We start from the raw sequence: 72,089 nt of genomic DNA, 5'->3' as shown, positions 1-72,089 counted from the left end.
TATATAACAAGTCAGTTTTACCCCAGGGCGAACGGTGTAAAAACACATATCCACTAAAAACACAAAATGTGTTTTTTTTTTCAATTTTACCACACATTGAATTTTTTCCTGCTTTTGCAGTGTACTTTATGCAAAAATTCAGCCTGTCATTGCAAAGTACAATTAGTGGCGCAAAAAATAAGGGCTTATGTGGGCTTCTAGGTGAAAAAATGCAACTGCTATGGCCTTTTATGCACAAGGAGGAAAAAACAAAATCGCAAAAATCAAAATTGCCCCGGTCCTTAAAGGGTTAAGAGGCTCAGTCACTGGTGTGGCCAGGCTGCACTAACAAGTGCTGTATCCTTTGTGTGGCCTATTAACTTTATTATAGTTGGACGCACATTACATGGAAAGATGTGTGTCCAACTATCAACGACATCAATGATTGCACAAAAGAAGTGATCAGGCAGCAATCGAGAGATTTCTTGTTCGGCGGCTGATCACTTTTTTTTTTTTTTTTTTTTTTTACTCATGTTGATTATCCATGTAAGTCAATATACCTAGTAAAGTAAGTATTTTGATAAAATAGATAACTAACAAATATCCCCTTTTGCCTCTTTTATATAAAACAATATGTGGGAGTCAGGAATAGAGATCAGCAATCTTACAGTAAGTTTGGGTTTGTATGAACCCTAACTCTCGGCATTTCACTCTCAGTAGCTGGAGAAGATGGATGCAGCTTATGGCTGCATCCATCTTCTCCAACCACTGGAAGTCAAATAAAGAGATATACGTAGTTCATGCAAACCCAAACTTACTGTAAGTTTGCTCATCTGTAGTCAAGAGTAATAACTGTCAACTTAATGAGTTCTCGTCTGACAGCTATCGAAAGTGCATGGGTAGCTTTATTTGAATTGTCTTAGTCTACATAAAGTTTTTATGAATGGGAAAGCTCTTCTTGTGCCTAAGGTTCCTTTTACATGGACTGATTATCAGCAGACAGGAACCCTCATGACTCATAATTGGCCAGTATTAAAAAGCCATCACCCAGCTAACATTGTTGGCCGATCACATGTTTTATGCGAACATTACAATGAGTGTTAGTCACCTGCATATCGTCACCTGTATACGGGAATGTGCAAATTATCTTAAAGTTAATATGCTGCACAAATTATTCAACGGTCGTTCATGTGGCCCAACAGCACAATTGCTTGAGCCTTGTAATGGCTCTGCATATGAGCTCCAATCCCATAGATTACCACCCATTTGAGGCACTGCATCAGCCAATATAAGAGGATGTGAAGGCTGCTTTTACACATAGGATTTTGGTCCTCATTTTGAAGCTTTGGTCTGAGTTTGGTCTGTATTTTTACAAAAAAAAGGAGTAGGTCCAAAGCAAAAAAAAGTACCAATCTTTCCATTATAGTTTTTCCCTCTATTAGTTCCATTACTGGTTTGGGATGAAAATACAAAAAATGAGGTAAGGATAGACACCTCTGTATAACACTGTATACAAACAGGCAAGCACCACCTATAATATGTCCAGAGTGCCAGTCCCTTCCAGATCCAAACCAACCAAGTATGTACCAAAAGAAATTGATCTGGAAAAATTGGGTCTGCACATCCAAAATGTAATCAATATCCTTTATTTATATCAAAAACACACAGAAGAAAAACTATTTAAAACCACTTAAAAACATGGAAAATCCTATCACTGGCCACAATATGGCACAGTAAAACACTGATCCACCCCACATGATAATGCAGAAACAGCAGCAATATGAAGATTATATATAAAAGTGATATAAAGTGCTTGAATAGAAATGTAAACTATCTAACCCTATCACTAGATGCCACTAAGTGCAAGTGCATGTGCCAATATAAGAAAAACAATAACCTGAAAGAGAAAATTAATGAATTATAGAAAATTAATAAATTACAATGCAGAAACAAAAGTAATATAATAAAATATCATGATTGCCGTCTCACAGATGGATCAGGTAGATTAACCCCACGCTTTCCGTCACGTGGACTTCATCAGGGGTAAGTATCCTGTGTCATAGTGCTAGTATATATAGTACATATAAAGACTTGAATTCAATTACCATGATTACAATGGTGGGGTAGCATATAAAACATGGATGCACTTATTTCGGCTCATATATTAGATTCCCCAGTCCCGCTAGCCACATCATATGCAATACCTGAAAGGCAGCTGCACCCTATACGCTGCTGATGCCGCCAATGCTGCCGGCGTCCGGATGTGTCAAACTCCGGGCCGGAAGTATGTCATCAGAGTACCGTGTGATCACATGTCATGTGATCGGAGAAAGCCACATGACGTAAATGTATCACATGGCGATAGATACACCTGCGTACTCCAGACTAAACAGCCATAGATTGCCATAACACGCATGCACCATGGATAGTCCTTTAATGAACGAGTTCAACATATCATATCACAGTGCGCATGCGTTGCTCAGCCCTAGCATCACAGGGCTGGCGATAAAGTACATGCGCATGCGCCAGAAGTCCAACACCTATAGCGTTCATAATAGGCTGCACATTTACAAATAAAGAACAATAATTCAAGTAACAAACCAATCATGCTGTGCCACAATGCGCAAGCATAAAAATCATAAGGCCAGTAATGGAAATATTGAACCGTATGCGCATGTACCCAAAAATTATCATATAGAGTAATCATGCTAAGTTTCTGTGCATACGTAAAAGTCTCATCAACCAGATGTCATGGAGTTCAGGGGTACCTTGGACTCCATGACATACTTAGGTATATTATGTGTCACCATCGGGCCACTGGTCCCCACAATATGTAATATGCTTATGCTTACGGTATAAATCATTTCAGTGTGTGCGTAGGGCAGTAAATCATACCCCGCACAACACTGCGACGACATGATAGCCCCTAGTCCCCACAATATGTAATATGCTCGCGCTTAAGATGTAAATCATTTCAGCGTGTGCGTAAGGCAGTAAACCATACCCCGCACAACACCGCAACAGCATGGTAGCTCCTCCTTCCTATATCACATGATATACCTAAATTCAAAAAGATACTATTATAATTATTATTATCATTGATACTTATAGAGCATCACATTACAATCACGGTACCCAATATTAACATGATTCGTGCAAAAAGCCTTCAGGACATGCATATGAGTGTGACCCGGTAAACAGCCCATACATATTGTTTTTCCAAAGTTTAGGGATGGCTAAAGTCCAGCAACAATCACAGAGAGTCCGAAACCTATCTATGATGTAGTCCAGTGCAACGTATTAGAGGGAATAGTCATAGAATATCCATGTCAATGTCTTTTCAGGATAGAAATTCCACACAGCTCGCAATCCAGAGGCCAATAATGTATATATGCTGCTTAGCCTTTGAGGTCCACATATCTTCCTGTATGTATTGGTCCCCACATCAAGGTTGAGTTGGTTGTTCCAATCGGATATCTTAAAGTGCATCCCCAAGTTCGACAACATCCACAGGGACATTTTCATTTCTCTCCAAATGCATCATAATCCTACCGAATATAATGTTCTCCAGATAAGAAACAGATGAGCTCTAAAAACGTCAATAAAGTAAACATGATTGTATAGATCGGGATGTGAGCATGCAGAGAGGGGGAGAACCACCAACCCCCAGTGCAGTGCAATAAACCAACCACCAGTGAACTAACATTAATGTACAAAACAGTGGTATAATCATGAAATTAGCCAATAAAAGTATATATCTGAAATAAGGTATGGTAATGTCTGTAATGACTGTAAACATGTACATATATATCTATATAACCCAATGATAATGGTGACCCCCTCCCCCAACCAACCCCCCCCCCCCTTAACCTCTCCCTCCCCCCAAAAAAATCACTCCAAATACCCCCCCCACACACACACACACACACACACACACACACACACACACCTCACAATATTGCTTTATTCCTTTGGAATTTTCCATAGTAAATTTTTGCTTTTTGATGGGGATGGCATTTGATATGGATGCACGTGAGGCTCTATGGAGTCAGCAAGCCTCTTCAATTTTTCAGAGTATGGATACGGATAATCCCGACTTTCAGAAAGTTTCAGAGGAGTTGGTGGAAGCTCACAAGCTTATTACACGTTTATGGTGGAACATTAGCAGCTTGGAGGAGTATGGCAAGAGCAAGATGGCCCCTAGGGGGTTAAGAGTCCAGATATTCCCTGCATGGGAAGTAACGGATGAATTCCGTAATACATGGGAAACAGGTCTGTTGCAGTGCTCCAAAATTATGATGGGAATGTTGATCAATCATGATAGAGAACTTCTAACGCAGACCAAAACTAAAATACGTAACTTGGAAACTACTATTAACACATTTGATAAGGTTAACCTAGTGACACCATTCCAAACCCGACTAAAGGAAATAATAGACAAATACGAGAAAGAGATTGTAGCTGGTAAGAAAAACAAATTTTCTAGGGACAAGATGGATTTCGATAAAAAACGAGCATTTAGATGGAAACACCACGGAAATGGCCGTGGTGCTACATTTGTAGCTAACCCAACACTAAGTGCCACAGAATCAAGTCAGAGTGATGGTTTTTTATCGGATACCAGCGAGGGCGAAAGAAAACCAGACGGGGACGCCGTAAACCCAAGAAAAAGAGGAGCCAATCATTGCCCACCAGCATACAACAATCGCAACAAGAGGAAGTCCTTCCGTTAGCTGTCAATTTTGATACCGGTCTCCAAATCATTAATCTCTCCACCTACCAACTAACAGACACAGAAAGGTCAGTTCTTGAGAGGGGTTTGACCTTCTCTCCCATGTGTCCATTGGACAAGTTTACCCTAATTTAGGCTATGTTCACACTACGCATATTTGGGGCTGTATGTTTTAGGCTGTATAGCAACCAAAACAAGGAGTGGATTGAAAACACAGAAAGGCTCTGTTCACATAATGTTGTAATTGAGTGGATGGCCACCATTTAATGGCAAATATGTGCTGTTATTTTAAAACAACGGCTGTTGTATTGAAATAATGGCAGTTATTTACTGTTATATGGCGGCCATACACTCAATTTCAACATTGTGTGGACAGAGCCTTTCTGTGTTTTTAATCCACTCCTGGTTTTGGTTGCTATGAGGACCTGACATGAGGACCAAATACAGCCTCAAATATACATAGTGTGAACCCAGCCTAAAGATGTATATTTATTTTGTAGACAGCTTTCATTTAAGTTGCTGTATGACCAACCGCGTATTACGGAGGATGTTCACATGGAGGACCGACAATTATTTCTTGACCTTCTGGAACTGTTAGAGGAGAATGAACCCATTACAGGTAAGAGGACCCACCAACTTCACAAACCTTCAAGTAAAACCATTCCACTAAACTTGTTTCCGACATTACAATTATTTTTTGATCTAACGTGCAAGGATATTCAGAGTCTGACCTTGGATACAACTAGGGGGCGCAATATCTCATATGAGGAACAAAAGGCAATTAATAGCTTGCGTAACAATTCCTTATTTATAATCAAGGAAGCGGATAAGGGGGGGGAACATAGTTTTATGGCCCATAGATATGTACACTGAGGAGGCCAAATGGCAGTTGGCCAATACAATGTTCTATGTTCCCCTACCTTCAGACCCCACAGGGGTATTCCAAGATAAGTTGAGACGATTACTTACATCTGCAAAGAATTATGGCATTATCACCCAGAAGGAGTTTGACTTCATTTGGGTAGAGGAACCCATTGTGGCCACGTTCTATCTATTGCCTAAGGTCCACAAGCGGTTGGACCAACCGCCGGGCCGACCGATTGTGGCCGGGATTGGCAGCCTTTGTGAGATGGCCTGTATCTATCTGGACATGCATTTACAACCTATTGTGACAAACCTTCCCTCTTATTTACAGGACTCATCCCATTTGTTACAGTAGCTTGAAAATCTGCCTCTGATTTCCACGGATAGGGTATTTATAGTCACTTGTGACGTGGAATCCTTATACTCAAATATCGCCCACAGTGATGGAATTCGAGCAGTGGAATATTTTTTGCAACAACAGGAAGGAGGTAATGAGATGCTTCATTCATTTATTGTGGACTTACTATGTTTTGTACTACATCACAACTATTTTGTATTCGGCAGAATATTTTATCGTCAAGTATCTGGGACTGCGATGGGTGTGCGCTGTGCGCCCTCCTAAGCCAACCTACTATTAGGTTGGTGGGAGGGCGCACATGTGTACCCATCGCAGGAGTTCCAGGAGGGGGTGTTACGTTGGTACCGTTATATCGACGATGTTTTGTTTTTCTGGGTAGGAACAGAGAAGGCCTGTGTTGCTTTTTTGGAACCTTTTCAATACTAATCCTTGGCACATACATCTCACTTATAGGATTTCGTCTTCAGAGGTGGATTTTCTTGACCTTAAGATACAGATGAGAGACAACAAGATTCAGACTAAATTGTTTTGGAAGGAGACTGCAACAAACAGTCTACTTCATTTTTCAAGTTTCCATCCCCCACATACCAAGAGTAGCATACCAGTGGGCCAGTTTGCCAGGATCAAACGTGTCTGTTCAGAGGAAGCTGACTTCAGGGAGGCCGCATTGGATTTGACCAATAGATTGAAGAATCATGGTTACACACAAAGAATAATTTCACATGGCTATCTAAGAGCACGTGATGGCGATCGTTCAGATTTAAGAGTTAAGAGTTCAGAGTTAAGAGTAGTGATAACAAGGTGAGACTTATAACTACTTTCAATAACCAATGGAACGATGTATGTCGCATTATAAGATCTCGCTGGGATATACTATCAAACGATCAACAACTAGCTAAATTCATCCACACTGTACCACAGATAGTATCTAGGAGAGCTGCCAATCTGAAGGACAAATTGGTGACTAGTCATTTTACACGCCCGACACTAAGACTGGGGAGGGGCTCCTTCACAACAGGATCCTTTCCATGTGGAGAGTGCAGTATTTGTAAATATGTAAAACCAACAAGGGCCCTCATAAACCCAGGAGATGGTCAACAGATTAATATCAAGCAGTTCATCAACTGTAAATCAAAAAATGTAATATATGCATTGCTTTGTTCCTGCCCTAAAATTTATATTGGACAGACCACCAAGGAATTGAGAAAGCGGGTCCAGAAACATATTTCAACAATATCATCGGCCGAACGGGATAAGAGGATGGGAAAAACATTGACATCCGTAGCTGCACATTTCCTGGAACAACATCAAGGTAGGTGAGATGACTTAAGGGTATGCGGTATCGAAAGGGTACAGGGTAACATCAGGGGAGGTAGTCTGGTCCCTCTTCTCCTTCGCAGGGAGTCTCTTTGGATTTACCAATTAAATTCTAAGACTCCATGCGGCCTAAATGAGGAGCTCCTTTTTACAGGCTTTTATAAAACATAAAAAATACTATGAAACATATTTTGGGAGGAACGTGTATGTGCATACAGGGGTGGGAGTGGGGGTGTGAGGGGTGTGTGTGGGGGGGGGTCAAGGGTTCTTTTTTTTTTTTTTTTTTTCTTGGTGGGTGTGGGGGGGCACACACAAGGTGTGTGCATATATATGGGGGGAGGTATTTGGAGTCATTTTTGGGGGGGAGGGAGAGGTTAAGGGGGGGGTTGGTTGGGGGAGGGGGTCACCATTATCATTGGGTTATATAGATATATATATGCACATGTTTACAGTTCACTGGTGGTTGGTTTATTGCACTGCACTGGGGGTTGGTGGTTCTCCCCCTCTCTGCATGCTCACATCCCGATCTATACAATAATGTTTACTTTATTGCCGTTTTTAGAGCTCATCTGTTTCTTATCTGGAGAACATTATATTCGGTAGGATTATGATGCATTTGGAGAGATGTTCCTTTGGTGAAAATGTCCCTGTGGATGTTGTCGAACTTGGGGATGCACTTTAAGATATCCGATTGGAACAACCAACTCAACCTTGATGTGAGGACCAATACATACAGGAAGATATGTGGACCTCAAAGGCTAAGCAGCATATATACATTATTGGCCTCTGGATTGCGAGCTGTGTGGAATTTCTATCCTGAAAAGACATTGACATGGATATTCTATGACTATTCCCTCTAATACGTTGCACTGGACTACATCATAGATAGGTTTCGGACTCTCTGTGATTGTTGCTGGACTTTAGCCATCCCTAAACTTTGGAAAAACAATATGTATGGGCTGTTTACCGGGTCACACTCATATGCATGTCCTGAAGGCTTTTTGCACGAATCATGTTAATATTGGGTACCGTGATTGTGATGTGATGCTCTATAAGTATCAATGATAATAATAATTATAATAGTATCTTTTTGAATTTAGATATATCATGTGATATAGGAAGGAGGAGCTACCATGCTGTTGCGGTGCGGGGTATGGTTTACTGCCTTACGCACACGCTGAAATGATTTACATCTTAAGCGCAAGCATATTACATATTGTGGGGACTAGGGGCTATCATGTCGTCGCAGTGTTGTGCGGGGTATGATTTACTGCCCTACGCACACACTGAAATGATTTATACCGTAAGCATAAGCATATTACATATTGTGGGGACCAGTGGCCCGATGGTGACACATAATATACCTAAGTATGTCATGGAGTCCAAGGTACCACTGAACTCCATGACATCTGGTTGATGAGCCTTTTACGTATGCACAGAAACATAGCATGATTACTCTATATGATAAACTTTGGGCGCATGCGCATACAGTTCAATATTTCCATTACTGGCCTTATGATTTTTATGCTTGCGCATTGTGGCACAGCATGATTGGTTTGTTACTTGAATTATTGTTCTTTATTTGTAAATGTGCAGCCTAATATGAAAGCTATAGGTGTTGGACTTCTGGCGCATGCGCATGTACTTTATCGCCAGCCCTGTGATGCTAGGGCTGAGCAACGCATGCGCACTGTGATATGATATGTTAAACTCGTTCATTAAAGGACTATCCATGGCGCATGCGTGGAAGGCAATCTATCGCCTTTTGGCATGTGATACATTTACGTCATGTGGCTTTCTCCGATCACATGACATGTGATCACACGGTACTCTGATGACATACTTCCGGCCCGGAGTTTGACACATCCGGACGCCGGCAGCATTGGCGGCATCAGCAGCGTATAGGGTGCAGCTGCCTCTCAGGTATTGTATATGATGTGGCTAGCGAGACTGGGGAATCTAATATATGAGCCGAAATAAGTGCATCCATGTTTTATATGCTACCCCACCATTGTAATCATGGTAATTGAATTCAAGTCTTTATATGTAGTATATAAACTAGCACTATGACACAGGATACTTACCCCTGATGAAGTCCACGTGACGGAACGCGTGGGGTTAATCTACCTGATCCATCTGTGAGACGGCAATCATGATATTTTTTTATATTACTTTTGTATCTGCATTGTAATTTATTAATTTTCTATAATTCATTAATTTTCTCTTTCAGGTTATTGTTTTTCTTATATTGGCACATGCACTTGCACTTAGTGGCATCTAGTGATAGGGTTAGATAGTTTACATTTCTATTCAAGCACTTTACATCACTTTCATACATAATCTTCATATTGCTGCTGTTTCTACATTATCATGTGGGGTGGATCAGTGTTTTACTGTGCCGTATTGTGGCCAGTGATAGGATTTTCCATGTTTTAAGTGGTTTTAAATTGTTTTTCTTCTGTGTGTTTTTGATATAAATAAAGGATATTGATTACATTTTGGATGTGCAGACCCAATTTTTCCAGATCAATTTCTTTTGGTACATACCTCTGTATAACATACATTTAGCCTTATTAGCATTCTTTTATCCATAGTGTTTGCCTCTTCAAAATGTCCATAAAGCTAGCGGTTTCTATTTCCTCTTCCCCTTGTTTTGACCATAAGGAGTATTCAGAGACCTAGAGTAGCCTAAGCTATAAACACAGCCCTGACTGAGCCCCATGCAGGAACAGTGTCATATGGGCAAAGATGAAAGTTATATTGTGCAGGTAAAAAAATAGATACACTTCCTTGTTATTATTGATCAGAGTCCCAGTGGTTATATCGTGGCAATATGGCATACTGTATCTCAAATTGTTGGAAAACCGTTTTACTCTATGTAATCTATGTAGATGAGTAGCATCATAAATAACAAAGGCACATATGTATAATGGAAGGTCAGACTAAATCCAAAGTCCTAAATATGATATATATTTTTTGCTTTGTTAACCATTACCTAATATTGATAATTTATGAGGTAGATGACCTATAGTTCATAAAAACCCTTTTAAGTTCAAAATAAGATTGTAGAGTGAGAAATATTATCTGAAGCTAATGAGGAATGATAAATATAGAGATAATAATAAAAAGAAATGTAGATAAGCTCAGATGTTGTTCAAGAAAACGTTCTAACCACTGTGCCACCGTGACAATTCTATGCAGCTATAACAGACTCCACCTCTAGGAAGATTTTCTTCAAAATTTTGAAGAGGGCCTGTGGGAATTTTTCCCCAATCATCCAGAGAGTTTGTGAGGCCAAGCACTGACATTGGGAAGAAGTCTTGACACAAATTTTCCATTTTTGTGTGCGGAATGGGTTTTAGGTCAGGTCTCTGTGCGGGCCGGTTCAAGTTCTTCCAAACTCACCTAACCATGCTTCTACAGACCTTACTTTAAAGAGAACCAATCACCTAAAATTAACTGTCCCTATAATAAAAGATTATCTGTCCCTAAGTCTATTCCTGAAGATACAGACTGCCTGTGCAGTCTGTATCTTATGCTTTTACCTAATCCTGTAAAGCGGAGCAGTAAGGACGGGGCGGCCATCTTGATGACGTCACAGTGATGCGTTCCAGCGTTGGAACGCAAGGGACGTAATCAAGATGGCGCCCGGCTTTACTGCACCGCTACAGAGGACTGGGTAAAGTATAAGATACAGACTGCAAAGGCAGTCTGTATCTTCATGTAGTTTATTTCTGAAGATATAGACTGCCTGTGCAGTCTGTATCTTATACTTTACCCGGTCCTCTGTAGCGGTGAGCAAAGCCGGACACCATCTTGATTACGTCCCTTGCGTTCCAGCGCTGGAACGCACCAGTGACGTCATCAAGATGGCCGCCCCCGCCCTTACTGCTCCGCTATACAGGATTAGGTAAACGCATAAGATGCAGACTGCACAGGCAGTCTGTATCTTGAAGGACATACTAATAGGCCGAGTTAGAATAGACATACACAGTGATCTCGCGCTGTATAGCGCGGGATCACTGTGTATTTACAGAGCGGCGGCAAAGGCTCATGGGAGCCCTTCCCACCGCTCGGCATGCCGGGAGCTTCCTGTCTCGCGCCGGCTCTTTTTAAAAGAGCCGGCGCGAGACAGGAAAAGAGAATGTGTATATTGTAAAATCACGGGAGTAAAATAAAATAATTCCAATTACAAATATTAATAAAATATTAATTTACAGCTTATTAGCAAAAAAATTTTTAAAAAATTTTGGCCATGATTGGTTCTCTTTAAAGAGACTCACTCAGTAGGTTTATGCTGTCCTATCTAAAATAAACTAGTGATAGAGAAGCTGAACAGAATGGTGTATCACTTACATTATTCTGTATAGCTAATACAGAGATATCCTCCTGAATAACATGGGCAATAAGTAGTCCTCTCAATTATGTGCATGAGCAAGGTAGTCCTCAATATTCATGAGAAGCAGAAAACTCTGCCCATCAACTCCATGCTGTGTATAGTCAGTCAACTGTCAATCAGCAGTTGGAGGGCAGGGGGAGGGGAGTGGCAAGAATCCCATTCTCCTGCATATTAGGAGAATAGCTGAACAAAATGATGTAAGTAATACACTGACCTATTTAGCATTTCTGTCACTAGTTTATGCTGCCCTCATTTAAGGTTGCATAAACCTAATGACAGATTCCCTTTAAGCATAGAGGCAAAGTTATGTTAGAACAGAAAAGGCCCTTTCCAAACTGTGTCTCCGAATTTGACAGCTTACAACTGTCCAAAATGTCTTCGATCAGACATTAATAATTCTCATCACTGAAACAACCTCCCTTCTTCACCCAACTTTACAGTTGGCACATTGCAGTCAGACAGGTAATGTTCTATAAACTTAACTGGATTAGGCAGTCTCTGAGTCTATTATCAAGTGCCCCAAAGTTGCGAGTCGTCCTCAATATCTGCAATCTCACAGAACTGAGAGCTCTGCCTCCTCTGTAGAGTTGGTAATGTCTACAATTTCAGTTTGTGTTGTCATTTCTCCCATTTTATTTTAAAAATGAGATGTATGATGATGAATGGTGGGAATTTCTTGATGCACATTATCAATGGCTGAATGTATATCTGACTGTCGGGATGATGCAGCAAGATATTTACTGCTTGCTTATTATTAGGAAATATATAGTCCCCTTAGCATAGAGGGTGTGCGGTTATAGAGACTTGCTGAAACAATAATGGTGGGATGTGCTTATCCAGAAACAGTGATGGTGCTGGGACCATAATCTGGTAGGAAAAATTTGCAGGTCACTGTTGATTTTGTCCAGTTTGAAATGGGCATTGGTTGTCTTGTTGGTTATACTTTTACTGTATTACTTTCTTAACCTCGTTCTTTGTGTAATAGGCTACTGAAATTGCATTGTGTCATAAACAAACATTGTTATGCTACCTGTACTTATTTATAAACCTGGCTCCTGAGCCACTGCAAAGAATGTTTGCACAAATCCTTAGGTTTATAGTTTTGCTATTTACTTCTTGTATTTTTACCAAAAAAGGTGTGAGAAAAAAAATGGCATAACATTTAAAAGAGAGGGCTTTTCCCATGACTCGAGCATCTGTCACAGCCCTTTATTTTAATGAACAGCTGGTTTTATCTGTGAAGTTTTATGATTATATTTCGTATGAATCTCACACAAAGAGCTATAAATGCTCAAGGCTCAGTCTATCAACTTCCTACTGGGGAGCAATTTAATCTTACTAGACCAGGTATCGAGCTATCACTATCCTTCACTCCTTAAAAGTAGCAGAACTCACTAAGCCTGCGAAACTGAAATAAATGAGCTTCTGTAGATCTCAGCTGAAAGCAGAGCCGTGGTTTGCCACTCTGACTTTTGATGTTTCTTAACATTCTTTGGCAAGTCTTTAAGGCACAGGGCAATCTATGTGAGATTCTACCCAAATGCAGTTCATAAAACTCCTGGAGTTTATTTTTTATTAAATTGTAAGAATTTCACAAAAGTTTAACAAATGTAATGTTATGTCCAAACAACAGAATCGTCCATAAGGAACTGCTAGTAGGATTTTTGTAGCCTTTTGGTTTTTACATTTTATTGAACATCAGTAAGGTAAAAAGATAAATCAAAGGGTGTTACTTGCTGTTGTAGCTATCTTTTACTTAAGGGTGCCTTCACACTTACTGTATTGCAGCGCTGTTTACAACGCAAGTTCTGCAGCAAAATCCACTGTACTGTTAGCCACAGCCTACTTAGTTCACCACTGTTGGGCTAATACATTACCCGCCTGCTCTCCCACCTGCTTCTTTGGCTCCCTGATGCCCTGCTTAGCCAATCATTGGCTGCAGTGGGACAACGCACTGATTGGCTGAGTGGGACATCAGGTAACTGGGAACTGAAGAATCAGGCAGGCCTGAATGCATTAACCCGGCAGTGGTGTGTTAAGTGGGCAGGGGCTACATTCATACAAGTGTATCCAATCAAGGAAGAATAATCCCAGCACCACCATCATAGGTCTGCAAAAACACCTTAATTATATCCGCCGACAAGAGACCTCTTTAACGTTTGCAAATGGTGTTGCTCAACAATTAAAGCCAAAGAGTTCCAGTAGAGCTTGTAAAAAATTTGTGGCACTCACCAACTCTGCATAACGTTAAAACTTGTATTTATTTTACATTGTTTCCAGCTAGGTCTTGGACGCTGACCAGTGACTAGGCTATGGCCGCGTCACACGCATTTGCAGCACGCTTCTTCCAGGCTCCTCTTCCAGGTAGGGACTGGAAGAGGCGCCCTGCACATGCTCGTGACTCGGACATAGCCTAGTCACTGGTCAGCGTCACAAAAAATATGAAATAAAGACAAGTTTTAACGTTGCTGAGTTGGTGAGTGCCACAAATTCTTTACATGCTCTGCTACATTTATACAATGTAGAGACATTGAAATTGACCCTTTAGAGTATTGCAGCAGATTTCGCAGCGGAACTCGAACTGTACATGTGAAGACATCCTAAAAGTGAGTAGATACTGAACATGATACATTATGTCAGACTGTAGACATTACTACAGATTGCAGTCATTACTATCATTTGCTAATCTGTGTCTGCTTACCTCACAGATAATAATTTGTGTAATACGTCCTAAAGGGAATGCCATCTACAGCAGACTTAAGCAGAGTGAGTACTGGCTGAACAGTACTGGCATAACTCACCACTATTAGATCACCATTTAGCAATTGTTTGTGTTAATAAAAGGAGTCTCCTATAATATGTTACTATGTATTGTGTCTGTAAAATGTCACACTTAGCTCAGCAGAACTCATGCAGCAGGCTGGAATAAACCTCACATATTGGGCGTAAATCATTGTTCGGGTAAAAAAAAAATCATCAGTGTAAGGAAAGCACAATGAAAATTCAAAACTACTTTCACTATAAAAACTTTCATATGTATAATTTATCATCTGTCTCCTACATCTAAGCAAATTAGCGCTTCAAGAAAAGCCTTTTCATTCATAGCCACAGTAGATGCTGTGCATTTAAATTATTTACTCGCTTCCAAAATTCATTAGACAACTCACACATAAAGCAGACATTCTATACACAACTAAATAATACATCAAATGAAGATCCCATGGAAAGCTATGTTGCTATTTTAAAACAAAATAAGAATTTTGGATATTGCATCTGTTTCAATTAAGCAAAGTATTACTGAGCTCTTAATATATTATGTGAGTTATTTGTTGACTTTAAACCACAGACCCGAACTTTTGTAATGAATCTTATAATGTTTATGGTCTTTTTCTTCTGTTCATGCCTGTAGCTGGAGGAATATTTTACTGTGAAGATTTAAAAGAAAAAAAAAAAAAACAGAACTCCACAATACCAGAAAGAAAATGAGGAGGAGGAGAGGGCACACTATTATATCATACAGTAATAAAGTCTTTAGAAATTCCACTCAACGGCACTACAACTTCCAACACCAACAGAGACTGAAGAAACCTCCTGTGACTTGGTCCATGGGGTCACAACTATCCACAGTGGTGCTCAGCTGATATCATAATAATCCACTTGATGAATATAATAAAATGGTGAGTGCCGCTTTCTTTTTACTTTTTATATCATTCAGCTCATTAAAAAAAACGTCTTTTTTCAGTTGTGTTGAGGGTAGACACAACTCTATGAAGTGCTCTTTGGTCTGTTAGTCTAGAGGAGGATGGCGTCTATACAATGCTTCGAAAATGTGTGCAGATGAAGAAGAAAGCCACCCAGCTGTAGGCTTATATTACCTTGTTCTGCTCAGCAGTGTGAACCTAGCCTAATTCATATACAGTATGATGACATAAAAGCATAGCATGTGGTGGAAAGGGGTTATGTGGTGGAAAGGGGTTAAGAGACAGACTATGGCCTAGCAAAGGTCCCTTTTGGTGCTAAAATTATTTAATACATGTAATTAAAAATTACTTTTGACATGTCATCAGCCAGGTCCAGAGATCTTGATCACATCATGTCTCACTGTGATCAAAAGATATAGCTTGGGAAAGCTGCAGCAGCTCACTAATTCTGACAATGTAGTCTCATAGACTTACATTGTCGAAGTTAGCTGTTACAGAGATATGGCAGGAGAATGGATCACGCTGCTGACATGTCAGTTTTCTGCGGCCGCAATTCACCTGTCAGTTCACACAATGAAGTGAGCGGCTCCGGCCATTTGCTTTATTGTGTGCTATGAGAGTTCTGATGCGGGCGCGCGCTGATGCGCTTGCATCAGAACATTGCGACAGAAAGATCATCCGGCCAGAACTGCAGTACCAGTCCGGATGATCTTTGCAGAGACTGGCCGTTCCGTGACCCGGCTGGGCCACGGAACGGCCGGTCCTATAGGACGTGTGAACATAGCCTTAGGGAGGTGTTTTACTATTTAAAAAAAAATCTAAGAATCTAATAATTGTAAAACTTTTGTTGCTTTTAGTCACAACATACAATTTCCATCTTTTAGGTTCACTTATGAAAATCTCACCTAACACCCTTACCAAATACTTCTCACAGATGTAACTAAACTAACATAACAGATCATAAAAGATCTTATCATAACAAACATGAAACTAAAGTCATGGTTTTAACCCTTACCCTCATAAAATCCCTATGTTTTGAGTTCAAGGAACATTTTTAAAGGAAGTTCAATGCACCTAAAGAACTTTGTTACAAGAAAGATGCGATACAAGTAGATAATGCGAAAATATAGTGACCCAGGAAGCAAACCCTACTTACAAATGAATAACAAGGTTAGATTGGATTAAAAACAGCAGTTATTGTCAGCAGATAAAATAATTAACTCCTTTCCAATACACCAAAATTTACAATTTTACTCATGCCTTTGTCCTCTTCCCCTTCTAAAGGTAGCCAGACATGTACGGCCATCAGTTGTGTCTACCACCTGCCGCCCGTCCTTCCTACACAGAGGAATGTTTGGCATGGCTGAATGTTTCTGTGTTCTGTGCTCTCACTGCAGCTTATCCCTCTCTGTACAAAAGGTTCAGCCATGGTTTTCCATCATGGTCGCCTCCACCGATCATCATCTGTCGGTGGTTGTTTTAGACAGCCCCATGCATATTAATAAAATTGGAAAACTAAAGTGTATGGGGACCTTTAAACCACAATCTTTTAACTAAAAGATTTATCAAACAGGTGTAAAGTAGAATTGTCTTAGTTGCCCCTAGCAACCAATCAGATTCCACCTTTCATTCCTAACAGATTCTTTGAAAAATTCTACTTTACACCTGTTTGATAAATCTCCCCCTATGTATCATTAGGTGGTGGAAACCCACCCATTACACCAAGGAATATAAAAATCACAACACCATGATGTTTCTATCATTTATTTATTAATAAACAGGACAAGGACGATACCCCATTTCCCCCCCCCCCCCCCCCCTATTATATATATCCTAGCCAGGTTTATTCCACACCCATCAACCCCTTGATAGAAGTGCATATGCATACAAATGCTAGTCCTTTATCAATACATAACAGTATACATAGTCATCACCAGGCAACAAAGATTCTTCACAATCGGAATATTCCATCTGGACCCTTGTCTTGGTGAATCACCTAGAATACAAAAGGTGGTAATGGTAGTATATTAGCTGTTAGGCTGGGTTCACACTGCGTTTTTGCAATCCGTTTAAGGTATATACGTTTTATGGAAAGAATGGATGCAAAAAACGGACGCAAAAATGGATGCAATTGTGTGTCTGTCATCCATTCGGATCCATTTTCCATTGACTTCCATTATAAAAAAAAAAAACAGATCAAAACGTATGCGTTTTTTTTTACGTACAGAAAAGTAGTGTCCACACTAGTTTTCTGTACGATAAAAAAACGCATCCTTTTCGATCCGTTTTTCTTTTTTTTTTATAATAGAAGTCAATGGAAAACGGATCCAAATGGATGACACACAATTGCATCCATTTTTTGCATCCGTTTTTTCTATCAAACGTATAGGTTAAACGGATTGCAAAAATGCAGTGTGAACCTAGCCTTAGTCTGGTGTATAATAACAAACAGTGTAAGGCTATGTTCACACAATGTATATTTTCGTAAAACCACGTCCGTTACACAACGGTCTTGATTATTACAAAAATATATGGGCCTTTCTGCCCATGGTATCCCGGCTGGAGCGTATACACATAGAAAACGCTCCGGCCGGGATCCCTAGTGGCGTGGCAAACAACTGACATGTCAGTTTTCTGTGGCCTCTATTCATTGAATAGCTGCAGAAAACCCTGTCAGTGCACACAATAGAGCAAGTGGCTGCGGCCGTACTCTCTATTGTGCTGTGTGGTGTTCTGATGCGGGCGCGCGTGGATGCGCCTGCATTAGAACTCTGCAGCCCGAAAGATCATGACTGCATTGCCGGCCAGAATTATCTTTCCAGAGACCTGCAGTTCTGTGACCCGGCCGGGTCACGGAACGGCAGGTCTCTTACAAAGTGTGCACATAGCCTTAGGCTGGGTTCACACTACGAATATTTCAGTCAGTATTGTGGTCCTCCTATTGCAACCAAAACCAGGAGTGGATTGAAATCTGTTCACACAATGTTGAAATTGAGTGGATGGCCGTCATTTAATGGCAAATATTTGCTGTTAGTTTAAAACAACGGCTGTTGTATTGAAATAATGGCAGTTTTCTACCGTTATATGACGACCATTCACTCAATTTCAACATTGTGTGAACAGAGCCTTTCTGTGTTTTTAATCCACTCCTGGTTTTGGTTGCAAAATACTGACCAAATACTGACTGAAATATATTGTGTGTGAACCCAGCCCCAAGGTCAATTATTATGTGTTTATTACTTACAGAAATTGGTTTTAAGATCAGCGCCACTTTTTTTCTTTTTTATTGAATGGCTGATGCACACAAGCTCCAAAAGTCAACACATCTTTTTGCAGTTTTTATATCCCTAAGGAGATAATTCTTCAAAATGAAACTGGCTCTGTAAAATAACATCTCAATATAGGGAAGATTTTTGCAAATTACATAAACTTGTGGGGTTTGAAACTTGGTTCCACTGAAGTAAATGGAGCTTAATTGCAAACCACACCTGAACTGGAGACAACAGTGGGGCAAAAGTGGCCATGTTTTTTTTTAGCACTGGATAACCCCTTTGAGTGGCTCTGAAAGTCTTTTTCATCATTCTCTTTAGATCCTTAGGTATACTTTGGGGGAATTTATAATTGTTGAGTGATTAAGGTCAGCCATAATTTGTCACAAATGGTTGCTAAAAAAAAAAATGTGATTTTTATCATTAGTACATTTCTCATTACTTTTCATTATAGTGCTTCACTTTAAGGTATACTTAAGGAAAAAAAAGCATATTTTTGTGCCCTTTGACTCCAGCCATGAGCATACCTAGAAGTTAACATATCAGCAATCACTTTAAAGATCAATCAGTTTAGAGTCATTCACTGTTTTATTTGCATGTATAAAAGTCACAAAAAGCCTTTACCTAGCAGGAAACAGTATATGCATGGAATAATACATTCCTCAGTAGACTACACACTTATCTAAATTCCTGCAGCTTGACATGTACTAAGCTGGTCCCAAGACAGACTGTGGTATTCACCAATCTCTCAAGTGCTACCCGCATATAAAACAATGATCTAAAGATGTAAATGATGGCACGCTGTTGGAATCCCAAGACATACTGTAACAAGAACCAATGAGATTTGGATAAATTCCCTAAGAAGGCCACAATATTGGATCAAGGGCAATCAGTTTCTGAGACAATTCTTGCCCTTAATCCAATATGGTGTCTTTAAAGTGACTCACAATCTGTTTGTACCTTCGGATAGCTGCTTTTAATCCAAGATCTGTTCTTGGGTTCGTTCTGCAGGTGATCCAGTTATTTTCCTAAAAAAAAAACTTTAAAACTTGCCGCCCTGTGTCAAATTGCCGTGGCCTAGAGAACCCATGTCATAGGATTGCGACACCCCTCCGTCCCTCCTCCCTGCCCTTCCCTTTAGGAATGCCCCTAGAACTATTTCTCCTATTCATCACCTGTGTAAACACTGCACATGAGCTGGATCATTAAGGCACCTGTGCAGTGTCCAGGTGAATAGGAAAAATCCTGACCGGGGCCTTCCTAGTGATGAGGAGGGCTGAGGGGCGTTGCAATCCTAGGGCTTACACACTCTAGGCCATGCCAATTTGGCACAGGGCTGCAAGTTGTTTTTTTAGGACAATAACTGCATGACTTGCCGAACGGACCCCAGGACAGATCTTGGATTAAAAGCAGCTGATGGTACAAGTGGTTTAAGGGGATCAGATTATGGTTACAGAGTCTTTTTAAAGATGGCAGCCATGTTTGAGGGTAAGAGGTGGATATAGAAGCTACCCACTAGTGATGGGCGGGTACTAAAATGCTTGGGTGCTCGTTACTCGAGACGAATATCTCCCGATACTCGAGTGCTCGTTTCGAGGAACGAACCCCATTGAAGTCAATGGGAGACTCGAGCATTTTTGCAGGGGACCCAAGTTCGGTAGAGGGAAGGTCATGTGAAAACCTGTCAACCTCAGAAACTGATGGAAACACAACGGAAAGGGACAGGAAACAGCAGGGGCAGCATGTATGCATGCTTCTGAGGCTGCCTAATGACACCATTATGCCTAATTCTGTGCAACAGCCTGGTTAAAACAGAGGTAGGCATAGTGACCACCCAAAAACTTAGTCTAACACAGCATGGCAGTGAGAACACAGGGAATCATTAAAACAGAGGTAGCATATAATGAACCAGCCAAAAATTCTGCCTGACACAGCATGGCGGTGAGGACAGAGTGAACAAGGTAGAAGCGGTAGCCAGTCAGCCTTCCAAAAATTATACCAGACCTAGCATGGCAGTGAGCACACAGAGAACCATTAAAAGTGAGTGAGGAAGCAAGTGAGCCTCCCAAAAATTAGGCCAGACACTACATGGCATTGAGCACACAGAGAACCATTAAAAGTGAGTGAGGAAGCAAGTGAGCCCACCCAAAAATTGGAGTGAGTCCAGGGGCTTGGATTTATTGTGGACACGAACCCAGGTGCTGACAGCTAACTGGCTAGGCCAGCTGTCAGTCACCATCAAGGGTAAACCTGATGCCTCTCGACCGGGGGTGGTGAGGCCTCGGCCACGGCTAGACCCAAAAAATAAAATAAAACAGCTGGCTGGTTGGCGGGGGCGCGATCGGCGGGCCCCCGGCAACCAGTCCCACTCCTCCACAGACATAGGGCTGTGCGATACAATGTTATAGTGGCTGGACCTATACACACTCTGTGACACCCCATTACAATGAGCAGTGAGGTGCTATGCAGGTGTCATACAAATCCCAGCAATACAGTGTAATACCCACTAGTTTTGGGGGGGCTGTAGGTACAATCTGGTAGTGGCTGGACCGATACACACTCTGTGATACCCCATTACAACGAACAGTGAAATTCTATGCAGGTGTACTAAAAATCCCAGCAATACAGTGTAGTACCCACAAGTTTTGGGGGGCTGTACGGTACAATATGGTAGTGGCTGGACCTAGACACACTCTGTGATACCCCCTTATAATGAGCAGTGAAGTTGTATGCAGGTGTACTACAAATCCCAGCAATACAGTGTAGTATCCACTAGTTTTGGGGGGCTGTGTGATACAATCTGGTAGTGGCTGGACCTATACACACACACTCTGTGATACCCCCTTACAATGAGCAGTGAAGTTGTATGCAGGTGTACTACAAATCCCAGCAATACAGTGTAGTATCCACTAGTTTTGGGGGGCTGTGTGATACAATCTGGTAGTGGCTGGACCTATACACACACTCTGTGATACCCCCTTACAATGAGCAGTGAAGTTGTATGCAGGTGTACTACAAATCCAATCAATACAGTGTAGTACACACTAGTTTTTTTGGGGGGGCTGTACGGTACAATCTGGTAGTGGCTGGACCTATACACACTCTCTGTGATACCCCCTTACAATGAGCAGTGAAGTTCTATGCAGGTGTACTACAAATCCCAGCAATACAGTGTAGTACCCACTAGTTTTTGGGGGCCTGTACGGTACAATCTGGTAGTGGCTGGACCTATACACACTCTCTGACACCCCCGTCCAATGAGCAGTGCAGTTGTATGCAGGTGTACTACAAATCCCAGCAATACAATGTAGTACAGCAGCACCACCAGCCCCAAAATCAAAAAAGAGTACACCAACCACTTCTTAGGTGTCTGTATGCAACACCTAATGTCCCCTTTCTGCCAGCAGCCGATCACCACAGTGTGCTGGTGAAATCGTGGTAGCAGCACTGCAAGTCCCAGCCAGCAGTCTGTAGTAATACTATTAATAAATGCTTTGAACCCCTGAAAAGGGCTGTTTGTTTGTATTGCTAGTATTCCCTGCCCACAGGAACGCTAAATCCTACACTGACGCTCTCCCTGAGAAGCAGCAGCTCTGTCCCTAATCTCTCACAGCATGCATGTGAGCCGAGCTTTGCCGGCATCGATGTTTATATGGCAGCGTCATCTGATCTGGCCAACCAATCGCTGCTATCGACATGTATTGGTCCCATGTGATCGCAGGATGCGCCAAATAGTCTCCTGCATGTTTATTGGCTGAGAAATAGCCCCAAACTTACAGGAAACGGATGATGAGATTTTCTTGAATATCGCAAGATGCTCGTCCGAGCAACAAGTACCATTGAGTACCCTAATGCTTGATCAAGTAGCAAGCTCGGACGAGCATGCTCGCTCATCACTACTACCCACATATAGGTATATTTTCTATTATGCACTAAAGGCCTAGAGGCAAGGGCAGCACATTGTGGGAGAAAACTCTTCCAGTCAGAGATTTTTTTTTTTCTATCCCCCTGTTTCTAGACTTTAGGAGCAATAGGTCAATGTAGGCACAGCCAGAAGGAAGGCAAGTGTAGGGATCTTCCCGGGGGATGGTGTGGTTTGACACAGTTCACAGCAGACTTGGCTTTGAAAATAATAGCTTGGCGTTTATTTGCAGCATAAACAGTCCAGTAAACAGAAACACAGCAACACCGTGCTTTTAAAAACAAAACAAAAAGGTCTTGCCCGTCTGGGCGCTTACTAACCAACAGGTTACCTATCTGACACTTCGACCAGCAGTATCGCACGGTATAAATCAGCCCCAACAGTGGCAGTATTCTTTTGCTCCCAGGAAACACAGCATGCAGGCTGTTCACTCCTGGCTGAGAGAAATCCCCTGTAGCTCTGTGGAGCTTTTAACTTGTTGCAGGCTCATCAGGGCACACCTGACTGCAACAACCGAACTGGATCGGGGAGAAGGGAATGGCAGGTCCCACTACCAACCTACCCACCATTCCAGTAAATCCGGCCCGGAAAATGTAAAGAACAACTCAGCAGCATAATACTGCTGAGTAACAGATCTCTCCCGGATTTACCACCTCACCATATGCAGTAGCCTGGGTGAGATGTACCTCCCCTCGAACACTTTCCCAGTGACACTTCTACACAAGTTAAAAAAAAAAACCTACATAAGCAGAATAAATAGTTTTAACAGCAGGGAATATTTTTTCTTTTGCTTCAACCTTAACCAGACTGTATACGGTTAAATAAGGAAATGTTAAGAATTCCTTCTTTCTGATATACCTCAATAATTCCACTTATGACAACCCTGTCTCAGACAATATACTGTTCATATGTTTTTCTGCTAAGATATGATATATTATTTGTTAATTTCTGGTCAGAGCCCCTAGCAAAAAAAAAAAAAAAACTCAGGAAATAAAATGAATTTTAAATTGTTTATAATAAAAACCCTTTATTAACAAGGTAAAACAGAATGGCATATGAGGCAACTAGTGATAGAATTACTGATATGCGTACATCAGGGACCTAAACCAACTATATGAATTGTTAGTTATTTAAAAGAACTGTCATAAAAGAGAATTGAATATATCAGATAATTATAAAGTAAAATGTATAAGCCAATTTCTTATAAAAACTTAGGGAAAACTATGTATAATCTGCTAATACAATAAGATAGTGGATAGTGATGAGCGAATAGTGAGATATTCGAATATTCGATATTCGTACGAATATCCTGCGAATATTCGAAAATTCGATCGAATATTCGATCCCATTAAAGTCTATGGGAACAAGTATTCGATTAGTGAAAAACATCTATGTGACCATTTGGAGGGTGAAACCGGAAGCTGGGGGATTTGAACGCTTATTGAATATTCTTCGAATATTCGCGGGATATCCGTACGAATATCGAATATTCGAATATCTCACTATTCGATCGAATATCTATTCAATCGAACAGTATTCGCTCATCACTAATAGTGGAAAGATTATTGACATGTTATTCACGTACAGTAGATGCATAGTCCGTCTTTGTCAATAATAAAAATTTCACCAGTCCCTTAAAAATATAGTAGCTTATCTGGTTTATTATTTACCCCTTCCCATTTTATAATATTAACTTGGCTCCAAGATGGAGGCTTTCAAAATAGCCATTGTGTTGGACACCAACCCTCACAGATTTGTCCCCTGAGGGGTCCCATGCAGTGTTATGCATGGATGGCCGATCTGACAGGACAGAGGTAAGTGGATTACCCCCGCCCATTGGTTCAAGCGATCGGGACCCTGCGGGGTTCATGATTACTCAGTGACAGGAGCTTGTTCTGTCACTGAGTACCTTAAACGCTGTGATCGGTTAAGATCGCTGCGTTTAAGGGATTAATGAGAGGCAGCTGCGGGATCGCAGCTTCCTCAATATATCCCCAGCTCCCGGGACACTGATGTGTGCAGGACCGCTCCCACCGCAGCGGTCCCACACACATCAAACGCTTTCACAGTCAGGAGCGTATACATGTACATTCCTACTGCACAGGATATGTGCAGTAGGAACGTATAAATACAGATTGCTGACATGAAGGGGTAATCTTTCCTCATAACTAAGATGCCCCATGCCCCTTATTAGTAGTTGCCGCCTTTGTGCCTTTTTCAGCTCTAGGCAGGTCCCGACTCACTACATGCATGTCCGGCTATTTCCTCCAACTGGACAAGCATATAGGGGGTCGGGGGGAGGTTGATGGGTCGGCCGGGTTGCAGCTTCAGGGCCGGGTGAGCTTCCGACACAGCCTGTATCACCGAACTTCTTTCCTGCTCGGCCGGCACATGTGACGTCACCATTGCTGCCGAGCAGGAGAGAAGTTTAGGCACCGAGGGGCTGCAGCTGTGAGCTTTATTGGGAGAGACCAGACCAGCCTTGTCCCCTGCTGCTTCCCCTGCCCCCCAGCTTCTCCCCTGCCCCCACGATTTTCTCTGTCAACCCAGATGCTCCCCCTGCCCCCAGATTCTCCCCCTGCTGCTCCCCCTGCCGGACTCTCTGCTCCTTTTGCCCCCCAGCTTCTCCTCTGCTCCCCTTGCCCCCCAGCTTCTCCTCTGCTCCCCTTGTAGCTCCCGGTCCAACAAGAGTATATGGTGTATGGAGATCTTCAGTAGTGTCTGTGCTGCAGTGACATTTTATCATAACATTTTCCCCGTATGGTAAGTGGGCCTGTGTGCTTTAAAATACCAGGGCTGATTTTCAGTCCCAGTCCAGCCCTGGCTCTAGGACGTCCTTTCTATTATTCGCTTAATTAAACAGTAATATTATATCCCTGTCCTGCCATTGCATGCTGTTTTGTAGTCTATTGTAATGGCATGCGGCCATGTCTGTTACCCTCTACCTGCTCTGGGTCGCACTGCACTGTGATCGTCTCCCTTTCTTTCAGCCTGCTTGTCCTCTGGCACTTTCTCTTGCTCTGAGCTGGCCTACTGGAGGATTGGGCTCCCTCTAGACGCAGACATGCGCCTGTCCACCTGTATTTATAGCTCAGCACACAGGCTCTGGCATGTTCCCCTCAGGGCATATTTAGTCTCCACCTTCTCACCTTTTTACTCAGTTGTTTTTTTTTTTAAACATATTTTATTAGTCGGACCAATATGAACAAGATATACAGGTCATAAAGTATTCAGACTACAATTTCCATAAAACGCCTCATTTAGCCAGAGACACATCATTATACAGTAGTATAGAAGTACAAAATTACAAAGTAATTACATGTCGCAGGAAATGTCGGAATAGTGGCCCGATGAGGCATGCAAACATAAAGTATTAGAGACTGATAACTCCGGCAAGGGCGTCCTTGATGAGACGCCATTGATATTGCAGTCAAAACCGGCCCAACAAGGCAGGTATACGGACCCAACCACAAACAAACAAACAAACAAACAAACATGTGCAACCAATCCGTCCAGTCGCAAGTGTGCCTGTTCAATATTAGACATAGCCTATAACCCCGGCCTCCCCCATCACGTTCCTAGGGATCCATAAAGACTATATGTAGGCAGGGTGAAATCTCAACTTTAAGAAAATTGCCCGCAGTGAACAAATGAGAGTGGTGAAGGAGTAGCCCCTCATTGTCACGTGACACCAGGTGGGTGCCCTGCCTCTCGAATTCTGAGATTGCCCAGCGAACCCTTGAGATCCACCGGACAATACCAAGAAGTCAGTCTGAAATGATACACTAATTGCTGTCTTTTCTCGTCAGACCGCCAAGACTGGATATAACGTTTCCATTTAGCAAAGAAGGATTTTGCAGAACGCTCCTTATCCCTTAGTACCGTTGTCAGCTCATAATGGAGTAAAGAATCCATGTATTCTTGGATTTCCTCGATCGTTGGGGTAGTAGGTTGCAACCAGTGGCGCAATAAGCTTTTTAGAGCAGCCAGCAAGAACAAATGTATCCCCTTATGAGCTACCAACGAGAGAGACAGAGTAGAGGTATCGCTGGGGATATAGTGAAAAATATATGCCAGAGGGTCCAAGGAAATATCCATACACCACACCTTTTTAATGAAGGCTTGTACAGCCTGCCAAACCTCTTGAACCTGCTGGCATTGCCACATACTATGAAGTAAGTCTGCCCTGGGTAGTTTGCATTTGGGACATTTGTCAAGGTGTATAATCTGAGTGTCTCTAAAGGGGATATTGAATGCGTAGGTAGCCCTGTGTATCATCCGGAGATGGGTTTCCCGCAGTGATTCACTAGGCGTTGCCTGTCTAACATATACAATACCCTTCCTCATTTTGTCAGGTAGATCATCAGTTTGGAGGATAGACCAACATTTATTCAAGGCTTTGTGCTCCACTAATTGGAGATGCATGTCTTTTAGGGCTTTGTATATGTCAGACAAAGAGTCATGTCTGCTCGCGGGTCCTAAAAGAGAATCAAAATTATTCATTTTTTCCAGCTTCTTACATTGAGAAGCCAAAGCTCTAAAGTGGGATTTTAATTGTAGGAACTGCCAGGACTGTGTGGGCGCCAACCTAAATTTAGAGGAGCAGTCTTCCCAGGATAAAAATGTACCCGTGGACAGATCTAGAAGATCCCCAAAACAGTTCACGTTACAGTCCTTCCACTCCCGATAGAATTTGTTGGTCGAGCCCTGGGGAAAACCCGGGGAGTTCCACAGTGGACAGTATTTAGAGACCGTATAGGGCAAATTATAGAGCTTCCTGACTTGTTTCCAGGTAGAGATAGTGTCAATGATGAGCAAATTGGATCTGACGCACTTTGGCAAAGTTGTATATTTAGAATGCAGTAAGGCTGCCAAGGACCACGGTGCAACCAGGCCAGATTCTAGGGCATAGTTGGAGTGGAAATTAGTGCGCAAGATCCAATCCCTAACATGACGGAACATGGCTGCGAGATTGTACATTCTGATGTGCGGTAATTGCGTTCCCCCTGCTAGTTTAGAAAGGCATAGCATTTCATATGAAATACGGGGTCTTTTTCCTTGCCATATAAATTTTATAAAGATGCTCCGTATTTTGTTGTGATCTACATGGCGGAGGAGTAGGGAAATGGTTTGCATAGGGTATAAGAATTTGGGGAAAGAGATCATTTTTAAAAGGTGTATGCGTCCAATTAGAGAGAGGGGTAGGGAGGTCCATCTGGTAAGTTCTAGGGAAACTTTCCTGATAAGCGGAGGGTAATTCAGGTTGTACATGGAGGTGGGAGATCTGCCAACCTTAATTCCTAGATATGTAATACGAGTTGTTTATTGTGAGTGGTAGGGAAGCTGGTATGTCTTTGCCGGCTAAATTCCCATTTAATGGCAAAAGTTGGCATTTGCCTACATTAACTCTTTATCCCGAGAATGTGCCGTAATGTGTTAGGACAGCTATCAGTGCAGATAAGTGATCATGAGGGGAATCCATAAATATGAGAGTGTCATCGGCGAAGCACGCCACCTTCACCTCCTGGTTCCTGACCATGATCCCTTTATAAGTAGGAGAGTTGATTAGATAGCGGGCCAATGGTTCTAAGGCTAAATTGAAGAGTAGGGGGGATAATGGGCATCCCTGTCTGGTGCCCTTATAAAGAGGAAAGGCCTCAGACAGGGTCCCTGGCGTGTGAATTCTCGCCATGGGGTTAAAGTACAGCGACCTAAGAAATGTGCAGAAATGGCCCCTGATACCAAATTTTTCCAGTGCCATGTCCAACCAGGCCCAGCTGACATTATCAAATGCCTTTTCGGCGTCAACTACAAAAAGGGCTGGAGCCTGGTTGGAGTATCCCTGTTTGGCTATTGCCTCTTGGACTGCTAGGACAGTTCTCAGGTTTGTCACTGCCGATCTCCCCATGACAAATCCAGACTGATGTGGACCTACCAGGTCTGGGAGGAAAGATCCAAGTCTACAGGCCAATATCTTCGACAGCAATTTAAGATCCTGATTGATCAAGGATATTGGCCTGTAGGATTCTGGAAGTGAAGGGTCCTTCCCCCCCTTATGCAGGACCTTAATGTGAGCTGTTTCCCCGGAGCGGAGACGTTCCCCCTTTTAGGAGCATAGCATTAAAAGTATTGACCAGGTCCTGGGCAAACTTCTCAGACAATATCTTGTAATACTCGCCAGAAAAGCCGTCTGGCCCTGGCGCCTTGTTATTTTTCAGGGATTTAATGGTATTACTGACCTCTGCTAATGAAATGGGTGCGTTTAGGGAATCGAGGGCCTCCTCAGTTAGATGTGGTAACTGCAGGGAATCAAGGAAGCGCCGCCCCGCCTCCAAGTCCAACGGCCCCTGTGAGTACAAATTTTAGTAATAATCTTTCAGAATCTGCGATATACGCTTTGGATCATTTTGCAACGCTCCTGAGGAGTCACGTAATGCTTTTATGAGCGTGGGCTTCCATCGCCCCTTCGCCAAGTTAGCTAGAAGCTTCCCGGCCTTCCCAGCAAATCGTTGATCCCTGCAGCAATTTTCAAAATTGTCCTGGGCCCTATCGAAATTCTGCTTGGCCATAACCCAAGTATCTTTATTACGCGGTGAGGGCTGGCTTACGAATGAGGTGTAAGCTGTTCTATGGGCAGCCGTCATCTTGCGATATTCCGTCATTGTTTTCTTTTTATGGGCTACTGCATAGGCTAATATTTTCCCCCTCATGACCGCTTTGGAGGTCTCCCAATATAATATAGGGTTTGTAGTGTGAGCTGCGTTGTCAGAGGAGAACTCCAGCCACCAATGCTGTAGTAGTTCTTTAAAATCTGTATCTCCCGCCAAATAAGAGGGGAATCTCCACACTCTATCATGGCCCACAGGGAATTCTTCCCTGACAACCAAGCTCACTGGTGAATGGTCAGATATAACCAGGTCAAGGATTTGTGTGTCAGTGATTTTATGTAGGAGGGAGGGGGACGTGAAGAGATAGTCCAGTCTTGACCATGTTCCTTGGGAGTGGGAGAAATGCGTGTACTCTCTCTCTATAGGGTGCATGTGACGCCATGTATCCGTAAGATTGGTCGCATCTAGGAATGGTTGGATGAACGTGTTCTGTGTCAGGCTAGGATGATGTACCTGTCGCGATCTCTTACGGTCTTCATCTACATGTGCAACTGAATTAAAATCCCCGCCTATTAGTTTATGTGGTTCCCCGTCTTGCAATACTAATGATTCTAATTGGGCATAAAATGGACGTCGATCGGAGTTAGGAGCGTATATGTTATGTAGTGACATTCTCCCTGCAGGTGTGTCTAGTAGCAAACTATGTCGTCTGCCCTCTGCGTCATTTGATTGCGAAACAACAGAGTAATTAAGGTTTCTGTGTAAAAGCGTAATTACTCCGGCTTTCCTGTCCACCGCCGGTGACCCAAACACCTCACCAACCCATAATTTGTTCAGTCTGAAATAATCTGTGTTGGCTAAATGCGTCTCCTGGAGCATAGCTATATCTGCTCGCAGACGTCTTAGGTGACGCAAGACTTTGGTGCGTTTTGCCGGAGAACGTAAACCCTTTACATTCCATATCACTACCTTCATACTATTCTAAACTGGTTCATGAGGGATTGATGAGGTGGTTGGATGACCCAGGTACCGCAGAAAAGCAGCGCTTTACCTTAGTCCGGAAGGGGAGGCATATATGTACACAGGCTGGACGGAAAACTGTAAACAGGTAACCAAACATACAACAAAAAAACAGACAGTACGCCCTGGCTAGGGCAGCGAGAAAATTATTGCTTGAGGACTTCACTTTTTTCGCGGAGCGAAGTGGATCTCGCTCATCCACCATCACATATAAAGCCATAACCGTTATGCCGTGAAGGAAAATCCATCCCCACCCCGGCACCTAGAATTTAAGCAGGCCGCGACACTATGAAACCAAGTAAAACTAAATATATCATGTGAAGACCTTACATAACACTAAAACTAAGGAAGGAGAGTTTCCGAAATATGCAAGAGGAGAGGAAATAAAAATCCAAACATAAACATCAGCAACAAACAATCTACAAAAACAGAAAGGGTGGAAACCCCAGAATGAAGAATACATCAGGCCATAAAACCTGAGCGAGGACACTGACTTTAAGTCCAAGTCCCTCAGTCCATGGTGTCCTGGGAGGACTCCGGGCTATTCAGTCTACAACGCTTATGCTTGTCCGGTGTGATTTGCTGTTCCTTGATGCCTACGAAGTGCGCTGCATCGTCCGGGACATGGAAAACTTCTGAGGTACCATCCGCTCTGAAGATGCGTAGAGCCGCCGGGAATTGCAGGACAAAGCGGATCTGGCGTTTAACTAACTCAGTGCAAAGTTGGGCAAAGGCCTTCCTCCTTTTTGCAACTTTGGCCGAAAAATCATTGAATAACAGGACCTTGTAGCCCCTGACAACAGTGTCTGTCCGTTTTTTCTTGTAAGCTTGCATAATCGCATTTTTGTCAGCGTAGTTCAGGTATTTGACTATGACTTGGCGCGGTTTTGGTGCCACGTTGTTGCCTGTGGTTGTGTGGGGTGGGCCCAATCTGTGTGCCCGTTCCACGATACATGGCACCGATAGTCCCAGTACCTGAGGTAGTTCCTCTGCGCATATTTTAAAAAGGCAGGTAGCCGCGATGGACTCAGGCAGCCCCACGATTCTCATGTTGCTCCTTCTAGAGCGATTTTCAAGATCCTCTGCCTTGTCCTGTAAAGTTTGTATGACACGAGCAGACTGTTGCATCTTAACCTTAGCATAGGTGAGCTCTGATTCTACTGATTCCAGGCGTGTTTCCAGTTCAGTAATCTGGTCAGTATGTTTATCAATGTCCCCCCGTATTTGTGTGAGAGCTGCAGTTATTGTGGAATCTAGTGACGCTCTCAAATCCGGACTTAATATGCGGGCCACCTCTACGGCTAATGATTTACAGCTTATCTGGATCCCAGGGATAAGTGTCTCACCCGAGTCATCCATGATTAGTCCAGCGTCCTGAGAAGAAGGTAGCTGGGGGTCCGGTGCTGCTGCTCCTTCCGTGTCTGAGGTAGCAGGCGCCATCTTGGCCTTCGTCTTCACACGCGGTGGCAGCGCCGCCACCTGGGGTTGTGATGACGCCTCACCGCCGCGCTGCAGGAATTTCTCCATTAGGTACCGGAGAGTATCAGGGCAGTGCCGGAGAGCTTGCGGGCGTACTCCGGTTGAATTCTGCGTCGGGAGGACTGATAAATGTGGTGCCCGGCACGGAGCTGCCTCCTCACGCTGCTAGCATCCGCGCGCCGGAACCGGAAGTCTACTCAGTTGTTGTTTGTCAGTCGGCAACCACGTCTGTGCTTCCTGGCTATCTGCCACTTCCTGCCGATATTCTTGCTATTTGGATTTCCAATCATTCCCTGTTTCAGCTCAGCTCCAGTCTGGACATCCTAATGCTACATCCTGCACTTCCAAAGAGGAAGAGCACCTAGTCCTGGACTCCAGCACTCCTTCAGTTTTTCAGTCCTTCATTGAGGTTAGCGACCTGGGAGTTTCTTGCAGCAAAATTCAACTGGCCTTGTGGTGGGCACTGATAGAAACTCCTTAGACTCTGCTCCTTGGGGAAGGAACACCAGCACTCCTAGGTGATCCCGGGGATCCACCTCCTCCTGCTTGGACCATCCATTACATCTATTATTTACAGGTACTCTCAAGTACTTCTCTATCAGTCACTCTCAGTGTAATTCCCCCAAGTACATATGATACACACGGGTTGTTAGTACCAGATTTATCCCCCTTTAACTAGTGGATGCCCAATCAAGTAGCCCATCCAAATAGGCTTGTCTACTTGTAACTTATGCACATCCCCCATAGACTGCACTATACAAAACTTAGTGCTGTCTGCAAAAACATAAAGCAGTAAGGAGTGACACAGGTCCAAGGGCTGCAACCAAAGTTAGTGTCAAAAACTCCAGGGCAGTCTGTTAGATATACAATACTTGAGATAATTGGTCTGTCACTATCTCTGTGTGCATGGCAGGCTCTTCACAACAAGCGGTAATCACTATCGCCACATGTCGTTCAGAGGCTGCTGGGTACACAGCCATAGGGACAGGGGGAAGACCTAGAGCACTGTTTGAAGATTGGTACCACATTTACCTTGTGTCATTTGCTTGGAACTATGCCAGTCACCAGAGAATTTTGGCTCTCTCTAGGACCACCTTATACCTTTCCAACCATACTTCACCACTCCTACTGACACAGCACCTCCACACATTATCTTCTTATTGCTGGGGCCTCTATTTTTATATGCATCCTGCATTCTGATGTGCTGATACGATAAAATAGAAGGAGAGCAGCCTGCCTGCAGGCTTGCTTGTTGCAGTGCTTCTGAACAAGCTGTAATTTTCACAGCCAATTCAGGATCCTGCATGTTGACAGGATGTAGTGATCCCCTCCAGCGTACAAGCACAGTTGCAATGGCAATCATCTTGGCGACCATGCCGAGCAAGTCCTATTGCTACGCCAGTGGCCATATCTAAAAAAGGTATCCCTTTTAAGAAACAATACATATTATTGGACCAGAGCTGTGCCTTTATGGGATAGAGGCATTTATAGTACTCTAAAGTGATATAAGGTCAGAAAGTAATGAATTCATGGATGCATAATGTAAGCAAAGAACACTGATCAAATATGCAGGAAGAATAAAAAGTTGATAATGCAATAAAATAGGCATGAAGTTACATAAAAGCAATATTCTAGTCTAACAGCGAAATTCATAATTTATACCAGAACAATTAATAATGTGGCAGGCATATGAATGAATTAGCCAGCCCAGGACTATTACTCTCCTAAGAATGTCAAAAATACCCTACATAATAACAACCTACACATTAAAGAGATATTTCCATCTCAACTAATATAGTTAATGTCGTAGGACTTGTCAATTTTTGCATTTGGCAAACTTACCTCCTTCTCCTGATATGCTGCTCTTTCCCTTTCACTGTTACTAGCTCATTGTCTAGAGTACAGACCACTACACTGCTCTAAAAATGGTGGTCTGACGGTGTATATGTAGATATAGATATATTTTTATATATTATATATACACTAGGGGGGATTTATGAAGACCGGCGTACTTTTACCCCAGTTTTAAATCAAGCCGGATTCACTAAGAGACACATGCTTTTTAGTGAATCGGGATGGCTGAGTGCCTGAACCAAATCTACACCTGCTTCTAGATTTGGATCATGATTTAAATCATGATTAATGAGGTGCGGGAGGAGGCCACGCCTCCCCCCACCTTGATCCCCTCCCTCCTCGAGACCCCCCTGCCCGCCCATCAGCCCTACAAGTTTAACTATGTTAGTTAAGATGAGAATACCCCTTTAAAAGCTCTATTGATTAAGCCATACAGTCTTTCTTGTGCACTGATACCCAAAACTGTACAGTCTTCCATGTACACTCTGACTAGTGGTTTGCCGTGTTGTAGAACTACATGTTTTTGTCATATGCATCTATGCTACTTGTAATCGACCCCAGATTTTGTTGCTAGTTGCTATAGTACGCTAGGGAAGTAAGTCACATGGGTGTAGGAGGTGCAAGGTCCTTTTGTGTTAGGCATTGTGGAGGAAGGACGCAAGCTAGATAACTCTCCACAGTGGTCCTATCTGGGCCCTGGCCCTCTGCCAAGTTCCTGTACTCTAAAAGCTCAGTCTTAGCTAGAACCCCGCATGGGAAGGATGCAAGACAGTACACCTCTAACAACTTTCTTACTAGTAACGCTACCCAGCACTTTGCACTGCTAAACCCCTCGTAGAAGAGAACAAGCCAGAGACAACCTCAACCCACACCGTCAGCTAGGAGAAGTAACAGAGCAGGACAGTATCCACAAAAGCCAAAGAGCTAGGAACTCATCTAGATAGAGCAAAGTTGCAGTAAGCCTATGAACTCTATCTCACCGCACTGGTTTCGGCAGGAAATCCTCAGCATTCCGCTCATCCCAGATAACAAGGTCTGGGGCCTGTGTCACCCTCTAGGAAGGTTCAGTTGAGTCTAGTGGGCATAAGGTGGTGTGAAGACTAACTCAAGGTCAATACACAGGCACAGGTCTTCTTCTTCTTCTTCTTCTTAGTATTCTACCTCATCCTCCAACATCCTGGCAGAGCACAGTACTACATGTGTTGAGACTCTGGCGGAATCCTCCTCTCTACTACTCTGCTTCTTCGTATCACTCAGCACACTATACAGTCGGCATAACTATATCCTTTACTGCACTTCTACTACAGAGTAGGTTGCTGTATTGTCAAGTATTTTTCCAGAACTATTGTCAAGTGTGTTACCAAGTGCTTCATCCAAAGAAATCTCATACTTTTCTGTATGTATAGCGCTCTGGAACTAAGGGCGCTTTATAAATAAATAATAATAATAATAATAATAATAATAATAATAATATGACCAGCTGCAAATTTGCAACTTTAAGTAAACCAAACTTATCCACGCTCAAGAGACTCTTTAATTTCTCACTATCCACTGACACAGCACACACTGCACCCTTGGGACACTTCCTCTTTCTGTGGGTGGCATTTCCAATAATCCGTGAGGGTCACTACACTGCTTTGGCCATCCGTGATTACTCTAACACAAGGGATCCAGTAGCAGCTCGGCAGGACACTGACCACAGGGGAAAAGGGTACAGCCAACCTTGTCAACTAAAAGCAGGCGTATCATCACACTGGTGTCACGAAATAACACTTCAAGGTCAACCACGGCCAACCACCTCCGGTGTGGAGTCACACCTGACCACCTAGCAAGTGACCGGCCGATCCGTCCTCTGATATAATACCACAGCGGGAAATACACTATAAATAAAACAAGGTAACCTGACTTTCAGCAACAGATATCTGCTGGTAGTAGCTTGAGAAGTTTCTTGTATTCCAGTTAGAGGACATCCTCCTCCATCAAACACCCTTCCTCTATAGCTTTAAACCATTTAAGAAACCATGAGAGAAATTAAAGCATCACAAGTACTCTAATAGCAAGCACTGTGTGAGCTTTCAGTATCCTCATTGACCCAAAGGGTTATTGTCCAGTCACCATGCGTGTCTGGAAAAAATGGGACACAAATGGTAAGATTCCTTGGCACAAGTGCCAGGGATGAAAACCCACGACCATGTTTAACAAGCAGGGAAATGTCCTATTTGTGAACCATAGTCATGGGGATTTGTGTCTGGGTCTTTATAGCAGTTGCACTGTTTTATTGCTGTTGAGTGCTGCTGCTACATTTACGTACCTGTTGAGTGCCTGGGCCTTCCTGAACACTCATTTGCTGACTAGCTGATAGTGTGCCCCTCCCCCTTTTGGCTCTGGAACAACAAGATGTGGATGGGACCTGACACTGGCTTGGTGGAACCAAGACAACTTCATCCCCTGCTGCTGCTGCTGCTGCTGTTGATGATGATGATGATTATATCTGTGGACCCAGATTCCATTTGGGGTCGATGACATGACCATCATAGTCTGGAGTGAAGGTTCCCTCTCCAAGGCTATCTTCGTACCAGACACTGCCCCTCTGGCTCTCCCGACAGTTTTCTGGCTAAGCAATCCCTGGAGCCTCAATGCTGCCTTCCAACGCTGACTGTCCTAACACTCCTCCAAAATATCTTATGGGGTTTAGACTGAGTTTAATTGGGATTTTGATTCATTGTGTAGTGTTACACTGTATTCATCAGCAGTGTACAGCTAACTAACTGGACCACAAGAACACTCCTCTACTTGACTTTTCTACTAACTCTCCCTTACTTCCCTCTCTCTTTACCACAAAAACATCCACCGCTCCACTTCCTCTTCTCTACCCTTCTCTCTCTTTACCACACGTACCTCTACCTCTCCACTACCTCTCCTTTACCTCTTTCCACTTCCCTCCTCTTCCTTCACTGTCCCTGACTGTCACTAATCTATTAACCTATACTGTTGTGTGTGTGTATATATATATATATATATATATATATATATATATATATATATATATATATATATACTATATATATATATATATATATATACTATTGTGGGGGGTTAGCTCCGTCACAGGTATCACAGACACAGCAGAGTTAAAATCACTGGGTTTTATTTCACAAAGTCCAAGCAGTAACAAAATAGCTTCTCTTCAGCAGGTGCAAATAACATAAAGATAGCCTTGCTTCAGGCACAAAGGGTTAAACGAAAACAGGATTTCTCACCAGAACAGTCTTTTTAGGCTACAGCAGATTCTCCAGCTTCTCTGCCTGGAACCAACACAGCAGAACCTCCAAACAAGCTCCAGCCTTGGAGTTACACACCACCCCCAGCTCACCTAGTCTCCTGGCTGTTATAGGCCAGGGAAAACCCAGGATGGATACGTGGGAGCAGTCATCCCACCCAACTCTGAGACTGCTCCAGTAAAAGCCGGCCCGGAACAACTGCTTGAAAGCAGGTATACTAAATTAGAAAAAACTGTCCGTAACCTATGGTTACTGACCAATTCTATCCGGCCTACTCCACCGAGGCCTTGAACCACGGTGACACGTATCTGTCATCGACCACCATACCTTGTGCCTTGTCACATACCCCCCCCCTCTGCCCAAAACCGTGGGGCTGGGCACTTTCAACCAGCAGGCAGTGTACCCTTGACAGGGCATCTGCATTACCATGCAATTTACCTGCTCTATGTTCCACATTGAAACAATAATCTTGTAATGCCAGAAACCAGCGTGTTATCCTGGCATTATTCCCCTTTTTCATTCTCATCCATTTCAGTGGGGCATGGTCAGAAACCAACTTAAACCTTCTGCCCAGTAGGTAATACTTAAGGGAATCCAATGCCCACTTAATGGCCAGGCACTCCTTTTCCACAATGGAGTAATTTTTCTCGGCAGGGGAAAGTTTACGGCTGAGATACATAACTGGGTGCTCTTCTCCATTTATGTCCTGGGACATTACTGCACCCAGGCCTACATCGGACGCATCCGTCTGGACCACAAATTCCTTAGAGAAATCGGGTGCTACCAAGACTGGCTGCTTGCATAAGGCAAGTTTTAGTTCATTAAAGGCTCTCTCAGCCTCCGGTGACCATTTAACCATAACTGACTGGGTCCCTTTTGTGAGTTCAGTTAATGGAGCTGCTATTGTGGCAAAGTCTGGGACAAACCGTCTGTAGTAGCCTACGATACCCAAGAATGCCCTTACTTGTTTTTTTGTTAGTGGGCGGGGCCAATTCTGTATGGCTTCGACCTTGTTAATCTGAGGTTTAATTAAGCCTCTACCTACAACGTACCCCAGATATTTGGCCTCTTCCATCCCAACCGCACATTTTTGGGGGTTGATGGTAAATCCCGCTCTCCTTAGGGCATCTAAGACTGCCTGCAGTTTTTCTAGATGACTTCCCCAGTCACGGCTAAATATCACAATGTCATCTAGGTATGCAGCGGCATACTTCTTGTGAGGGATCAGTATGCGATCCATCGCCCTTTGAAATGTGGCAGGAGCTCCCTGCAACCCAAAAGGCATTCTGGTGTATTGGTAGCATCCCTCCGAGGTGGAAAAGGCAGTCTTTTCCTTGGCCTCCTTAGACAGGGGGATTTGCCAATACCCTTTTGTGAGGTCCAAGGTGGTGATGTACCGGGCTGGACCTAGCCTTTCGATGAGTTCATCCACCCGTGGCATCGGGTATGCATCCACACTGGAGACCTCATTAAGCTTTCTATAGTCGTTGCAGAAGCGCCACTCCCCACTTGGTTTTGGCACTAAGACTATTGGGCTTGACCACCCACTCTTAGACTCTTCTATAACACCCAACTTTAGCATTCGTTCTACCTCTTGGGAAACCACTTGTCTACGGGCCTCAGGTATTCTATAAGGTTTTAGGTTTACCCTAATATGAGGGTCTGTGACAATCTCATGCTCAATCACGGAGGTGAGACCAGGTAGCTCAGAGAACAGATCCTTATTCTGTTCTAAGAGTTCCCTGCATTGCTGTTTCTGAGACGGTGAAAGGGTGTCTGCAATAGTGACATTTTGGAAACCCACCTCTGGCTGAGTAAGGAAACAAGGTGTGTCTATAGAATCCCTATCTTTCCAGGGTTTGAGGAGGTTTACATGATATACCTGGATGGGCTTCCTTTTACCTGGCTGGTGTATTTTGTAATTAACCTCATTTACTTTTTCAAGGACTTCAAACGGTCCCTGCCACTTCGCAAGGAATTTACTTTCCACTGTGGGTACCAGTACAAGTACCCGATCCCCAGGGTGAAACTGTCTAATCCTGGCTGTTCTGTTATATACCCTACTTTGGGCTTCTTGAGCATGGAGAAGATGGGCCTTTACTTTTGGCATAACATTTGCTATTCTTTCTTGCATTTGTGCAACATGCTCTATTATGCTTTTATATGGCGTTGCCTCGCTTTCCCAGGTCTCTTTAGCTACATCCAGTAACCCTCGAGGGTGTCGTCCGTACAAGAGTTCAAAGGGTGAAAACCCTGTGGAGGCTTGAGGGACTTCCCTTATAGAGAATAATAGATAGGGTATCAGACAGTCCCAATCTCGCCCATCTTTCTCTACAGCCTTTCTTAACATAGCCTTCAGCGTCTTATTGAAACGCTCTACTAACCCATCAGTCTGTGGATGGTATACAGATGTTCGTAGTTGCTTTATATTCAGGACTTTACATAATTCTTTCATAACCCGTGACATGAAGGGTGTTCCCTGATCGGTCAAGATCTCTTTAGGCAGCCCTGTCCTGGAAAAAATATGTACCAATTCTCGTGCAATACATTTTGATGAGGCATTTCTTAAGGGTACGGCCTCTGGGTATCGTGTAGCATAGTCCAGGATAACCAAAATGTATTGGTGGCCTCTAGCAGATTTCACTAACGGGCCTACAATGTCCATGGCTATGCGCTCAAATGGTGTTTCTATGATGGGCAGGGGTACTAATGGGCTACGGAAATGAGAGACCGGAGCGGTTATTTGGCAGGTTGGACATGACTGACAAAAATTTGCTATCTCCCTGTAACATCCTGGCCAATAAAATCTTTGCAAAATACGCTCCTGGGTCTTATCTACACCCAAGTGACCTCCCAACACATGGGAGTGGGCCATGTCCAACACCATCCGTCTATATGGGCCTGGTACCAGCAGTTGCTCTACCACCTCATCCCTTATTTTATGTACACGATAGAGCAGGTCATTATTCATAGCAAAATAAGGAAACCTTTGGTCTGCACCTGGTTCTTGGGGAACACCATTTATCACACTGACATTTTCCATGGCACTCTTTAATGTCAGATCCCTGAGCTGAGCAGTCCCAAAATTTTCTCGGGACACTGCTAGATCAGGGATATGAGGTTCAGAGGACGACTCCTCATCCTCAGTCCCCACTAACACAGTCAGAGGAAATTCACGTGTGACCCCATCATACACATCAACAGTTTTATTAATGATTGCTTTAGAGTCTAAGGCCTTGCCCCACAAGTCCCAAAACAACGGAAAGTCTCTTCCCACGATTATGGGGTACATTAGACCTTTGACAATTCCCACAGTATGGGATATGGTGGTCTGCTTCACAGATATGGTGACCTGGGCAACCGGATAGTCTTTAGTGTCCCCATGGATACACTGTACCCCCACCCGCTTCCCAGGAACAAGCACATGTGGGAGTGTGGCCCTTAGTAGGGTCACCAAACTCCCCGAGTCTAAAAGGCCAAACACTGCAACCCCATTTACCGTTACCTGACAGACCTGGGGACCCTCTTTGGGGTGAGGTACGGCACTATAGGCAGGACAGGCGAACCAAGAACCACGGCGGCCTACGTTGCAGTCCATCGGTTCTGAAGACAGAGGGCAGTGTGCTGCAATATGCCCCTGGCCATGACACCTCCAGCAAATTACGGGGCGAGGCTGCCTCACCGGGACAGATTGGGGATCTACCGTGTCTCGGATACGCCACTCTGCAGAGGGTTTAGGCCACTTTTTTGAGGGGTCTGGACCACTTCGGGAACGCATGGAAGATGACTTTCCCCCACCTTGTCTCTCATAGGACACTTCCACTGCCTGGTATCTTTCCACCAGGTTCACCAGGTCATCTGCACACTGGGGGTCTCCCTGGGCAACCCAGCATTGTATGGTCCTTGGCAGAGTTTGGATGAACCGGTCCATGACAACTCTTTCCACCATCTGTGCTGGGGTGCAGGACTCTGGCTGCAGCCATTTTTGTACAAGATGAAACAAGTCAAACATTTGTGACCTGGGTGGCTTATCTTTATTATATGCCCAGTGTTGCACCCGTTGGGCTCGGACAGCCAGGTTCACACCCAGGCGGGCCAGGATCTCCGCTTTTAGTTTGCTGTAGTCTTTGGCCTCTGGTAGTGGTAAATCAAAATAGGCCTTCTGAGGCTCCCCGCTCAGGTAAGGCGCAAGGACCTCCGCCCATTGCTCTGGAGGTAATTTTTCCCTCTCTGCTACTCTTTCAAATATGGTCAAAAAGGCCTCAACATCGTCCTCCGGTGTCATCTTTTGCAGCGCCTCCCTGACCGATTTCCGGGTTCTGCCAATGTCCTCTTTCCCAGAAGGAGCTGCCTCCTCTTTCCTCTGGGATGTCTCGGTCAGTGCGGCAAGCTGACGGAGCAGGAGTTTATTGGTCTCCTGTTGGGCTTGCATGGCCTCCATGTGGGCTCTCTGCTGCTGGGCGCTGGTTTGCTGCTGCTGCTGATTAGCCTGCACCAACTGTTTTATCAGCTCCTCCATGCTGGGAGATCCTGATTGCACTCCTGCCACTGCTTTAACCCAGGACATGCAAAGTCTTTATAAACTCTCTGTGACTCTTCTGGGAGCGCTAGATGCCCGCATCCAAACACCACTTGTGGGGGGTTAGCTCCGTCACAGGTATCACAGACACAGCAGAGTTAAAATCACTGGGTTTTATTTCACAAAGTCCAAGCAGTAACAAAATAGCTTCTCTTCAGCAGGTGCAAATAACATAAAGATAGCCTTGCTTCAGGCACAAAGGGTTAAACGAAAACAGGATTTCTCACCAGAACAGTCTTTTTAGGCTACAGCAGATTCTCCAGCTTCTCTGCCTGGAACCAACACAGCAGAACCTCCAAACAAGCTCCAGCCTTGGAGTTACACACCACCCCCAGCTCACCTAGTCTCCTGGCTGTTATAGGCCAGGGAAAACCCGGGATGGATACGTGGGAGCAGTCATCCCACCCAACTCTGAGACTGCTCCAGTAAAAGCCGGCCCGGAACAACTGCTTGAAAGCAGGTATACTAAATTAGAAAAAACTGTCCGTAACCTATGGTTACTGACCAATTCTATCCGGCCTACTCCACCGAGGCCTTGAACCACGGTGACACGTATCTGTCATCGACCACCATACCTTGTGCCTTGTCACACTATATATATATATATATATATAAATATATATATATATATATATATATATATATATATATATATATATATAGTGTGAGGGTGGAGGGGTCACGGCAGGGTAACCATTTTAACTGATTGGATGGTTACAAGAGATTATGGATAATCCCTTGCACCAGCCCACTTACTGTAATGCACAATAACATGTGCGGCTGCTGTCGACATGTTTTGTGAATTTTCTCATCAAATCTAGCAAAAATTAGCTTTGTCCAGCTTCACTGGATTCTCATAGAAACATAGAAACATAGAAGATTGTCGGCAGAAAAAGACCACTGGGTCCATCTAGTCTGCCCTTTTAGTATTTCCCTTTTTATTTTCTTAGGATAGATGTATGTTTATACCAGGCATGTTTTAAAGTTTTGTACAGTTTTTTTTGTACCTTTTAGTGATTCTTTACACTTTTTCTGTTTTTGTTGCTTAAATGGTTGATTTTTCTTAGTTATATTCCCTTTAACTTGTTATTTATCCACATTTCTTTTATCAGGTTTCTAACCATTTTATTGTTTCATTGTCTTCTTCCATTCTCTACTGTATCCTCAATTCAGGTTTCAGAAGCAGCCATTATTATCTATATCTCCAAAATTACTTCAGCTCTAAACTCTGTTGACCTTTTCACACAAAAGGAACAGAACTTAACAAATCAATAGGCAGTCCTGGCACACAAATCGGACAAAAACTATCTCTCTAAAGTAGAGAAAGTAGGAAGAACGCTCTCTATGATAAAGACTTTATAACATATACGCATTCATTAATTAACAATATGCATACTCTCAGGGGCGGATTAACTTTACCATAGGCCCCTGGCTGTTCACCAAGCCTGGGCCCCCCCACCCCACTGTAACTATGGCAGCACTAGCCTGGCGTTCATAGTACAGGACAGATAATGTCATGATGTCCTGATTTGTGCAAAATTGCCATTAAAAAACTGTGATTTTTTGCAAATCATAGCAGAAGTGTAGCCAGGAGACAGTACACCACTGAAAGTATAAGTCTTTTTGGATGGTCATGGGCCCCCAGGAGCTCAGGGCCCCGGGCTACTGTTTCATCCCCAGCCTTACTATTGTACTAATGGTACTAATTTACCATCACTATTACTACTACACATCTTTCATTTTAAACAAGAAACCAGTGCACCTATCTTTAAGAAGCAATTCCCTCACCCCTCCCCACTGTCCAGCTGTGTAAATTAGTGGTTGCAAATTGATAGGATGTTGTGGTACTGCTGCAGCACTTGTCACTGGGCCTGATTGATAGCTTGCTCTCCCCAGGTACCAACACTCACCCCCTGAGATATGTTCCTATTACCCCTTTCTACGATGGGTTGGTGCAGGACACAATTTACAAGGAATTTTTTTAAATTCTTTAAGTTGCGAATACAGAGTAGTTTCAACTGTCTTATTGGTGAGTGAACATGTTTGGAAATGCTCATATTTTCGTATTAACATGACGCTAATTGTTCCTGTTTGCTGATTACAAACAATTTGTTTGATGATCGGAATGATAACAATGATCATTTTTGAACATATTCGAATGTGAACATGTGAACGTTTATCTCGCGATTTACACAACTGCACAAGTTTTCTCCTACCAATTTGGAAGAGCCAATGAACGTGTGGGGAAGGAAAAGCACATCAAATAGTGTAGTCGCCATGTTCACTACTGGCATTACTGCGATTGGCTGTACGATTAGCATCATTACGTACGTTACGTACAAGCTATAAAAACGTAACACTGAGGCAAATTTTATCACAGTCTTTCCTGATTCTTGTGCCGTTCAGTAGGAACAGTGAAACGAACAGGGACAACATCTGTATTTAGTTAGGCAGCAATATTCTCAGTGTAAGGACTAGGGATGAGCGAACTTTTGAACAGTTTGGTTCGGTTCGATCGGGCGAACTTTTGTGAACTTCGTACAAACTCGTACGAACTGTATCTAAAACGGCTGAATAATTGCAGCTACAATAGTGGGAATCTGATAGGGTATAGTTTCGTTTAGTTGCAGTTGCTATTACAATGAAAAAAGTGGGAAAAAATCAAAGTGCAAAAATAGTGAAAAAAAATTAGCCAAGGTGTTAGTGATTACACGGGACATAGGACACAAAGTTCCTTGGACCCAGTAGGGTGGAAAACAGACCTTTGACAGTGGAACCAGCAGCAGTAATAGTAATAGTACTGTATTGGACCCAGTATGGTTGAGGACAATTGACGGAGGAGGAGGCAGTAGCACTTGATTGCACCCAGCCCAGTATGGTTGAAAAGAGACTATTGGAGGAGGCGGCACCACTTGATTTCACCCAGCCCAGTATGGTTTAAAAGAGACTATTGGAGGAGGCGGCGTCACTTGATTGGACCCAGCCCAGTATGGTTGAGAACAGACTATTTGAGGAGGACAAGGCAGTACCTGATTGTACCCAGGCCAGTATGGTTGAGAACAGACAATTGACGGAGGAGGAGAATTTTCAGCCTTGGAGTGGTGGCCTGGGAATCCTCGCTGCTGATGTTGTTTAGCGCACTTTCCAGAACACAGATGAGTGGGATGATGTCGTTGATTCCATAGTCATGCCTGCTCACAAACAGAGTTGCGTCCTCAAAACGGATCAACAATTGGCAGGACATGTTCGCAGAAACCTGTGCACTATGAGGTTTATCACATGTGCCATACAAGGTGTATGACTCAGTCATCCCTGCTGCCCTTTGTGGGCTACAACACTTCCCACTGTTAGTTGACCTTGGCTCAGCCAGTCATATATCACCTACCTGATGGCTCACAAAATGGAGGACAGCCTGAGAGGCGCTGAGCCTGACATCGTTGCTAAGACACCGGGGCAGGTTGGACTGCAGTCAAAGTGGTGGATGGTTACAACTTTTGCAGAACTGGCCCCCTAAAGCACCGGGGAGGTGACAGTGGCAAGAATGGGCTAAATTTCTGATGGTCTTTTGGGGGAATGTTGACCCAATGGGCAGTAACAGACATGTACTGCCCTTGCCCATAATTAAAGAACCAGACATCAGCATTGGAGTTCACGGTCTTGGACACCAAGAATCCCAATGAGTCGCCAACATTTTTCTACACAACTGGGCAGTGATGGGACAGCCGATGGGACTTTTTTTTTCCTGGACAGTGATGGGACTTTTTTTGGACTGTGTTTTTTTTTTTTTGCGGTTAAACGGGGTTCTCCTATTTTTTTTAACCTTTATTGGAAAGATATGAACTGAGATTTGGACTTAAAGTGACACTGTCACCCCCTTTGTGCATTCTGAGATCTCTACACAGGTGTAAAGGGTAAATTTAACGTTTTTCATACCTTATTTCATATCATACGTCATGGTGCTTGTTCAAGTAAAAAGTGTCCTTTTATGAACTGCAGATTGTAGTAAGTGGGCATTGCCTCGCGGCATTAGCACCACTTAGCCCCGCCCACAACGGCACCGTTGGCCCAGCCCCCTTGACGCCCATTGGTTGGCCACCGTAAAGGGGCTGGAGTCTAGACCTTTCGGTCAGCCTGTTCCAATGGACGGCGAGGGGGGCGGGACCAACTGTGGTGTTGGAGGCGGGGCTAAGTGGCACTTAACTCAATCTACAGTTGATAAAAGATGACTTTCTACTTGAACAAGCACCATGACTTATTTTATAAAATAAGGTATGAAAAACGCTAAATTTACCCTTTACACCTGTGTAGAGATGTCAAAATGCACAAAGGAGGTGACAGTGTCACTTTAATAAAGTAGATCAGATTGAACACTGAAGTTGCTTTCATGTGTTTTGGTTGATACTCACAGACAGCTGTCACATTACATTTTTGATTAGGCAGCACCCAGGTATATCTGACAAGACTAATTTAAGGTCTCACCCTAACAGGGTTGACAGCACACATCTTGATATTCACAGAAAACCCGGATACAAGGGATTATAGGAGTAACAATCCCTTGTATCCTGGTCTATTCTGTGATTTTATTTGTTATTTTTATTTTAACCAGATTCGTTACGAACTTTCTCAAAGTTCGGTTCTGTGACGAACCGAACTTTTTGCAAAGTTTATAACGAATCTGGTTTGTTACGGTTCAGTTCGCTCATCCCTAGTAGGAAGAGCTGACCGAGTAGGGCTTAGAATGCTGTAGGGCTTAGAACGTTGTTAAATTGTCAGTGTACAGAGGGTGACAAAATCCACTATATCACTATAAGGATTCATTTCTGTAGTGACCAGGCGCCCCCTGTGGAAAAAAAAACTTACGAACCCAACAGTCCTTTTTAGGGCTAATTCATATATATATTTTTTTTTCTTTAATGTTTCTGTCTGACTCTGCTGTGTACCAGTGATTGCCAGTACATACGTACGGGCTAATAAAAGATACGTTAACTCTATGCACATCGTAATTGCTCCGCTATTACGTATTTTACGCTTTGCACCTGATAATATGTACACATGTGCGTAACTCTAGACCAAAACGTACACTTCTACTGTACCTTGTTATTTGTTCTTGAATGTTTGGCAAACGTGAACCAATCACATCGAGATGTTATCTCATTACTAGTCTTAGTTTAATATAATGCTGCATTCACAAGAAACAATTGCTTGGGAGCGGGTTGTCAGTTACTTCTCCTTTAAGAATACTTAAGCTGCCTTGAGAAGAGTCTCTGACTAGTTACTTACAGTAGTTAGCAACAGGGTGACAGGTTGAACTACTATGAGGGGGACTGTCTATACAGTACTTTACTCTGATGGAGGGGGCTGTGATGACTTAAAAAGACCAGTATTAATGGTTGATTATGTGTCTATGCTGTGATGAATACAAGGAGCAGCACATCCACCAGTACATAGCACTAGGAAGATCATTGCTAGGAGATGACATTTGGTATAAGCCAACAGGACTCAGCAACTTGCAGAGGGGCACTGTGGCATATATGACTGCTCCAAACCTTACTGGAAACACAAAGGATCTCAGGACTTTGTCTGAAGACTTAAGATAAAGTACCCCCTCAGTGTGGACATGATGTTCTTCTCAGGTGTAGTCGCACCTCAGGTAAGTAAGCTTTAATATTAGAGATAGTAGGTGCAGCTCACTAAAAGTCAGGGAAGAGATAACAAAGTACCTGGAAAGAATGCACTAACTAAAGGCAAATATATAAGGACAATAATAAAGATAGTGTCAGCCCTCTAGGTATCCCCCAACATGTACTAACAGCGTAGTTCCAGTTCCAGCTGCATTGTGTAATAAAATGCAAAAATGTGTAGGAAAAATGTAATAAGATTGAGTGGCTTCAGTAATCATGTAGATACTTGTGCAGTATTAGGAAGTTTTAGCTTAGGCTAGGTTCACACAGCGTCTTTGCAATCCGTTTTTTCGTGTGCATCCGTTTTGATCCGTTTTTTTCCATTGACTTCTATTGTAAAAAAAAAAACAACAACAAATGGATCTGTTTTTTTTAACGGACACAAAAGTAGTGTCAGCTACGTTTTTGTGTCCGTTAAAAAATACAAATCCGTTTTGATCTGTTTTTTTTTAAAATGGGAGTCAATGGAAAAACGGATCAAAATGGATGCACACAAATGCATCCGTTTTTTTCATCCGTTTTTTTGCAAAAAACAGATGAAAAAAAGGGATTGCAAAAATGCAGTGTGAACCTAGCCTTAGTTGTATGTGATAGTCAGTCAGTGCCGATAAATACGCTTTTATACTAACACATTATAATTATACAAGAAAACAAGCATCTACATCAGCTGTGGGGAACCTCTGGCCCGCTAGACCTCCTGATGCGGCCCGTGGCTCTCCTGTGTTGTGCGCCGCTCTCGTGGGGAACCAGCTGGCATACATAGCATCCTCTGTGACAGCTGCCAGACACAGGAGCATGCTGTATGTGCCGGATTCTTTCCCACCAGAGCGGTGCACATCTTCCGTCTCCTGCGGTCCGTGCGCGATGATGTCATTTCATAGCACGTCAGAGAACACGGCACAGGCTAGAGGGGAGAGAAGAGGAACTGGGCAGCGTGGGAGCTGAGGAAAGGTGAGTTGGATGTGTATTTTTGGGACAGACACTGGGGGCTAAGTACACTACCAGGGACATGACTGGGGGGATATCTAGACTACCAGGGCATCACTGGGGGTTAACTATGACTAGCAGGGACATCACTGGGGAGTTAACTATGACTAGCAGGGGCATCACTGGGGAGGTTAACTATGACTAGCAGGGGCATCACTGGGGGTTAACTATAACTACCAGGGGCATCACAGGGGGTTAACTATGACTAGAAGGGACATCACTGGGAGGTTAACAATTACTACCAGGCGCATCACTGGGGGGGTTAACTAAACTACCAGGGACACCAATAAGGGGTTAACTACAGCTACCAGGGGCATCACTGGGGGTTAACTTTGGCTACCGGGTATCACTATGGATTCACATTAGGTACAAGTGCATCACAGAGGGTTAACTACAATAGCAGGGGCACTAGGGGAACAATACTTTGCCTTGCCCCAGGTGCTGCGCACCCACACTACCCTGCTGCCGCGCACAGTATAACATTGAGTGTCGAATGATTTTATTAATGCCCGAATGGCCCCCCACACGGAAAAGGTTCCCCACCTCTGATCTACATGCATAGCATGAAGTAGAGACTTTGATGCTATCAATCAGATAATGCCTTTATTACATTAAGAGAATACAATATATATTGTAAAAATATACCATGAGCACCAAATAGACCACAAGTTATAGGGCAAATGTTTTAACATTGCGTTTTTGCACACAGTGTATTCTTTAGCGCAACATTTATAATGGCAAATTAGCTAGAATTCGCCACATTTGCCAATTAAAATTTAAGTATATATGTTATACTTAAATGTTTATGTTATTTTTATAGGATGCTTATATGTTTGTTATTTTAGATAGGAGGCTATTATATGTGTCATACTTGCAATGTACAGTACATACATACATATTTTCTTATTTCTTTGACACTGGTTATACTGTTGGAGCTGTGGCTCTGGTCACGCGGTCACAAGAGATCATTGGCCTTTTTCTTTAAAAAAAAACAAACAAACATATAGAGTTGTAAGATTTAGCATTTTAACATAGTTTGAGGAGTTAACCCTGGGATCTCTGGGTATAGATAGGTATAGGTTCCTGTTGACAATGGACTGATACCACATCTGCTTGTAGCCGATAAACATTACACACACACTTTGAACCCTCAGAGGGAGTGTCTGAATTTGACAGCACAGAGGCCTTGAACACAAAAGTAGTATAACCAGTTCTATAAAAGTTTCCCCCTATACATAGCCCCTTTCAAACAAAAGCCAAAGCAGCTCTGAGACATCTCAGTTGTAACTGCTGGGAGCTGCCATCTCTACACTTCTATGGTAAGCAAAAATAGAGCAATTATTAATGCATATATTTTACATTGTACAGTATGACATGTATGACACTGAAAGAGTAAGATGCCTGGAATAAGCATACAGAAAATGTGGGATTTAAACATGCCTGGGATAAACATGCTGTATATTTATGCTATGGAAGTATTATAGGAGACTAGATGGATGCATGGACTGTGTGATCTTTTGGTGACATTTCTGCATTTGAAGAAAGTTTTTTTATCTGATAACTTTTCAGTTTTGTAATAGCTTGTTGTTTTCTTGTGACCATAACATAATTCAAAATGTTTATGAATTAACATAGTTAAAAAAATAATTTCATTTATGTAGATGAATTAGTCCGGTTGATATTTATGTATTCCTTTAGTAGTGCGAGCTGAGAGATCCAGCACACATCATTTTAATTACAGTTCAACCCAACTCTGTAGACTAATGTGATACTTGTCTGGAATTTTAATTTGTTTCTGCAATTTCTGGAAAAAGAAAAGAAATGACGCTACAGTATACAAGTGTTACGATGAATGAGAGGTAGTGTATGCCCTGCTATACAGTGAAACCACTGTAGGAAAGTGGTCTTCAAGGGGGGTCTTATCAATGAAAAGTTCAGAACTAGACCCAGTTTAGCTTATAAACGGGGTAAACATTCTTCTTTACCAATGCAAATAATAGAGACTGAATATTCCATTGTGTCCCTCTGTTGGTTCCTTATAGGGATATTGAATTGCTAGGAGGAGGTAACCCATTTTAATTTCAGGAAGATTATTGGGCTGATAAGCTGCAATACTCAGCAATGTCACCTGAGATTGCCACTTTTGGCTTGCAGTAAGAACACTATGTCATTCAGCTGTCAGCTGGATGGAGAAAGGTATTAGAAATGGTGTGGGCCAAAAAGGTGTCCCAGATAGGGAAGAGCTTATAGTGACACGGTGGCAGCAGTGTCTGAGTAGCCTGTCAGCTGACAGGCCACTCAGCCAATCACAGGCTGCGGCGGACCACAGGAGAGAAGACCGGGAGCTGGGAGAGGTAAGGTATGAGGTGTTTGGGCAAGGGCTGCATGGACATTGCTAACGATGTCCATGCAGCCCTTACTGCTCGATTATCAGGTCATCTAATAGGTCCAGCACACGAGTGCCAATCTAGCAAATTGGCACTCATTTACTAAAATGATCAGGCCGTAGTCGGCCCGTGTAATAGGACCTTTAGAGAGAGTAGGTAAGATAGTGGATATAGGACTATGTTCTTGAGTAAATCTTCCAGTAAATCAGTCCATGGGCAGCGAGGTCCTAGAAGTTATATTAGACCCTTAGAAAAGCTACAGTATGTGGGTCATTTACATGAGCATTGGAGACCAAGTGTTATGAGAGTGGTTTGGAAGAGACTGGCGAGATGACTGGTCCACTGTGGTATATTGGTAAAGCTCATAGGATGTGGTTTGAGCTGTTGTTCAAGGAGATTGATGGTGCGTTCACACCTACAGGATCTGCAGCAGATTTTCTGCAGCAGATTTCATTTAAATAACTGAACACAGCATCAAATCTGCTGCAGATCCTGTAGGTGTGAACGCACCATGAAGAAAGAATTTTGAAATCAAGGCTACTGTTAGGATTTAGGACTAAGCCCAGTAGGAGTGTTGGAACCTAGGTCAATTAATATGAGATTGGTGGGAGCCCAAGTTATTTAGAGGGACTATCCATGCAGTGTTGTCATGCTTACTTGCTCTCATGCTTGCAATAACCATGTTTTAGTGGTGACAGTGCAAGGAAGTGAATGAGGCAACACTACAGCACCTCACACCATCAATTTTATAGTGTTACTCTAAAATAGACTTATTTGTGTTTATCATCAGCTACCATTAATCTTGCCATACTACTTAACTATTGTCAATTGGTCAAGGCTAATGTTACAAAAATGATATTGGACGTGGGATAGTCTCTTTTTTTTGGGGGGGGGTTATTCTGTTTGTAATATTTATTCATTTAATATTTTATGGTCAAAAGTTAGAAAATACAATTCAGGATACTTTATTATTTTATATAACCATTTTCTATTTGCAGTACTACTTGGGAGAGTTATACAATACAGTATACAATATTAGGGGACATAAACTCTGTAAAAGTTGTCACTGTTAGGCCTTCTTTACATGCCTATATTAGTTTTGCGCTCGGTAAACCACAGATCAGTAGGACTGTCATCCATAAACCACCTGCAGTCATGGTCCGTGCACTTGTGAAGCGGCCAAAGCACAGACCATCTGTGCACAGAATCTTTGGAGCTCAGTCACAGTAACCATTGAGCTCTTGGTCACCTTGGTCTCTCATTAAGACTCATCTTCTCCAATTACATACATCTATACGTTGGTGAGGTGGCCAGCTTTAAGAAAAGCTTTTGTTTTTCCAATCTTCTTCCATTTAAATGGGTTTTCCAGGATTGAATTGACTCAGTCCAGCATTGACACAGTATCATTCTCCATAAACATCAGTTTATTGAAGTGTCAACTCACAGCTGCCCATAGAAGTCAACAGAGAGGGCAGGGTGAGATGGCTGAAAGCAAAGATGTTCTCATAATTCTTATACCCTCTCATTCCTGTACTCACAGCTTATACTGCTTAGTATTGCTGTATAGTGTCCTCCATGCTACCGCTGCTTCTGAGGATGTGTCACAGAGCCATAGAAACATAAGAAAGCAGCATCCCCTCGTGTATGAGACATACCATAAAAGCTAATCTCCACCCATAGGCTTTTAATGGCTGTTGTCTGAATGCTCATTCAGCAGACAGCTAGGACCCCCTACCATCCCACATTTACCTTGACTTACACATTTGAGTAAGCATTAGAGATGAGCGAACTGGGTTCGGGTTCGAGTCCATCCGAACCCGAACGATCGGCATTTGATTAGCTGGGGCTGCTGAACTTGGATAAAGCTCTAAGGTTGTCTAGAAAACATGGATACAGCCAATGACTATATCCATGTTTTCCACATAGCCTTAGGGCTTTATCCAACTTCAGCAGCCACCACTAATCAAATGCAGAAAGTTCGGGTTCGGATGGACTCCAGCATCCTCGAGGTTCACTCATTTCTAGTAAGCATGTGTTTTCAGTGGATACTGTCAACAGATTTAACCCCAAGGTTAACCACATCTATCTATACCAAAATCTATCCTGGTATACTATTGACTTCCAGTATTATCATATTTTCCACATCTTTCCATGTATTCTTCTTTTTCTTATATCAGCTGTCTGACACTGATATAATAATATATGAATAGATAACCTATAAAACCTAATTAGCTAAGAGAAGGAAAGAATAAAGTGCATTTTTTTATGAATTTCCTTGGCAATCTTCCTGCATTAGGTGTTTGTCTTTAAAAAATTACAATAACGTCTGTTCTGCATTTGTATATGACCTCTCCTTCTACAGTATAATTTATGTGCTAGACAGACTGTCATTTTTAGTATATACCAAGCCAGTCATTTATTTATTGTAGACTACACTGCAGAATATTTAATCATGAGTTAAAATTACTTTCATGAACCATTTTTAGGCTAAAAATTAAAAGAAATAAATTTATGCAGAGAGGAGAAAATATTTCTTGTACAAATAGCGCATAAATTACAATTGAGTTGTTAATAGCCATGTTATTACAATAACTTTTTAATGTAGTATAATACTATAATGGATTTGGTGTTTAATTGAAATGTATTTAAAAATAAACCCCTAGATTTTTTTAAAATACAACCTTTTTACAGAATGTCAATTTGGCTGATGGCATTTCTTATCTCTTTATTTTACTTTCTCTCCCTATGTCACACATCCCTGGTGAAGGGATAAGGGAATTCTAACTTGGTGTCATCCTACTAGAGCCTTGTTGTTTATGAATTGGTCTTATTTACATTGTTTTATCATACATAGCACTATAACTGCATTTGTATCAAGCATACCTTGGAGATGAAGGGGTAACAAGCACACACATAGACATCTCTAGGAACCTAGCAAAAGGAAAATATAGAGCTTGTTCAGAGTCTGCCTCAGAGTCTACTGAAAGGAACAGGAAGATGGTGGTAGTCTAGTGTAGATATTAGAGGAGAGAGGCATACACTAGCCTCTCCTTCTGTGAGGTAGTCAAATGTACAGGATACCTTGGTGCAATAGCAAGATACTAGGACCAGAGTTGCATGGCTGCCAAGCTACAAACCCTCAAGACCTGCACCCCACCATTGGGAACAGCAGCATCAGTCTTAAACCAGCTGTGAGCAAAACAGCGAGGATATACCTCAGGGATAAAGGATATAGTGACAAGCACAAGGGGTAGAACAAGCTACAGGTACCCTAGTACAAATTAGTTTGGTGGGTTACCCTGCTTCAGCCACAGTCTGCCTGGTTACTGTTCCATAGAGTGGGTCTCTTATTGTTTAAAAAACAAATTGTTTCAGTAAAGCCTCTGACTTTAATGTAAATAAAAGTAGATATAAAAGTAAAATATAAGCTAAGTCACAGAGTCTTCCTTTCATTTATTTTGAGGATCTGGATCGGGAGGGTGCATGAAGAAGACTGTTGATTGTGCCAGTCCATTGTAGGAAGGTCCTATGACAAAAGACTGTGACTGGCATGAGAATTACAAATTCTGATCATCCCACAGACCTCTCCTACTGAACCGTCTGTGCTTATTTTAGGCGGCTGTAGAAAGAACTTACAAACTCCATGCAGATGTTTTCCCTGGTCAGGTTAAATCCAAATGCTACATAGCAACACTGAGCCACTGGAGGTTCTCTGTATTGGGTTCCCATTCTATAAGCAATAGTAGAGGCCTTCAAACCAGCAGATGCCCTTGCTCTGGTACATTTGGTATGTTCATGTATTAAAGGGGTGGTCCAGGCTCTATTTTTTTTAAAAAGTAAATAATATCACTTTTTGGGGTAAAAAAAAAAAAAAAAAGTACTTACATTTCCTTTTTTTCCACTAGGTCTTTCATCCATGATGGCATTCCCAAGACAATACATACAATATGAGGATATAAGAATCCCTGGTGGTGTTCACACAGTGGAAAGCTTAAACTATGCATCAAAAGAATTTGAAACACGTGATGATGATGTTTTCAATGTAACATATCCCAAATCAGGTAAGCAGTTTACTTGGCCCTAAGCAAAATTTAGAATATCAATCTTGAAAATAAAGAATTGATTTTAGGTGTTGATCCAGGGACCTATTTTTATTGTTTAGAATTAGAAAGGAACTCCTCTTGTTGGAAATATTAGGACTTGAGAATAGCTGCTTCTTAATGATTTTGTGGTTTTCCTCTCACCCAAGTATAAAGAAAAAATAACTTAAATATTATTAGAGATGAGCAAATTGTGAAATATTCCATTCGATTGGATTTGATTCAAATAGCTCCCGATATTTGACTATTCAAACGAATATCGAATCCCATTATTGTCTATGGGAGAAAAATCCTTGGGACATGGAAATCAAGATTCGACCACTAGGAGGTCACCAAGTGCAAAATGAAACCTCAGGAAATTATGCCAACACCTCTGGAATGCATATGGGACAGCAGGAGAAGCATGCCAGGGTACATGAACGTAAAGTAGATGTGTACCTTTTGGTCTAGCGGTACTTGCGTACATATTAGGTGGTGTGTAATATTAGTGTATGTTTGTTTTTTGTTTATTCAGTACACTTGTGAAATACAATTGTTCGCAGAGATATATATTGCCCAGCCAGTGCTGTGAATTGCACCCATGAATATATTGCATATATACAGTATATATATCCACTTTCAGTATTACGCCACTATCACAGACTGTCAACTATACACTCCAAACACATGATAACTGCTTTGTATAATGAAAAAAATACTTGGACAACTTAGCTCCTGGGATTCATTAAGTATTTGAACACTATCCAATTGGGGAAAAGGACCCAAAAATAGCTCCTCGGAGTGGGCAAGGGTGTAATGACTATGATGGACTTATTGTGCAGGTTTGGAGACATAAGTGTCACACTCTTGGCTGGCCTCGAGACTGGAGTGAGTGCTAAATGACTGGAAGCACTCTCCACCATCCATCGTAACACTTGGTCACACTGATCGTGCCTCGACAGTTGTGTACCTCGCCACCTGCACAACTGTCCTATAAAGCCGGCGATGGTGGAAGCGTGTGATACTGGACGTCCCTCTGAAGCACGCGCTGTATTCCCAATCACTTGACCGAGGCTTGAAACCCCACATCCCTGTCCTCTTCGCTTTGCGCTAGGCATTGTAGCAGCCATTTAACTTTTTTCAATACAATTTAGCTGTACCAGATAGTTTTAAATTGATCCCACATAAACAGTATACAGCTGTATACCGGATATAGAATTGTTTTTACAACAATAGAAATAAAGGGCTGGTCAACGCCTTCACTGGACGCAGACTGCGCAAATCTGTAGTAGCAAGATAAGCGGTGTTATCCCACACTTACAGTATACAGCCATATACCGGATATAGAATTGTTTTTACAACAATAGAAATAAAGGGCTGGTCAACGCCTTCACTGGACGCAGACTGCGCAAATCTGTAGTAGCAAGATAAGAGGTATTATCCAACACTTACAGTATACAGCCGTATTCCAAATATAGAATTGTTTTCACAAGAACCACGATCAGTGGTTATACACACTGTGTATACACACTGCCTGTCTCACAACAGCTTATACAGTGTATACACACTGCCTGTCTCACAACAGCTTATACAGTGTATACACACTGCCTGTTTCACAACTGCCTATACAGTGTATAGATGCTGCCTGTCTCACAACAGCTTATACAGTGTATACACACTGCCTGTCTCACAACAGCTTATACAGTGTATACACACTGCCTGTCTCACAACAGCTTATACAGTGTATACACACTTCCTGTCCTACAACAGCCTTTACAGTGTATACACACTGCCTGTCTTACAACTGCTTATACAGTGTATACACACTGCCTGTCTCACAACTGCTTATACTTTGTATACACACTGCCTGTCTTAACATAGCTTGTAAATCTCAGTTTTTTTTTTTATAGTTTTTATAGTTTTGAGTTTAGGGGTTCCTTCCTACCAAACTTCACCTAAAAGCTCTCTCTCCCTGGTATACAGTCTGCCCCCTCTAGCTCCAAACAGCAGGTGACACAAATCTCAAATGACTATTCTTGTATTCAGGAAGTCACATGGTTTAGCCAGCCAATCACAGTTAGAGTTTTTTTTTAATGTCCTGCCTATTCCTAGTACCTATTCCTCCGCCCTGCATGTTTATTGGCTGGAAAAAAGCGCTAGGGGATGTGGGTGGGTGAAAGGAATTTTTACTGCGTTTTGGCTTGAATATTCCACCGCAGTCGATTAGCTGATCAATCGAATAGTATTCTCTCATCTCTAAATATTATGTGTTTTTGGTAAGAAAACTTCAGAAGTTTCAGTAACTTTCTGAGAAATGTTTAAAAATTATCTAAAAGATCATAATGTTTATTTTAAGCCAGCAAATCAAGCTAGGACTTATTTTGGGGTAGGGATTATTTTTGTAGAAACAGGATAGTTGTCTTGAAGTATCTTAGAAATAAAATAATGGTTAGTAGATGAGGTCATAGAAAATATATTTTTTTTAAGTGTATGATTTTAAATTAGACTTTTTTATGTTCTGAGGAAAAATTTTTACTATACATATTGTGTTATAGGTACTACATGGCTACAAGAAATCCTCTCTCTCATCTATAGCAATGGAGATCCAACACCAGTGAAAGCAACTTATAGCTGGGATCGTGTACCTTGGATTGAACAGCACTCTGGACGACAACATCTTGAAAACAAGCCATCCCCTCGACTTATAACAACACATCTTCCTTTTCATCTGTTTCCACAATCATTCTCCAAGACCAAAGCCAAGGTTGGTAATGATTAGAGATGATCGAACCAGGTTCGAGTCCATCCGAACCCGAACTTTCGGCATTTGATTAGTGGTGGCTGCTGAACTTGGATAAAGCTCTAAGGTTGTCTGGAAAACATGGATACAGCCAATGACTATATCCATGTTTTCCACATAGCCTTAGGGCTTTATCCAACTTTAGCAGCCACTGCTAATCATGTGCCGAAAGTTCGGGCTCGGATGGACTCGAGCATGCTTGAGGTTCGCTCATCTCTAGTAATGATACAACACACATCAGATGCATAAGATGCATCCAAAGGAATGCCATTTCTTATCCATAGAGTTCCCAATATTGCACATATTATGGACCATTGAAGATTTTTTTTTTTCTTTTTTTAGTTCACGTTTCTGTATATAAGACAATAAGATAAGATACTCCAACATTGATTGACTTCTATACCATTTGCTGATCTCTTTATGATAGCATTCAGAAAAATTTCAGCAACAATAAAACCTTTATGATAGGCGCTATTAACTTTTATTCAATCAAATAGAAACTTTGCTTTCTCTTTATTGTATATGTTTTTCCTATTATGTTAGGTGATCTACACAATACGGAATCCTAAAGATGTCTGCGTTTCCCTCTACTACTTCTCCAAGATTGCCCAATTTATGGAATACAGGGATGACTTTCAGGATTTTGTCTCTCTGTTTCTTAGTAAAGACAGTGAGTATTTTATGTCAAATAATTCAGTCATCTGAGACTTACATCTCCACCACTCTGATCACTTGCTTGGAGCTGTTTGGCATATGTATTCATAATTCTGCCTACCTAAAGCTTTTCAAACAATATCTATTTGGTGAATTATAAACTTAGTTTATTGCTAAGGGAGTGGCCATAAATTATACTGCCTGCTACACAACACACTTCATTGACCCAATGACCTTGAAATGTTAGCTGGATACAGACGGAGAATGCAAGGTAGTCATGGCTGCAGACATGTTGCAGGTATTGTTATATGCTTCAGACAGCACTACAATACAAGTGATCACTATTAGTGATGAGCGAGTACTAAAATGCTCGGGTGCTCGTTACTCGAGATGAATATTCTTCCTCCAATTCCTCACTTTGCTCCCCACTTTGACTTACAGCCATGACAACGTCACTGTCTGACAACCGGGTCTCATCGTCATCATCAGGCACCTCTTCAAACCCCACTTGCAAGTCCAAACTGTCATCACCCACTGACTACGTGAGCTGCATAGTTTGGGCATCGGGACAGATCAACTGCTCCGGTTGCTCAGACTCAGGGAAGGGTCCAGAAAAAAGTTCCTGGAAGCATGTTGGATCTGAATCCCTCCTTTCCCTGAAAGGGCCAGGCTGTGGGAAAGAAGGCTGAGCTGCGAGCAAGGGTTCCACTCTCTTGGCTAGCGTGGGTGGACTGCGTGGAAGACTGGGTGATGCATAAGTTTCTGGATACATTATTCGCTATCCACGTGATCACCTGTTCACACTGCTGCGGTTTCAATAATGGTGTACCCTGAGACCCCGTAAGTTGGGAGAAGAAGCTAGGTAGTGAATGTCTGTGGTGTGCCACTGCTCCCTCCTCAATGGTGGTGCTGTGTCACCCTGCCCTGAACCACGGCCTCTGCCCACTGCATCGCTTGGAACCCCACGCCCTCATCCTCGTCCCTTTCCCCTTGGGGTTTACGATTTTATGGACACTGCACAGTCAAGACTGAGATAGATGCACTAAAGATCACAGCAAGCCAAGAAAATATATTACTCAGACTACTTTGGGAGGTAGTCTTATAGAGTCTGTGTGTAAGTGCTGCTATATGGTGTATGCCACCCTCTTACACAATGTAATTAGCAGTGAGCTTGGATGTAGCTGCACTAAGAAATGAAGAAATAAGAAAATATACTGGTCACACTAGTTTTTGGAGGTTGTCGTATAGTCTGTGTGTAAGTGGTGGAATATGGTGTATGCCACCTGTTACACAGGACAATGAGCAGTGAGGTTCTATGCAGCTGTACTACAAATCACAGCAATACAATGTACTACAGCAGCACCAGCAACAAAAAAATATAATAGTACTAAGGACTTCTTTGGGGTCTGTATGCAATACCTGATGTCCCCTTTCTGCCAGCAGCCGATTACCACAGTGTGCTGCTAAAATCGTGGTAGCTGCACTGCAAGTCCCAGCCAGCAGTCTGGAGTAATAAAAAAAAAAAAAAAAAAAAATTTTAAGCCCTTACAAGGGCTGTCGGGTTCTTTCCATAGTATCCCTGCCTACTGGAAAGCTAATTCCCTCCCTAATGCTCTCCCTGACGAGCAGCAGCTCTGTCCCTATTCTCTTCCAGCATGCATGTGAGTCAAGACCAGATTTTTATTTACTAGGGTCATCTGATCTGGACAACCAATCGCTGCTATCGACATGTATGGGTCCCACGTGATCGCAGGATGTACCAAAGAGTCTCCTCCTGAGAAATTGCACCCAAACTTACAGGCAAAGGATGATGCCATTTTCTCCTGTATCGCGAGATGCTCGTCCGAGTAACGAGTACCATCGAGTACTATACTCGAATGAGTACCAAGCTCATCACTAATCACTACCCCTTTAAATGGAGCACAAGGTGTAATGGTAGTATGACCATTAGATCACCATGAGTAGTCAAAATGCATTGACTCTTGTAAAATGCATTGATCTCTTTTCTTCAACTGAAAGATCCGTTCTAAGAAAGATTTCTGCAAAGTGACAGTTAAATGTCAGTTACTAGACATGAGTGAGTAGTGAAATATTTGACTTTCGAGAATTCGAATTGAGTAGTCACAGAGATTCGAACGAATATTCGATCCCATTATAGTCTATGGGAAAAAAATTAGCGGCACTTGGAAATCCAAATTTGACCACTTGGAGGTCACCAAGTCCCCCATGAAACCTCCCTAAATTATGCCAACACCTCCGAATGACACTGGGACATTAGAGGGAGCATGCCTGGGTGCACCCAACACCCCAAAATCACAGTTGCGAAGGAAAAATATTTACAAACGCTTTGCGAACGTTTAGGGCAATGTTCACACCTTTCCTTCGTATTTCTTGCGCAGCATTACATACATGATTCCAATGTGCGTCCGTAGAGCGTCATGTTATTTGCGCGTATGATGCGTCATGCTGTACGAACTTTACTGGAACAATATGCATCACGTGCCTTTTTCTGGGCTACTGGAACAGTATATATCAGGTGCCCTTAGTGGGCTATTGAAACAGTATGTATGACGTGCCTTTTACTGGGCTACTGAAACACTATATATCAGGTGCCCTTAGTGGGCTAATGGAACAGTATGTATCACGTGCCTTTTACTGGGCTACTGGAACAGTATGTATGATGTGCCTTTTACTGGGCTACTGGAACAGTATATATAAGGTGCCCTTAGTGGGTATAATGTGCCCTTAGTGGGCTTAACCAGGGACACTATAAGTCACTTGTACACACAGGGTACTGGAATGAATACAGCTGCTGCTGCTATTATCATCTATTTATTAGCACTGAGAAGTGCTTTTGATTCAGAGATGACGTTTTCGCTGGATATTAGCCCTGAAAAGGACTTTTGGGTCCTGTATTAAGTCTGCCTGACCAAAACACTACTGCAACCTATCTCTCCCTGCTGCAAGATCTCTCCCTGGCTAGGTTGAAAGCGCATCTGCAGTGGAGAGGCGGGAGCCAAGTATTTAAGATTCAAGGTCATGTGGTTCAGCCATCCAATGAGGGTGGGCGCCGTTTTCGCGCTGCGTGCATACTCCCAGGGTCCCTCACGGCCTCCCTGCATGGTGATTGGATTAAAAAAAAAGCGCCAACTGCGATGGGAGGGCTTACGCGGGTTTTCCACGTATTCGCCAGACTACTTGATTAAATTTGAATCTTTCGCATACCACAATATTCATATCATATTCGCTCATCTCTATCAGTTACGTTTTAGAGCTAAAATAGGGCTTTTAGTATTGCCACCATAGAAGCATAATACATTAACCAATGTACATTTACTTGGCATTGCTATGTACTGATAACAAAATGATTAAATTTTTGGGGGGTAACTATTATTAATGAATCATCTGGACATTAAGGTCCAAACACCCCCTGGACATAAAAGGCTTAGTAAAGCCTAAAACATCAGGTTTAATGTTGTTGCTTATTTGCTAAACATTGATATAATTTTTTTCTTTTGCAGTTATCTTTGGTCGCTGGTTTGAACATGTGAAAGGATGGCTAACACTTAAAGATAGCCCAAATTTGCTTATTCTGTCATATGAGGATATGATTAAGGTATAAAATACATATATATATACTGTATATAGGTACTGGATATATTTTCTAAAAAAATTCATCTAAATGTTTACGAGGGCATAACGAGTTGAGTTTGAACAGCATAGACTAATTTGCTTTAGTATGGGATAACTTTTATTTGACCCCTACTAGACAAGTACATGTTCATCTACAGTATCATATCACCTTTTCTCATATCCAAGACTCAAAATAACCCTTATGTTTGTTTAACACAATAACGTGTGTTATGTAAATGCACCCATTATACGCTTGAGTGAAAATAACTATAGACAATAGTCTTAAATTGGTAACTTGTCTTAACTTTGTCTTAACTATTGTATCTCAGCCAATCAGCGTCTGAGGTGGGACTGCAGCCGCTGATTAGCTGAACAGGCTTTGCTCTGTCAGTCAGTGCCTGCAGTGGTGTCCCTTCTCAGTTGCTGATTGGCTAAGAGGCAATAGTAAAGAGTATGAGAGTATAGTAAGTATAATTTCCCAGCTTCCCTCCCTACAACAGAGCACAATCTGGTCCCCAGGGGATTAACTTAACTCCCTGGGGGCCAGACTGTCACTTTAAGATTAAGAAGGTACCATCCACTTTGCCAAGCAGGGGCACCTGCTTAAATACTCGAGTCTCCCGTTGATTTAAATGGGATTTGTTACTTGAATCGAGCACTTGAGTAATGAAAAATACTTGGCTCGAGTAATGAGTATTCCAATTTGGTGCTCACTCATCTGTAATCCTTATTTATAATACTGTATTAGACCTATTGGTGAGAGGTGACAAAAAAAAATTGTGTTTAACATAAAATCTTGAATTAAAGTGTAAAGTTGTCATGTTTTACTTTTGTTTTTTTGCACAAGTCAGTAGTATAAGCGATTTTAATAAACTCTGTAATAGGTTTTATTAGGCAAAAAAAGCCTCTTTCTGCACTCAAAAAGCAGTTTCCAAGCTTCCCCCCCCCCCCCCCCTCACTTCTTATCTGTGCATTATCAGGCAAATCCGTCTTCATTACAGAGAAACCAGTGAAGATGGGTTCTGCTGTGTCCATTATCTGTTATGGAGGGGCCGAGGGAGATGAGTGGGCAGGAAGAAGAGTCATAAAGGTCAACTGTTTGTAGACTGTCTGGGCACCTAAAACACTGGATTCAGTGGTCAGAAAGGTCAGTGCTTATCTAGGAACTAGGAAGATTGCAGGGTGTTGTGCTGTGCAGGACTGCTCCGTACTCACTCACTCCTCTCAGCCCCTCCCCTCTCCATAGAGCATAATGGACAGAGAAATCCTGCTTCTTCTGAAGTCAGTGGGAGCTAGGAAAACAGCTTTTTCAGTAAAGCAGGAAACTCTTTTGGTAAATAAAACCTATTACAGAGTTTCTTAAATTTGCTTGTACTATTGATATTTATTATTTTCTGAAAAATGACTGAAATGACAGTTACGCTTTAACCAACAGGTCATGTTCTGATAACACTTTCACTTTAATTATAAAGAATTTTTTTATATATTTATCTTTTTATTCTAAATACTGAACACATTTAGCTGGGCAAGGTTAAGTATCCACATTTGAATTTCCTGATTTTTCTGTACTAAAAATGACTTATAAACCTTTGTCGTTTGCTCAAGGATTTAAAAAGCAATGTTACTAAAATTTGCAAATTCCTCGGAAAAGAACTGGATGATGCGGCCATAAATTCTGTAGTAGAACATTCTAGTTTCCAAGCAATGAAAAGCAACCCTATGTCCAATTATTCTGCAGTACCTAATGAAATTTTTAATAAAGACCATGGAAATTTTTACAGAAAAGGTGAGTGTATTTCTTCCTAAATTTAAGTGCAGAAAGGCATTTTGTCAAAGTACTTATAGAACATTCATGCACTTTCTGATAACAGTCTCATACTGTATATGTAGGAAACTGAAAGTATCTGGAGTGTGCAGAAGAACAGATACGAAATAAAGAGGAAGTCACATGAAAATAAAAAGTAGGCGGGCGGAGGGGGGGGGGGTTAGCTGCTGAAGGCCATCAGGGTGATCTTGTTAAAGCAGCACTAAGGGGGTATGGGGATGAATAAATACCCCTTTTTTATTATGTTCCTGCACTCCCTGCCTGCCTGTAATTCTGTAAATGTCTTAGGACTTCTCCTTTAAATATAAGTTACAGAAAACAGCTTGCTGGGCCAGTTAAAACTGTCAATTATATGCAGCTCCTGTAGTGGGTAATACATCAAGGGTCCACACTTTTTAGAAGTCAAAGGCAGTGGGCAGGAGGAGAATCTCTGATTATGGAAGTGTTCCATGCATTGAGTATATCAAAGATGCTTTATTCCAGGCAACATGCTTCTGGCATCTTAATCAGGTCAGGTAATCATTTATCTATTTAAACAGAACGATACCAATTGAACTTTCAAGTATGAATATAAATAAAACGTCACATTTAAAAACGTAATAAATCAATTAGATTCATCAAATATATAATGTTTAAAAAATACATAATCAAAGGTGTATAATGATAAATAAATACATACGTTCATAAGTCAGAGACATATCAAAAGTTTTGATTACTTGGAGTGTGAGTGTTCTGACGCTAACAGATTGCTACAAGCTGAGAGAAGCATGTGCCTAAGCTATTCACTCTCCAGCTCACTGCTCTTCTTCCCTCCTGCAGCACGACATTGAGAGCAGCAATCTAGGGAGAGAAGAGCTCAGCCAAGCGCTTCTCCTGACTCATTTTAGCGATCGCGGGGGTCTTACCATTCGAACCCCAACAATGTCCTTTTTGAAGTGATAGGGATACTTAGGGGACAAGTTGAAAAGTGCAGATACTTTTAAGGGGTTCCAAATAACCCTTCATTATACATGATAAAATATTTGATAAGGATAACATGGTTTGACCACCGGTAAAGGTGGAGGGTTTGTTCTATAATATAGTGTATCTTAAAGATTCCCTTCTTTGGCTGTTATTCATGATTAAAGCGAATGTACCATACCAGAATCAATCGAGCCGCATCTTAAAGGGGCTTGGGTTTCCTCCCACTGGGGGTGGGCAGACCCACCTTCAGTGCTTCAGCCTGGGCCGGTGCTCGGTAATAGACCAGAGACATGTGCGGCAACTAGGCTGCAGTTAAAAAAAAAAAAAAAAACTGCGGCACCGGCATTCCCGCGCCAGGGCCATACTTTTTCTTATGCAACACTTAAAGCGAATGTACCTGATGATACATTTGCTTTACCTTTCTTCTTTGTAGAACACTGCATTTAGGAAGGTGATAAAATATCTAATTCCATGATAATTTTGAAGCACTGTAACAGGAAAAGTGATGTTGCTTTTCACTACATGCTACCTACTAAGGCTTGGTTTACATATATCCGGCGGTCTGGCGTCCTTTCTATTTAGAACTAAGGCCACAACTGATGGCAGAAATGCATCAGTTGTCATCAGTTGTCCTATCCTTTTTTCACATTTAACATCAAGGCACACCGGCTGCTTTAAACTGTCCCATTAAAATGAATGGGATCAGTTCAAAGATCCGTTTCACCAGTTGAATGTAAACCCGACCTTATATAAGGCTTCCTAGGTGTCACCTGGATTCTACCACATCTTCACTACCAAACTACCTTATGAATTATTTATATGAACAGCTATACCACAGCTCTGATAAGCCTATAGAGGTGGAGGCTATCTCCCTTTCAGGGACATTTTCGAGCTTTGTATTTCACTGCCTAAAGATATTTGCATACAGTATGTAGTAAACTGACATAGACAGTCCATGGACAGCAAACCAAATTATTACTTCCTATTAGACACCAAGAAGTATAAATACATGAGCACATTAACAAATAATATTATTTTTCCTCTAGGTATCGCTGGAGATCATAAGAATCATTTTACTCCTGCCCAAGAGGAGGAATTTGAAAGGATTTATAAAGAATGTATGAAAGACATCAACCTTTCCTTTACAGAAAACTGACAAAAATAATCCTGAATAGAAATATTTCTATTTCACAAATTTACCCAGACCAAGGAGGCTAGACGGAGTAAGATGTCTATATCATGAACACGGGAGTTTTACTTGTTTACAATAGGATATGTGAAATTCATTTTCAATAAAGGAAAAAAAATTGTATCTAATCTGGCAAAATGTTTTGTTTCTGAAAAATCTGTTTAAAATACTATTTCTGTGTTATGCAGTGATAGCTTATAACTAGGGTATGCTTCCACTTTATATGGGTGTCTCAACCTCTGTGACCGCCATCAACTATCATTTCTAGTGATGAGCAAATGTTGGTATGTTCGTACAAACGGACGCTAATTGTTTGTGTTTGCCGATCACAAACAATTTGTTCAATGATCAGCATGGCTATATCAATCATTTTTAAACACATTTAACCCCTTCCCCCAATATGACGTCCAGGGACGTCATGAAAAGCAGTGTCAGAACGCATCATGACATCCCTGGACGTCATGCTTTCCCTGCCTCCCCCCTCTGTCCCTAGGTGAGATCTGGCAGCGGGAGGAGGCTGTCTCACACAGCCTCCTCCTGCTGCCACTGCCCAGAGAGGAGCCGTGCTCCCCCCGGGCAGTTAACCCCATAGACGCCGCGGTCGGTGCAACCGCAGCGTCTATGGGAAGATATGCTCCTGCCTGACGATCGGGTGCTTGGGAGGAGGCTGCGGCACATGCTGCTGCGCTCCCCCAGGCTCCCCTTCTCTGCTGCTGAGCCCCCCATGCAGCCGCCACCTCCCCGTGCTCCCCCGCCCCCTCCCCGTGCTCCCCTACGTGGCCGCCCCCTCCCTGTGCTCCCCCATCCTGAGCCGCCCCCCCCCCCCGCCGATCGGGTGCCTGGGAGGAAGCTGCGCTCCCCCCAGGCTGCCCTTCCTCCAGGCTCCCCCCCAGGCTGCGCTCCCCCCCAGGCTGCCCCCCCCCGTGCTTCCCCCCCTTTCCTCCTGCTCCCCCGGCTCCCTCTGCACTCACTCCCCCCGGAGCCGCGCGAGCAATCGCGCGACTCCGGGAGGGTATCCATAGCAACCCAGACGCTTTCCAGTGCGTCTGGGCTGCTATGATTTCTAATGATCAGGTCCCTGCACTGAGGCAGGGACCTGATCATTTGAATGATCTGTCAGTGTGTAACACTGACAGATCATTCAATATATAATGCATTACAGCACTGATCATGTGCTGTAATGCATTATATATGTGAAAAAGTGAAAGTAAAAAAAAAAAAACAGTTAACACATACATATATACATACATAATTAAAGAAATAATTAATTACAATAAATAAATTAAATAAATACATAATAAATAAATGAATAATAAAATAAATAAATAAATATTTATAAATTAAATAAATATATACATTCCCTATCCCCCTTTATAAATGATCCCCTATAAATAAGATACACATATTTGGTATCGCCGCGTCCGTAATGACCCTGTATATTAACCCGTTACATTAATTATTCCACCCGATTAACGCCATTAAAAAAATAAATAAAAAACTAACAAAAATGAAAATGTTAATCCCGCCCCCTAAAAAATAAAGGAAAAACCTATCAAAAAGTCACATGTACCCAAAAGGTGAACCACTAAAAGCGTCAGCTTATGCCGCAAAAAAAAAGCCCTCACATAACTCCATTGGTGAAAAAATTTAAATATTACTGCTCTTACAATATGCAAGACACAAACAGTTTAGAAAGTATAAATGCCATAAACTATTACAAAAGTTATATAATATGGATATCACTGTAATCGTACCGACCTGATGAATAAAGATAACATGTCATATGTAACGTATAGTAAACGGCGTACAAAAAAATGGTGAAAAACAGCTGCTTAATAGTGTTTTTTATTCGTACCACCTCATAAAAAATTAATTAAAAAATGATCAGGGTGTCACATGTCCCCCCGAATGGTACAGATGGAAACGTCAACTTGTCTTACATAAATATTTTGGCACCACAAGGCCTCTGTGGTATAATGGCTTAAAAAAAACCTGAAATAAAAAAGGCCCCAAAATTCCCCAGGCCTCTGTCATGTCTGAGGTCTGTGGTTGAGACAGGTGACGCACTGCGGCCACATATGGGGGATTACTAGAAACACTAGAATAAGCGGAATAAATATTTAGTTCCATTTCTCAGTTAGTATTTGCTGTGTTAGAGGAAAAAAATGGATTCAAATGGAATATCTGCCAAAAAAATGAAAATGTAAAATTTCCCCTCCAACTTGCTTAATTTTCTGCAAAACACCTAAAGGGTTAATAAACTTATGAAAGGTTACTTTGAATACTTTATGGGGTGCAGTTTTTACAGTGGAGAGATTTATGGGGGTAACTAACATACAGGCCCCACAAATCCACTACAGAACTAAACTGGTCCCTAATGAAATCAGAATTTGAAATTTTCCTGAAAATTTGAAAAATCGCTGCAAAATTTCGAAGCCCTCTAACAACCTAAAAAGTAAAAGGACGTTCACCAAATAACGTCACCTTTAAGCAGAGATGTTAAAGATGTTGCAGTAATAATTAGTTCATGTGGCATGACTATCTTTCTTAGGAAAAAAGAGTTTTGAAGATAAAGAAACATACATTTTTCAAATTTTTGCGCAAATGTTGTGTTTTTTACAAAAAACTACTGAGTGTATCAACCAAAGTATACCACAAACATAAAGAGGAATATGTCACGAAAAAAACAATCTCAGAATAACCGTGATTGTTAAAAGCATCGCAGAGTTATTACTACATAAAGAGAGACAGGTCAGATTTGAAAAATAGGCCCTGGTCATTAAGGCCAAAACAGGCTGCGGAGGCAAGGGGTTAAACATTCAACGTGTGGGGAAGGAAGAGCACATAAGGTAATGTAGTAGCCATGTTCACTACTGGCATTACTGTAATTGGCTGTACAATTAGCGTCATTACGTACACTACGTACATGCTATAAAAACGCAACGCTAGTCCCTTTATAACTTGGTCCCCACACAAACAGACAACAGAGAACAACGCATAGACGAATTCTTACAAAATTTACACCTACCCACTCTGACAGAAGAAAGTGGGCAGGCCCTCACCTCTCCCTTCACTGAAGAGGAGGTGAGAGATGTCTTACTCTTATTCCCTCCAGGGAAAAGCCCAGGCCCAGACGGGTTCTCACTGGTATATTATAAGAAATTTCACACCATCCTCATACCACACCTCACGAAATTATGTAACTCGTTGCTAAATGGATCTCACCTCCCGCCTCAATCCCTAGAAGCCCACATCACTATACTCCCGAAAGAAGGGAAAAAACCCCTACTCTGTTCAAGTTACAGACCAATATCACTACTAAACCTAGACCTGAAAATCTGGGCAAAGCTCCTAGCTAAAAGAATGGGAACTTTCCTCCCAGACATTATACACACGGACCAAACGGGATTTGTGAGGGGGAGAGAGGGCAAACACAATGCCATTAGAGTCATTCAAGCTATGCATTACGCAAAATCTAACAACATCCCCCTATTGCTGCTGGGAACAGATGCTGAAAAAGCTTTTGATAGGGTGGCGTGGGATTTCATGTCCCGCGCTCTTCTCAGGTTTGGCTTTCCAACCCAATTTGTACAGGCTGTTCTATCACTATACAAGGCGCCTAGTGCAAGAGTGCGGGTCAATGGAGTCTTTTCGCCTACCTTCTGCATTGCTAATGGTACCAGACAAGGCTGCCCTCTCTCCCCCACACTATACATACTGGTCATGGAAACACTTTTGCAGGCGTTGAGGCAGGACAGTGAAATCCATGGGCTAACAGTAGAGGGGCACACACACCTTGCGGCGGCATTCGCGGATGATCTGCTACTCATGATCACAAACCCAGCACAAGCACTCCCCCACATACAACAGATTTTAGACTACTTCGGCTCCCTTTCAAATTTCAAGGTGAATTATAGCAAATCCGAAATACTGAACGTTTCTGTCCCGACTTCACAAGCAACCCCTCTCCAGGCTGCATCCCCCTTCCACTGGCAGGGAAGTCACATAAAATACTTAGGAATTAACTTACCCAAAGATTTAAAACGATTATTTGAGCTTAACTATCTAACCCTTTATAACAAGCTAAAAACACATCTATCCACCTATAAAATCCCATTCCTCTCGTGGATGGGCAGGAAAAACCTACTTCAAACGTATATAGTACCGTCTATCCTATACATGATGCAAATGCTCCCGATAGACTTACCTGGACCATATCTCACGAATTGGAAAAAACTATTCTCTAGCTTCCTTTGGGCTCAGAGACGGCCTAGACTCTCATACAATCTCCTCATCCAGAAGAAACAAGACGGTGGACTTGGCCTCCCCGACATAACACTCTATTATAAAGCAATACAACTTCAGAGATGGGTCGAGGTAACGTCCGGGACAAGTTTGCTAGCAGGACAGGAACTAGAATTAAAACAACTAGGGAATAAAGGTATTAATACGTTGTGGCACGTAACCAAGCTAGACATAACCAACACCAAAAACCCACTCCTAAGAGGCATGTTAAGAATAGTCCTTGGACACTATAAAGACTTAAAAACACCCGATTCTGTGGCATACATAGCACCAAGCTCTGTCCTCCCTTATGCCCTTGATCCTCACACACAGTATGTGAACCCAATATGGTCCTGCCTAAATAAAATACCCCTAATAGACCTATTCCCCAACATGCAAACACCAGAAGCCTTCACTATACAGGCCTTGACACCTAACAACACACTGCACTTTTTACATTTACATTCGATCCAACAAACATGTGACAAGTTCATACGTAAAACTAGCAAATGGAGAGAACTAACATGGCTTGAGCGGCTCTTCGTCACCAGACCCAAAACAAAACATAAATTGGCTGCTTATACTAGCCAACTGTTACGAAACAGAACCAAAGGATACCCTATCTATCTTATGTCATGGGAAACAGATTTAAAACGGAAATTCTCAGATGAAGAAAGAAAACAGATTTTGCGTAATGCACACGGTTTCTCTAGATGTATAAAGATAAAGGAAAATCACTATAAATTGTTAACTCATTGGTACAAGACGCATGAACACCTATATCGTATGGGACTGTCTGACTCTAACACCTGTTGGAGGTGCCAAAAAGAAGTTGGATCAATAGCTCATATATGGTGGTCATGCCCACAAATTGCTACATATTGGGCAGAAATAGCAAATGAAATAAACACGATTTGCTCATCAAAAATAACACTCACTTTAGACACCATAGCTTTGGGATTACGCCCGAATGGGGCTCCTAAACACATTAAAATGTCCAACTACTCCTTATTTGCGCATTTAATCTCTGCAGCAAAACTATTAGTGCCACTCCACTGGCTGAGTCAGACGGTACCCACGATAAAACAATGGCATGAAAAAGTGAACCAAATAAGCAGATTGGAAGAATTAACCTGCATCATCTCTTGCACACAAAAAGATTTTCTATCCACGTGGGAACCTTGGATCTCACACAGGGACTCGAAACTGCCCCCAACCTAAGGCACTTGGATCGCAACTGAAGTAGCAGTCGTGGATTTAACCTCCAGCGAATATCACCCTAGACCTAGATAGTCAACTGTAATATATAGACACTTACACTGGACATGACATTTGATATAATATTTAAAGGGATTATGATATTACCTACCATTTTCTCACATGCATATTTCTCCCTAGGACCCTTCCCCCCCCCCCTACTGTGTCTTGTCTGGTCTCTGTGTCTCCTAGTCCTACATGTTATATGTGATTTATATGCCATCTCACAAAATACGGTACCCATATTACTCTAGTTTATAGATAAACACGCTGTAACGAAATTGAGGAAACACACTCTCACTAAAGATCTTGAGATTACCACCCACTGCCTTATGTGACTGTTGTAACTCTTCTTGATGTCTATAACTGTCATGATTTCTCCTCTGGCATCCTCATTGCGATGCAAAATGACCATTGACTTGCAACGTGCCTTATTTTACCGTATTTCTGAATGTTGTACCTTGTTAACTGTAAAACTAGATTGGAAAATAAAGAATTGATAAAAACGCAACGCTGAGGCAAATTTTCTCACAGTTTTTCCTGATTCTTGTGCCGTTCAGTAGGGAGAGTGAAACAAGCAGGGACAGCATCTGAATATAATTAGGCAGCAATATTCACAATGGTAGTTAGTCAGTGTAGGGAGGGAGAGAGGACCAAATAGGGCTTAGAACGTGAAATTGTCAATTTACTGAGGGTACCAGGATCCAGCGTTTAAGCACTAACAGGATTAATTTCTTAACCCTGTAGTGACCAGGCAACCATCACAGTCCATCCTGTCCATTATCTTTACAATGTATTTGAGTTCTCTGCACCTCGTAATTGCTCTGCTATTACATATTTTATGCTTTGCATCTGATAATCAGTACGTACCAAAATGTATACTTCTGCAAATCTACTTCATTATTTGTTTGTGAATGTTCTGCGAACACAAACCGGACCAATCACAATCATTTTTTTATGTTCGTGTTCGGGATCCAAACCGAACATC

General features: G+C 42.3%; 1 protein-coding gene across 1 annotated transcript; it reads left to right on the top strand.

Annotated features, from left to right (window-relative positions):
* The first annotated feature begins 49,295 nt into the window (after nt 1–49,295).
* On the top strand, nt 49,296–65,688 carry LOC138769127 (sulfotransferase 2B1-like). The gene is made up of 7 exons (XM_069947367.1): nt 49,296–49,349; nt 54,323–54,478; nt 57,052–57,260; nt 57,840–57,966; nt 61,472–61,566; nt 63,189–63,369; nt 65,418–65,688. The coding sequence occupies exons 2-7, from the start codon at nt 54,334–54,336 to the stop codon at nt 65,525–65,527; spliced, it is 867 nt and encodes a 288-aa protein (XP_069803468.1). The 5' UTR covers nt 49,296–49,349; nt 54,323–54,333; the 3' UTR covers nt 65,528–65,688.
* Nucleotides 65,689–72,089: the final 6,401 nt, after the last annotated feature.

The sequence above is a fragment of the Dendropsophus ebraccatus genome, chromosome 12 (assembly GCF_027789765.1).
Source record: "Dendropsophus ebraccatus isolate aDenEbr1 chromosome 12, aDenEbr1.pat, whole genome shotgun sequence".
In the NCBI taxonomy this organism is placed as follows: domain Eukaryota; kingdom Metazoa; phylum Chordata; class Amphibia; order Anura; family Hylidae; genus Dendropsophus; species Dendropsophus ebraccatus.
This window is presented reverse-complemented; position numbering and strand designations above follow the sequence as displayed.

Coding starts and splice junctions, on each gene's coding strand:
- LOC138769127 (XM_069947367.1), top strand. CDS start 54,334: ATGATGGCATTCCCAAGACAATACATACAATATGAGGATATAAGAATC. Junction 57,261..57,839: donor TCTCCAAGACCAAAGCCAAG/GTTGGTAATGAT, acceptor CTATTATGTTAG/GTGATCTACACAATACGGAA. Junction 61,567..63,188: donor CATATGAGGATATGATTAAG/GTATAAAATACA, acceptor CGTTTGCTCAAG/GATTTAAAAAGCAATGTTAC.